The 70,862-nt window shown below is 44.5% G+C and overlaps 3 protein-coding genes and 1 pseudogene across 3 annotated transcripts; 1 reads left to right on the top strand and 3 right to left on the bottom strand.

The window, feature by feature from the left end:
* The first annotated feature begins 4,828 nt into the window (after nt 1-4,828).
* Nucleotides 4,829-10,401, top strand: WFDC2 (WAP four-disulfide core domain 2). The gene is made up of 4 exons (XM_032838620.1): nt 4,829-4,958; nt 5,521-5,664; nt 7,674-7,826; nt 10,241-10,401. The coding sequence occupies exons 1-3, from the start codon at nt 4,880-4,882 to the stop codon at nt 7,823-7,825; spliced, it is 375 nt and encodes a 124-aa protein (XP_032694511.1). The 5' UTR covers nt 4,829-4,879; the 3' UTR covers nt 7,826; nt 10,241-10,401.
* Nucleotides 10,402-34,638: 24,237 nt separating this feature from the next.
* On the bottom strand, nt 34,639-35,382 carry LOC116855698 (annotated as a pseudogene).
* A 1,356-nt stretch (nt 35,383-36,738) lies between these two features.
* On the bottom strand, nt 36,739-49,753 carry LOC116855650 (eppin). Its single transcript, XM_032838547.1, has 6 exons — nt 49,603-49,753; nt 48,003-48,134; nt 44,249-44,416; nt 39,726-39,857; nt 37,900-38,067; nt 36,739-36,930 (listed from the first exon to the last, which is right to left on the bottom strand). Exons 1-6 carry the CDS (start codon nt 49,691-49,693, stop codon nt 36,824-36,826), a joined length of 798 nt encoding a protein of 265 aa, XP_032694438.1. The 5' UTR covers nt 49,694-49,753; the 3' UTR covers nt 36,739-36,823.
* A 7,613-nt stretch (nt 49,754-57,366) lies between these two features.
* On the bottom strand, nt 57,367-65,220 carry WFDC8 (WAP four-disulfide core domain 8). The gene is made up of 5 exons (XM_032838629.1): nt 65,091-65,220; nt 61,638-61,778; nt 60,792-60,959; nt 58,466-58,606; nt 57,367-57,506 (listed from the first exon to the last, which is right to left on the bottom strand). Exons 1-5 carry the CDS (start codon nt 65,218-65,220, stop codon nt 57,367-57,369), a joined length of 720 nt encoding a protein of 239 aa, XP_032694520.1.
* Nucleotides 65,221-70,862: the final 5,642 nt, after the last annotated feature.

Here is a 70,862-nt window from a genome sequence, read left to right as displayed (position 1 = left end):
GCTCCCTGACAAACCCCACGTTTTGGTGTTTGCATTCCTTCGCCCACCATAAGGGCATTTAAGATGACTCCAATTATAAATGAACATCGGTGGAAAGACTTCTAGAATATTGCAAAAAACAGTCTATGCAATGTCTGACTTGTCAAGTCCATGATCCTGGAAAGCTTGTTTTTGTCTCCAGGGGCTCCCGACCTCCTTCCTCTGGACACTTTGAACACCTGCAGCCGGATTTTTTTTTTTTTTTTTTAACAGCCACCAAGTATGAGTTACCAATATGTTTTTGTTCTCTCTTACATGTTTTCTGGATGGGCTGGACCTTTTCTCTACTGCAAGATTGTTGCCCTCATGGTGTGGGGAGAAAACTGTTAAAAATGTGTTTCTCACTTGGGATAGATCTTCTAGAATCTCCAGGGACTGAAGCTCCCACTTCACTGGACAGGTCATACAACGCCTCATGAAAACCTTGCAGACTTCTTGGAATTCCATCAGTATACAACCTTTTGTGGATCCCTTGTCTCGTTCTAGTATGCCCAGCTACTGTAAGCTTCTAAAGTCTTATGCTCAAGTCTGTCATCAACAGGTTAAAGAAACCTTTCCAGATCCCAATTCAAAGGAACCTATTGGTCACAGTCTAAAGCCTGGTGACTGGGTATTCTAGAAACATCATCAGAGGAAGACAGCCCTTGAGCCCTGTTGGAAAGGACTCTACCAAGTGTTCCTGATGACAAACCCTGCTGCAAAACTTGAAGGTATTGAGCCTTGGGGACACATCACACAGGTAAAGGAGGCTTCCACCCACTACCTGATCCCATATGGATGCTGGAGACCTCCAAGTCCAGTTGACAAGGAAGAGAAGAAGTAGGTGACTTCCAGGTAGACGGCCTCCATCCAAGAGGACCGATCGACTTCATACTTTAAACAGGACACTCTCCTTCCCTTCCTTTTCTTTACTCTGGTGTTGGCCTGGAAAACAGCGCCTTCATCTGTATCTCCTCAGCCACTGCTAAGGGGGTTAATGCCTAGCATTTAAAAACCGCTTTTTATTTCAAGTCTAACTGCGCCCTTAGCTTTTCTCGAACAAAGTAAGACAGTCCTGAAATTTACATCCTGAATTACAAAAGATCTACCAGGAGGTTTTCGTGATTCAAGACTCATTCCTTTTGGTAGGTTCCTACCTCCCTGATTAAGGATAGATGTAAGTGAGGCTGTGATTGGGAACTTCTTAATTCTTGAAATTGCATCATTTGCCGTCAAAGCAATAATAGCCCAACAAACATCCTTAGAGTTTCTGGCCAAGGTTGTTCTTGATAATAAAATAGCCCTTGATTATCTTTTAGTTGAACCAGTAGGTAACTGCTGTGGCCAACACCACCTGCGATCCTGGGATTAAAACTTCTGTGGAAGTCAAAACGGATTTACATAAGATCACTGAGCAAACCACTTGGCCTGAAAGAATGACTCCTTCAGTGGGGTCTTTCTTTGACTCATTTAAATTTTTTTTAAGATTTTATTTATTTATTTGAGAGAGAGAGAGAGAGAGAGAGTGAGAGAGAACGAACTAACAGGGAGAGGGACAGAGGGAGAGGGAGAAGCAGGCTCCCCGCTGAGCAGGGAGCCTGATTCGGGGCTTAATCCCAGGACCCTGGGATCATGACCTGAGCCAAAGACAGACACTTAGCTGACTGAGCCACCCACGTGCCCTGACTTACTTAATTTTGATTGGTTTGGGTCTTGGGGACCACGGCTTCGAAGCACACTCCGAATATTGGGAATTATCCTGTTTCTAACAATCACAATAATCTTCCTGCTGTGTTCTAGCCTCTCAAAAGCCTAAATGTGTGTTCATAGTCGCTAACCACCATGCAAATGATCTCCCTACCACGAAACTTCAAAAAAGGAACGAAGAAAATGAGCGATTTAAAGCATGTGAACCTGAAGTCATAACCTGTGAATATCATGGTGATTAAGCAAAAACATCATGACCCGTGTACCTCACGCAAGGAAAGAACAACAGGAGCTGTGAGCACTACTGACCGGAACTAGAGAGTGATTCTAATGCCTTACATTTTGAGCATATCTCTTGGTTAAGCTGAGATTCTGATCGAAAGGGAGTAATTGTTAAAAAGAAAACCACAGGCCCCCAAAATGGCTTAACTTAGGTTCGAGCCCCAAGTCAGTAAACCAAGACTTAATAGCTAACCTGACTGCAGTCTCAACACCTTAGAAACATAGTGTTTTACCAGTCAACATTGGGATTTCCTGGTCAGTGCTAGGAAATTTACTGATAGACCCCTTCTGCTCCTCTTGGGAGGGTGACTTTGTTGAAAACAATAGATTCTTCGTTAATAATTTCCTTTCTTCTGCTCCTTCTCTAACTTTAAAAACCTTTGCTTTTCTGTGGCCCTTTGGAGCTCCCCTCTACCCACTAGACGGAATGCTGCCCCATTCGTGAACCAATTAATAAAGCCTGTTCAGTCTTTAAAATATACTTGGTTTAACTTTCATTATTCAGCACCAGGAAGTAACCTATCACTGACTTAGACCTGAATATGTTTGGTTCTAAAGCCTCTGCCCTTTTTACTTTTTATGCAAAAGGGAAAACATATGAATGTTCCTGGCACAGAGGCTAGCATCACAAAAGCGAAACATCTTTTCATGCCATCGGTCGTTGGCAGAGGAGATGTCTCCATCTTCTGCCGCACCGGATCCCCCCGGCCTTAGACGAAGCTGCTTTCCTGCAAGAAGAGAGGACTGGACAGCAGGGAACCCGGGAAGGCTGGGGAGGAGTGTGGCTGGGCAGTTTCCCTGACTGGGGAGCTGAGTAGGTCCGGGAAGCTATGCCCAAGGCTTAATGTCTAGTAAGTAGTCGATTGGGTCCAAAGGCGAAAACTGGCTGCTCGTCAAAGCGTCCTCTGCATGCCTTGGACCGAGTTTCAGGAGCGTGCCCAGTGCTGTCCCCCACCTGGTTCCTGCCTGGTTGCTGTGGACTGCTCTCTGAGCTGGGAGTAAATAGACCCCGCCCCTCCCAACTATAATACCCCTCTATTCCCCAGGATTGGCACGGGAAGTTGGGGGAGGCATTCTTTTAAAAATTTTTTTTAAGATTTTATTTATTTATTTGAGAGAGAGAGAGAGCATGAGCAAGGGGGAGGGGCAGAGGGAGAGAAAGAAGCAGGTTCCCCACTGAGCACGGAGCCCCATGTGGGGCTCCATTCAGGACCCTGAGATTATGACCTGAGCCAAAGGCAGCTGCTTAAGCGACTGAGCCCCCAGTCACCCCCGAGGGAGTCATTCTAAACCTCTTTTACCAGAAGTCATCTGTGAGGACAGTGGCCTGATACACTCATGTCACCAAAGCTCTACTCATCTATCATCCCAGTGTGCAGTGCCCCAGATGCCCTCTAGCCTCCAGCAGCAAAGACCTCCTGGGGCTTACAGAATCTCAGATTGTTGGAGCAGGAAGGGTCTCTTGTCGAATGCCCCGGGTAACTCTTTTCTGGCGTTTGCCAGCCTGGATTCTAAGGCACTGGTGTATCCTGATCAGGTTCCTTGGTGACAGTAGACACCATTTATGGAGCCCTCCCAGCCATTTATCTGCTACCTGCTGTGCGTCTGGGCTGGAGTTCCTCTGTCAATCCTGCGGATTAGCCCTCAATGAGGACACAGCCTTTCCACATTCATGTTCTCCCTGAATTCTTATATCATCATTATCTTTGTGGATGGCAGAATGGAAGCTCAGAATGGAGAACTGATTTATTCAAGGTTCCTCAGCTAGGAAACAATGAAGATGGGAGTCACAGCCTGTCCCCACCGCCATGGTCAGTGCCAGACAGAGGGCTCCTTTAACTACTTTCTCTACCTGCCCCCCAGTTGTCTTGCTCTATAGGCAGTAGGCACCTAGTGAATATTTATGACGGAATGGGGGAAAAAAGGAGGGGGCTTGGAGGAAGGAGGTGTGGGTTCAAAACCTTGTCTCTAGAGCGTGGCCTGGGACCTTGGGAGAAGCGTTTAAACCCCTGAAGTCTGGTTCATCAGGCATATACAGTTGATGATAATAGTAACTCTCTATTCCTGGGAAGATCGTCAGACTCCATGAGACGGTGAGCACAGAGCCTGGCACACAGTCAGCTCCAAGAGAGCATTGGTCTGGAAAAGAGGAGAAAAGAAGAAGAAGAAAGAAGAAAGAAGAAAGAAGAAAGAAGAAGGAAGAAGGAAGAAGGAAGAAGGAGAAGGAGAAGAAGAGGAAAAGAGAAAAGAGGAAAAGAGAAACATACATCCAAAATCGCTTGAGATTGTTAGGTGTTTCACTTTCGTGGGCCTCGGTTTCTTGCGTCAAATGGGTTCATTTATCAATAATTGCTTTTTCGATAGCCCCCAGTATGTGCTGTGTGTGACTACACTAGACCTCTGTCGTGAATCCTTAAAGGGGATCTGCGCTCTGATCTGGCTGCCCCAGGGCCAACCACTTAATCCCCAAGCTCTATTTGCCTCCCTGTGGGCCCGACCTTCCTTCCCCAGGGGAATTACTGGGAGACCCAGGAAACCTGGACCAAGCCCTGGCCGCCCGCAAGGGCAACCTTGCGCTCAGGTCCCAGCGGGGAGGAGGGAGGGGAGGAGTGGACAAGGGTCCGGCTGCAGCTGGTTGAGCCGCGCCAGGCCTGGAAGCTGCTCAGGTTCCTGGTTCCCACCGGGGCCAAGAGTGACACCTGATCCCCAAGGATTGTGAAATGGTCTGAGGTGGCAGCCCGCCCGCGGTGGCCGCTGAGCCCCACCCCTACCCCACGCCCCCCCCCCCCCTTCCCCGCCCCCCCTCAGCGCGTGGTTAAATCCCCGCATCCGGGCGGCGGCTCACACCTGCACCCCGCCCCGGCGCAGCACCATGCCCGCCTGCCGCCCGGGTCCCTTCGCCGTCGTCCTCCTCCTCGGCCTGCTGCTGCTCGGTCTCTCCCGGGTCCCAGGTGAGCCGGGCGGGGACAGCCCTGGGGCCCAGAGGGGCCGTGTCAGGAGCACCAGCCAGAACTGGGCCCAGCCGAGGCGCACGTAGACTCTTTGGGAGCTGAAGAAATGGGGATTCCTGGGGCGGAAGTGGGGAGACACATGAAGACTAAAATTTGAGGATTCCCTGGTTCCTGAAGGTGGTGACCCTTGGAGCTTGGGGTGTGGGGTCCAGTGTGCTGGAGGTGGGGAAGCCCACTGTGAAATTTGGGGCATAGGTTCTGTGCTAAACGTGGCAGGAGGGGGAACCCTCTGCTTAGACGTCGGAAGCTCCTGGATGTTCAGCTGTGCGGGGGGGTCCCTAAAGATTGAGAGCGCCGAGGATGAGGGTTCGGTACCCCCCACCCCGTACTTCCAAGTATCGGGGCCCCCGGCCCGGAGGTGGGGCCCTCTGAAGGCTGTAAGAGGGACGCCTAGGGCCAGAGACTGAGAATCCCTTGGAGCTGGAGATCTGCAGCCCTGGGCGCAGGCGGTGGGCTCGCTCTGAGACGGGGGCTCCGCGTCCACTGACCGTGCGCCTCCCAGGCGGAGCAGCGGAGAAGCCCGGCGTGTGCCCCCAGCTACAGGCCGACCCGAACTGCACGCAGGCGTGCCTCTCTGACGCCCAATGCGCCGGCAACCTCAAGTGCTGCCAGGCCGGCTGCGCCGCCATCTGCCACCTGCCCAACGGTAACCCCGGGCGCCCGGGGAGGGGCCGGGAAGGGCGGGGTGGGCTGGAGGAGGCAGAGCTTCCGGATCCGGGAAGAGGGCCCCCCACTCCAGGGACCCCTGCAGAGTCGAGACGGATGGAACCAGATGCTCTCGCGCTTCCTCGGGGCCCGGGGAGACAAAGGCGTCGCTGAAGCTCAGCGGGAGGTGGAGGGGTGGGAGGGGAGGGGGGGCGGGGAGGTGGGTAGTGGGGGAGGTCCCCCACCCCTGCCTGGATTCCATTCCCTGGTGCGTGACGGGCTTCCGGGCAAGCACCAGCGGGGACGATGTTCACAGATTCCTCCCCTGCGGGTTGGAGCCTCGGGGAAGCCCGGGACTGGCTAGCGGGCTGGGTCGCAAGACCTGGGGCGCCCAGCCCTCTTGGAGTCCCTCCCCTGGGGCGTCCTCCAGCTCTGGGGGAAGGACTTGGAGCGCCTGGCCTAGCAAGACTCCCCGGATTCCTCTGTCCAGACGGAAAGAGGCTTTACACGTTAAGGGGAGCGCCCAGCCCATCCCGAAGATGTGGTTGTGAGTGTCAGACTGGAAGGCTCTTGCCCAAGGTCACACTGTCACTCCCTGGTTGGGGAGGAGTCACCGCGAGGGGCTTCAACTTTTGCCCCTTCTGGAAGGCTGGTTTGAAGGAAATCAGGACTCCTCCTTGAGCACCTCTTCTCTCTTCCTGTATTTAAAACAAGCTCTAACACTCTAAAGATTGAGAGAGAGAACTATGGAAAGCGCTGGGGGTCCACAGAAGGTCCTTACTAGAGCTCGCTCTCTCCCCCGGTGTTATGGGGACGCTCATCAGAGCGGGGAGTGGCCTTATAGACAACATGAAATCCAAGCTTCTGATTTTTCACAGGGAAAACTGAGGACTAGAAGCGGGGATATGACCCAGGGCACCAAGCTGTGGTGATTGCTGGTCTTCAGCCAGAACACAGCCCCAGGATTCTCCCTCTCCGTTATTTCTCCCCAGATGCCAGTAGGGGCTGGAGTGGTTTGTAATTAGAGACCTCAGACATAGGTAGAGGGAGGACTGGCCCATGAGGGGCCGCTACTGGGTCTGGAGCCTTCTAATCTGGAGCAGAGAGAGAAGGATCAGGAACGTGAGGATTGAGATAGAGAGAGGCAGACAGATAGACAGATGAGTAAGGTGGAGGGGGACAGAAGGCATGCCTACCTGTAGGTGCAGTCTTTGCTGGTTTTTGTTTGTTTGTTTGTTTGTTTGTTTTGTCTCAGATGGACTGGCTGAGGCAGGAAGAGGGATGGGGTCAGACGGCCTCCTGAACTAGAACCTCAGAGCTGCCCATCTGCTAGCTGTGTGATCCTCAACAAGTTGCTTTACGTCTCTGAGCCTCTGCTTTCTCGTCATCAGAATGGGAATAATAATCCCAAACTTTGTGGGACTGACATGGGGGCTAAATGAAATAACACACAGAAAATGTCTCTGTAGAGAGCAGATCCTCTATCCGCAGGGGCGTGTTTTGTCAGTAAAAGGTTCCTGATTCCCCTTTGGCCTAGGGAACCCCAGTGTCCAGACCTGCCCTTTTCATGGATTTCTCTGTGCTGGGAAGGCAGCCACTTCTGTCCTGTTGAGCTAATCAGCCAGTTCTGTGCCTGTGTTTGACCTTGGGCTGGGCTTGCTCTTGGGGTTCCTGGGAATTGAGCCCAGTTCCCTTCTCCTTGACCCAGGAAGTGGAGCAGAGGGTGTGTGAGTGTGTGTGTGAGTGTGTGTGTGCAAATGGACGGCCAGAGACTGGGTTCAGGTCTTGGTTTTAGTTCTTCCAGCAGTATGGTATTGGGTGGCTCCAAAATCAAGGATGGAGGGAACAGGAGAAGGAGGGGTTTGCAGGTGGCCTCCCCAGGTACCCCTGGGATCAAGGCTGACAGGCAGCTGTCCTGTTTGTGACACAGGGGGAGGACAGCGTTGTGGACAAGCACTCATCTCCCGGCATCCTCTCTGCCCGTTTCCCCTTGCTCCTTTTTCTCCCCAGAAAAGCAGGGTTCCTGCCCCAAGGTGAACACTGACTTCCCCCAGCTCGGCCTTTGCCAGGACCAGTGCCAGGTGGACAGCCAGTGTCCTGGCCTATTGAAATGCTGCTACAATGGTTGTGGGAAGGTGTCCTGTGTCACTCCTGTCTTCTGAGGTAGGTGGGGGTGGGGGACGAGACGGGGAGGGGGAGTGCACTGATGTCTAGCTGTAAAGGTCGTTGAAAAGGAGGGCTTGGGCAAGCACACTGCTGTTCACTCTCTGTCCATTTCTTTGCTTTCACGCGCTCAACAAGTCTCTGCTGAGCATCTGTCCTGAGCGGTGCCCAGCCCTGGGTACTGAGGATGATACATGAGTGAGCGAATCAGACAAAAATTTCTCTCTGATGCGGTTTACAGGCCAACAGAAGAAAAATACATAAGCGAGTGGATTCTGTAGAATGTTCAAAGGAGAAAAGTGCCGTGGAGAAAAAGGAAACAGAACGGGGACGGGCGTGCTGGGGTAGGGGTGGGGCAGAGTGGGCAGGAAGCAGGGCTGCTCTTTTTTTTTTTTTTTTTTAAACAGGGGCACTCAGGGAAGGTCCCACCCAGAAGGCAGCATTTGAACACAGACTTGCCAAAACTTGAAGCTATGAGGATCTTGGGGGGGGGGTGGGGGGGGGGGGGGGGGTGGTGGTGTTAAAGGTGAGGGGCAGCAGGTACAAAATCAGGAGTGTCCCTGGTGTTTCAGGAAAAGCCAGGAGGCTGGAAGGGAGCAAGGAGAACACAGGAAGAGGAAGGTCAGGGGTAAATGGAGCAGCTCCTCAGGGGCCTGATACGTCGCTACAAGACTTTGGTCTTGACCTGGAGATGTTGCCTCTGTGGAAATGGACATGCTCTGGCTTAGATCTGAAAAGATTGCTCAGGCTGCTGGATGGAGAGGAGACTGTAGAGGGGGAGTGGCAGAAGCAGGAGACCAGCAGGAGGCTCCTGTGAGAGGCCAGCCCGGAGATGACAGACCCGGGGAGCTAAGTGGCTGGGTTTGGGACACAATGTGAAGGTGGATGGGACAGTATTCGCTGATGAATGACATTATTCATGGGACAGTATTTGCTGATGAATTGGGCTGCAGGGAAAAAGAAGATTTACTCTGTTTCCGTAGCATGCACCTAGAAAGTCAGCGGTGGGAGGAGCAGCTACGTCCTGAGAGAGGAGACAGTGGACAGGACCTGGAGGGGTCGGGGAAGTGGCAAGCTCTTTAAACGTGGCCAATGGGAGGCCAAAGACTGATCGTTAGTTTCGCCAAAAGCTTGGCTTTTCAGGACGCACGCGGCGGGCATCAAATGTGTATTCGAAGTGTGACAAGCACTCGCTCCAGGGCAGGTGGGGGCTGTGTTTGACCACCTCTGGTGGCTCTGACTGTGCAAGGAAAGGATTGTGGAGCATCTCTCTCCCCTACTTACAACTAAAAATAAAACAATACTAAGTCCTAGAGAAAGTGTGAGTAAGTAAAGAAATACAAGGCTCCAAGCACGTTTGGTTGGCCCACTGGGAGATCCAGCGCTGTGCCAAGGTCTCTGTGTCAGTTGCTGGGACGGAAGGTGACCACGGCCCTTCCTCACAGAGCAGCCCCGTGGCCGAGGCGGACGGATGGAAGACACTCCCAGTGCCTGTCCTCAGTGCCGTGGTGAGGGAAGGGCTGAGTGCTGTGGGAGCAGAGGAGGAAGGCCTCCCGGGGGTCGGGGGGTGGAATGCTAGAGACAGCAGGCTTTGCAGAGGAATGACCGTGGGCCCGTCCTCAAAGATGGCCCGAAGGTCAGTAGTGGGGTGACATATAGGAGGAGAAGGAAACTGGAAGCACCCTGTGGTTGAAATCTCATTGTTGATGGGGGGCTAGCTCGAGACGCTCTCAGCCCAGGGACTGACAGGTCACTGGTGGGACCGAATATTGCACAGATGGGAAGAGCGAGATCACCGAGAGGGGAGGATGTGCCCAAGGCCCCATGGTTGCTATTTCAAGGGGTTCTTCCAGTGCCTGAGCGGAAACCACAGTCTCCCAAGGGCTCAAAGCTCTCCAGTGATGCCAGCCAACACTTGCCTCCAAGTGGTGGGGGCATGGCTGGACTTCGTGGCCAGGAAGACCCAGGTTCAGATTTCAGCTCTGACACTTAACTAGTTTTTACCTCCCTGAGATGCCATTGTTATGCTTCTAAAATGGGATCAATAGGATCTCCTTGACCAGCTAATCCCAGCTTAACCTAAAGAAGGGAGGCACGGTGGAACTTCCTGGTGGTTAAGGGACTTGCAGGGAGACAAATGACCATGGTCCCCCAGGAAGACCACTGTGGTTGTTTGAGACACGGTTACCCAGGTATGTCCCAGGATGGCCTGAAGCACAGGAGGTGAGTCTAGGACCCGCAGAGCTGCAGAGCCGCGCAGGCCGAGCCCCCAGCCTCAGGAAGGCAAGGCTTTGCTGTGCGTGCAGTGGAAAGGGAGACTAGGGGAGCTCTGGTCCAGAATTTAAGCTCCAGGTCCTCTTGGCTGGTGTTTTGGATATTGTCGTTGATGTGTCATTATGATTTTCTTCCTCCAGCTCCGGCCACCACAGCCTAAGGAGTGGGGGAGCGGACGTTTCTGCCCGGCCCTGCCTGGCTCCAGCCCAGCTACCCTTCCCTCTTTCTGGCCTCTGCTCTCCCTCCAGGACTGAGCATTGATTCTTCCTTTTCCAACCAATAAAGTGACTACTTCCAGCACCGGGTGTGGGGCATGGCCTCTATTCTTAATCATTCCATCCCAGTCTCCCCTGACTCTGGGTTGAGGAGGGGTGTCGGGGGTGGGGGACGACCAGGTCATCAGGGCATGAAGTCCAGAGCCAGATCAACTCTGAAACACCGAACGTACATTCAGGGCTTGGCTTGTGCAGTAACGCTTTTCCCAGGAGGCTGGGGGTTATCCTTTCCCCGGGAGGGAGACGGAAGAGAGAACAGGCTCACAGACAGGATAGAATCAGTTCTGAAGTCACTTCCATTCATGACCGGGAGCTTGAGAACAGCAGGTCTGGGTGCTGGACCCAGGGCTGGGAGACTTGTTTGTGAGATCTCCCTGAGCCACAGCAGCCCTTGGTGTGGCTGATGACTGTCCAAGTTCTAGACTAGGAGTCTGCCAGGTGAGTTGCTTGCAGTTAAGTGGGTAGAAAGTGACAAAGCTGGGGTCCTTTCATTGGTTGTTGGTTTTGTTTTGCTTTGCTTTTTTCAAGATTTTATTTATTTATTTGAGAGAGAGCATGAGCTGGGGGAGGTAGGGGCAGAGGGAGAGGGAAAACAGACTCCCCACTGAACAGAGAACCTGACATGGGGTTCCATCCCAGGACGCCAAGATCATGACCTGAGCTGGACACAGATGCTTCATCAATGAACCACCCAGGTGCCCCTGGTTGTTGGGCTTTATCTTTATTTTTAAAAAATATTCTATTTGTTTGTTTGTTTAGAGTTGTTTCGGGGAGGGGCAGAGAGAGAGGGAGAGAGAGAATCCCAAGCAGACTCCTTGCTGAGTGCAGAGCCCAACAGGGAGCTCGATCTCACGGCCCTGAGATCATGACCTGAGCCGAAACCAACAGTCAACAGTTTTTAAATCGAACTGTTATTTTATAGAAATAATACAGTCACATGGACCAAAATTCAAAAGGTTAAAAAAAAAAAAAAACAGAAACAATGGAAAGGGTCCTTCAAGCTTGACCTCCTCCCGCCAGCCGCTAGCTGTTTTCTGTGGGTGAAACCAAATCTACCAGTCTCTTGTGTGGTCTCTCAGAGACCTAGCTCGGTCTCAGTCCTCCCATCTCCTCTCTCTCTCTCTTCTTCTTCTCCTGTTTCCCCGTTATCCCTTTCTATATTCTCTCTTCCCCTTGTTCTCTCTCTATCCCTCTTTCCCTCCCGTTCCCCCATCGCCTCTTTTTCTGGCCCTCCTCCATGCCCCTCTCTTTATCCCCTTCTCTCAGTGTTCCCCTGCCCATCCCAGGAGAGCTTTTCCCTCCTTCTCTGCTCTTTCCACTATGGGATATGAGAGATCGGGGCAGCTTGAGGGCTATGATCTAGAGACAGAAAACCTTGGTGGCTGGGTGTCTCATCTTCTTGTGGGTCCCTGCTCCAGGCCATGAGCCAGACAGGACCCCAAGTCTTCTCCACCCCGCCCCAGCCCCAGGAATGCAAGGTGCATGAGTCTCCCGGATGCAAGTGAGGGTGCTCAGGGCATAAGGCTTCCTCTTGGCGATAGATGGCAGTGTAGCTTTCTCCTTTCCCTTTTCTGACGTCTCTCCCTGTCCATGCTTGGGTCCCCCCAGCCCTTGCAGGCAGCAGCAAAGTCATCCAGCTCTTAGGAACCAAATGTGTGGCTGCCACTCCTTCCACTCTTTCCTCATCTTCCCCAGGTTTGCCCTCAGAGAGAACCCTGGGCAGGGCTCTGTCTAACTCATGCCGGGTATGCCTTTTGGAGGCATGCCATCATTCCTCAACCATTACCCACCCTGCAAACCTTTAGCACTCAAGCTGCTCCTCTCCCTACCCTCTAGGCAGCTGCAACCGGCTATCCCCTGAGCAGGGCTAGCAAGTGAATTTGCTACTCCCAGTTTAACTCAAGAAACAAAGTGCCAGCAGCAGAATAGGAGACGTGGTGGTGGAGGTTTTACTGCATAAGGCTGCCCAGGACCACCCTGAGTAGGGGTTGGAGGGAGATGAACCCTTGGACCCTCCACCAGAACCCTGAGAGGGGGCAGACTTTTTCAAGGTGGCCCTGCCCCAGCAGTGTCCTGGGGAAGATGAAGTGAGGAGAACCATGGGTGGTGGTTACCAAGGGTCCCAGTGATGAACAGGAAGAATCTGCTGGAAAAGGACGGTTGAGGGGTGGAGTGGGTCAGGTGAGGAAATGGATGGGTTTGGGGTGCCTGGGTGGCTCAGTGGGTTAAGCCTCTGCTTTTGGATCAGATCATGATCTCAGGGTCCTGGGATCGAGCCCCCGCATCAGGCTCTCTGCTCAACAGGGAGCCTGCTTCCCCCTCTCTCTGCCTGCCTCTCTGCCTACTTGTGGTCTCTGTCAAATAAATAAATAAAATCTTAAAAAAAAAAAAAAAAGAAAATGGATGGGTTTGGAGGAGTGCCCGGCTGAGAACATTTCTTTGATTCTCTTTGATTCCTGCTGGTGGCTGCTGTAGGTTAGGGACTCTGTGAGTCTTTGGTGGAGGAGTGGGAAGAGGAAGGAAGGAAGGAAGGGGCTGCTCTGGACTGGCCCCTTTTTCCCCATTCCCAGGTCTTGATGGGCTATGTATTGTGTAGCCAGACCACAGCAATGCTTAGTTCTGGCTGGGGAGTGGCTCCCAGGCCCAGGAATCGTGATAGACTGCTGGCTCCAGGTGGGAGTGTCACTATCGTGGCACATCCTAGAGCCCCTCGGTCCCGCCACTGCTCCAGAGTTCAGGGCAGGGTTCCCTCCTGCATTTACTCTCCCATCTCCAACAGCAGATGGCTTTGCTGATGCATCTATGCCCCGTACTCTGGTCTAGAGGGCTGTGTGCGGTAACACCCAAGTGGAAACAAGCCTCTGTTTTGCAGGCAAGTGCAAGTTTGGGGTTGGAAGGATAATAGGAAGTTACATTAAGGAAGTTCTAAAGACAGACCAGTAGAGGGTAGCCCTGCCTAAGAAATAGCATAAGCAGAGGCATTCACTCATTCAGTAAATATTTATTGAGCACCTACTATGGGTTCTGTTGTAGGTGGTGGGTATTTGGGGTGTGTGTGTATATCGGTGTGTGTGTAATGGGGGGCAGTCAATAGATCAATGAACCCACACATGTATACCATGGCAGGTGGCAACATAAAGATGGGTAAGAGGACCAGGGAGTCCAGGGGATGGGGTGGAGGTGGGGTAGTTACTTCACAGACAATGTTCATTAGGCATCATCCAAGTACTGAGTGAAGGAGGTCATGAGCCCTGTGACAGTCCATGGGAAGAACTGCCCAGGCCCAGGAAACTTCCAGGCCTAAGAACCTGAGGTCAGAGTGTGCCCTGAGTATTCGAGGATCCTCAGGGGGACTAACGTGGTTGAAGTAAGCGAGCCATCAGGGTCACGAGGGGAGATGAGCTCGGAGAGGTGGTGCAGCACAGAGTATGGAGGGCGCTGTGTCACTGCAAAGCCTTTACCTTTTATTCTAGAGAATTTAGGAGCCACGGGAGGGGTTTGAGCAGAGATGCGCTGTGATCTGAATTGTGTTTGAAAGGAAAAGTGAATTGGGGGAAATTGGATGGGGAGAGGAACCATGAGAGACTGTGGACTCTGAGAAAAAAAACTGAGGTTTTTGGAGGGAAGGGGCAGGTGGGGGGATGAAGGAGCCTGGTGGTGGGTATTAAGGAGGGCACGTATTGCATGGAGCACGGGGTGTGGTGCATAAACAATGAATCTTGGGACACTGAAAAAATAAAATTTTTTAAAAAGGGGGAAAAAAATCCTTCTGGTTGTTATGTTAAGAATAGACTCTAGGGGCGATGTGGGAGCAGAGAGAACAGTTACACGACCCTCGCTGTCTCTGTAGGATCGCAGCGGCTGGGACATCTACGCCAGTGCCCAGCCAGACCCGACCTGTTGGGGTGAGCTCGTTACACATAAAGATGGGACTCCCAGCTCCCTGCCTGCCCCAGTGCTTGTGCACCTCACACTATAAACACCCCTCTGGAAATTTATCTGAAGCCCGTGTGTTTCTTATGCCTTAGGTAGGGCTAGTTTTAGGATTATGGGCAGGATTTTGGCACTAGGGAAGGAGGCAATGGAAGGCAGCTGCCGTCAGTCTGAAAACAAGAGCTCACGAATGGGAGGCTGGGGATTTCCAGTCAGTAGGCAGGGCTCCCCCTGGCCCACAGGACCCATTTGAGCCAAACTCCAGGTAGCAATCTACACAGACTCCTGGGTAGGGAGGTGCCCGGGCTGGCTGAGAGATTTGGAGCACAGAAGCCTCTCCACTGGTTTATTCATGATGTCTGATGTAGAACTCAAAACTGCTTTGGGGGCGCCTGGGGAGCTCAGTAGGTTAAGCATCTGCCTTTGGGTCAGTTCCTGATCTTGGGGTCCTGGGATTGGGGTCCTGGGATTGAGATCCTCCCCCAGTGGGGAGTCTACTTCTCCCTCTCCGTCTGCCTCTCCCTCCTGCTTGTGCTCTCTCTCTCAAATAAAAATTTTTTAAATGCTTTGAAATAGCATAAATCTCTTGACATATTCATATACCAGTGAGGTACACACGCACAATCACAGGACAGTTCTCCAGCTGTCTTGGGGAGTTCCCGTTCCCTACGGTTCTTTCTGTCACTTTGGCCTGTGGTTTCATGGGACACTGTATCCCACCTTCTTGGTAGCTATGATGTAGTTGAGGGTTATTTCTCTTTGTCTTTTTTCTTCCTTTTTAGGTTTTATTTTATTCTTTTCTTTCAACTTTTACTTTTGACATAATTTCAGACTCATGGTTGTAATGTTAGTGCTGAGATTTCCTACATACTCTATGTATATCCATCGCATGCTTACATTTTACATTTTTTTCCTTTATTTTTTTTAAAGATTTCATTTATTTATTTGACACATACAGAGAGAGAGAGAGAGAGATCACAAGTAGGCAGAGAGGCAGGCAGAGAGAGAGGGGGAAGCAGGCTCCCCACTGAGCAGAGAGCCTGATGCGGGGCTGGATCCCAGGACCCTGAGATCATGACTTGAGCTGAAGGCAGAGGCTCAAGCCACTGAGCCACCCAGGCACCCCGTACCACATTTTTTTTTTTTCATTTCTTTCCCTCTCTCCACACCTCCCACCACATAATATATTTTTCTGTAGCACATGAGAGTAAGTTGTAGACATCTTAAATATCTCAATTTCCTAAAAATAAAGGCATTCTCTTAGGTAACCATAGGACCATAATAATCAAATTCAGGAAATTAACATTGATATGATATTACTATCTAATCTACAGACAGGACCAGCTACGTAATTTAGGGGGCTTGGTCCTGAATGAAAATGTGGGGAGCCCCTGTCCTCACAGCTGGGGAAAATGTGCCACTAAAGGTCCTCACGTATAATGCTTTTTCCTTTCTTGTAGAATCTCTCTCCAGACTTGTCATAGTGCTTCTTATTTATTACTCAATTTCACTCTCCCTCGGGCAGGAGGATACTTTGGGGACAGTGAAGACTTTCAGAGGTGCCCAAGGTCCCTGCTCTGATACTTGGCACTGTGTCCTCGAGCATTCCACTTGATGCTCGACTCTAGTTCCATGCCCCAGCCATGGATGGGGAAATCAGTTTCCTCTTTCTACAGTTCCCCCACTCTAACCATGGGTGGGTGATCTCTAAGGGATTTCAGTCTCTGTGCTTGGTACATGGATTGGAGAGCATGAGAGGTTAGCCCCTTCCAAGTGGCCTCCTAGATGCACTGTGGTGCTGCCATCCCCAAACAGAGACACTGGCTGCCATAGCCTTCCCTGAAATGTCACGGGGTGTGCACACCTAACTCTCACCCCCTTGTACCCATTTCCATGCCCCCACAGGGAAGGTGAAGACAATGACACCCTTGGGCCTCCCCACTAAGTGACTCAATTGCCACCCCAGCTGTAGGGTCTCAGGGTCAAGGGGGTGAAGGTGGAAATGGGGTCACTGGGCAGAGCCAGAGTGCCAGGAGACAGAGAGTTGGCTGCTAAGAATCCATCAGGGCAAGTTAGCAAGTGGTGGGACGGCTTTTGTGCCAAGGCTGCATATCCCCACAGTATCCTATATTCTCCTAACAGTCTTCAGAAGCACAAATTCAAAAGTAAAAATCCTGAGAATATCAAGTCAATGACCACAGATCACTAACCTCAGGTGCAGGGTCCTCCTGAGTACAGGGCCCCATGTAGCTTAGTTGCATACCCATGAAGTCTGTCTCTAGAACTTACCCAGATTTCACCAGATGTTTCAATAATGTCCTTTAGAGGAAAAGAAAATTCTGGATCCTGCACTGAATTCAATTGTCTTTAATCTTCTTTAATCCAGAAAAATTCCTTGATTTTTTTTTTTTTTTTGTCTTTTGTGACATTGACATTTTGGAACATCACAGGCCAGTTATTTTACAGAATGTCCCTCAATCAAGCTTATCTGATACTTTCTCACGATCAGATTCATGCTAGGCATTTTTGGTTTTGGCAGCAATACTACTGAAGAGATAGAGTGTTCTTTGCGGTGTACCATCAGATGGTACATGATGTTGATTTGTTCTGTTAAGAGTGATGATGTTAACTTTGATTACTTGAGTAAGGTTGTGTCTGCCAGGATTCTCCACAATCAAGTTCCTATTCTCCCCCTTGTAAGGAATAAGCATCTATCAGAATATGCTTTGTAGCTCTGTAAATATCCTTTTGCTTCTCAAAATTTTATTCACTAGTTTTAACATCCGTTGAGGATTCTGCCAGTTCCAGTGATCATTGAATGGTTGCCAAACAATGGTTCTTCTCTTTCTATCCCTTACTGAGCTCCTTTGGGCTTCCCATCTCTCCAGTGTGAGGGTTGAATATTGTGGTCTAGCTACTGTCCTGAGCCCAGGGACAGGCTAGGGGTGGGGAGTAAACTTGCTTGGCATTTTGGGGATCTCTCCTCTGAGTTTTGGTTAAGTGTTCTATGTTGGGGTTTAGTCCTTGTATTTAATGGAGTATCCTACTCCTAAGAGGGGTTTATCCATGTGTTGGGACAGAGCTTGGGCATCTGCTTACTCTACAAAATCTCTCCACAGTAGTCATATGCTCATCCGTGCATCAAAAGAGAAAAGCACAAGGTGCCTTTGTACTTTGGGCCCTTTATGAATAGCTCAAGTAGGGAAGAGGAGATTTCTCAAGGGCTTTCACTCAATCTCCTTCCTCCGACCTGATCTCCCAATCCTTTGTCTATAGTTTGAGCCTATTGCTTGGGGGTGATGCACTCCCAGCTGTCGCATTCTGTGTCCTGCTCTGCCTTTCTCCCAGCTCAACAGATAAGTGGTTATCCCTGCTGGTTTTGGCCATTTCTACTGGGGTCCTACAGGAGCAGATGGAGGCTTTTACTCTTTTTTTTTTTTAAGATTTTATTTATTTATTTGACAGACAGAGATCACAAGTAGGCAGAGAGGCAGGCAGAGAGAGAGGAGGAAGCAGGCTCCCTGCCGAGCAGAGAGCCTGATGTGGGGCTCGATCCCAGGACCCTGACTCCATGACCTGAGCTGAAGGCAGAGGCTTTTACCCACTGAGCCAGCCAGGCGCCCAAGGCTTTTACTCTTAAGGGTTCTTTCATAACTTTTTCCTGGGCTGTTCACTCTCAGCTCTCCGTTTTATTGTCTCCAGTTCGGGAACAGTTGTGAGAATTCTCAGGTGTGAGTGGTCTCGTCTTTTTCAGCATGGTTTCTGCACATTTTGTATCACAATTCACCAGACTCTTATTTTTACTTCTTAAAAGTGCAGCAATTTCCTGCCCTGTCAGTCTAGATCCTCCCAAGAGGGAATTAGATGTACAAGAGATTTACCGCGGAAACACCACGAAGGCTAAGTGGAGGAGTCAGGGAGCATCTTCAGATGGCGATGTGCGTCTCACACCAGTGAAACGAGGTGGGAGGGAAGGGGGTGTGGGCAGAAAGTCTCTGATTGTAGCTCAGTTCTAAGAAGTCTTGACTGGGCCAGTAGGAAAACTTGGTTGCTTATTAGGGAAGTCCTCTATGTCTCTCCTTTCCTCTATGGTATAATTTCTATGAAATTAACCAACAGAATACCTATTGAGTAGGTACTCTGTATATGTCACTTTCCTTGGCTCAGTGTAGAGGAGAAATGTGTAAAGCAAGGTCCTTGTTTTCAACATGCAAAACGTGAACATGAAAAGGTAGAAGCCAGCAGACCCCCCTCCCAATATTCATGTGGAGTCTATTTGGAGAAGCCCAGGGGTTTTTATGGGGTGGAGAGGTGAGGAGGAACTGGCTGGCTATGGAAGAGTTGTGCTTTAATGATAGCAAACTAATTAAGAACATGGGCCCTGGAGTCAGATTTGCTGTTGTGGCTGTTTATTTATTTTTTATTTTTTTATAAACATATAATGCATTATTAGCCTCAGGGGTACAGGTCTGTGAATCCCCAGGTTAACACACCTCACAGCACTCACCATAGCACATACCTTCCCCAATGTCCATAACCTCACCACCCTCTCCCTCCCCCCTCCCCCGGGCAACCCTGTTTGTTTTGTGAGATTAAGAGTCTCTTATGGTTTTTCTCCCTCCTGATCCCATCTTGTTTCATTTATTCTTTTCCTACCCCCCAACCCCCCACGTTGCCTCTCAACTTCCTCATATCAGGGAGATAATATGATAGTTGTCTTTCTCTGATTGACTTATTTCACTAAGCATAATACCCCCTAGTTCCATCCACGTTGTCGCAAATGGCAAGATTTCATTTCTTTTGATGGATGCATAGTATTCCATTGTATATATATACCACACCTTCTTTATCCATTCATCTGTTGAAGGACATCTAGGTTCTTTCCATACTTTGGCTATTGTGGACATTGCTGCTATAAACATTTGGGTGCACGTGCCCCTTTGGATCACTATGTTTGTATCTTTAGGGTAAATACCCAGTAGTGCAATTGCTGGGTCGTAGGGTAGCTCTATTTTCAACTTTTTGAGGAACTTCCATGCTGTTTTCCAGAGTGGTTGCACCAGCTTGCATTCCCACCAACAGTGTAGGAGGGTTCCCCTTTCTCCACATCCTCACCAGCATCTGTCATTTCCTGACTTGTTAATTTTAGCCATTCTGGCTGGTGTGAGGTGGTATGTCATTGTGGTTTTGATTTGAATTTCCCTGATGCTCAGTGATGTGGAGCACGTTTCATGTGTCTGTTGGCCATCTGGATGTCTTCTTTGCAGAAATGTCTGTTCATGTCCTCTGCCCATTTCTTGATTGGATTATTTGTTCTTTGGGTGTTGAGTTTGATAAGCTCTTTATAGATTTTGGATACTAGCCCTTTATCTGATATGTCGTTTGCAAATATCTTTTCCCATTCTGTCAGTTGTCTTTTGGTTTTGTTAACTGTTTTCTTTGCTGTGCAAAAGCTTTTGATCTTGATGAAGTTCCAATAGTTCATTTTTGCCCTTACTTCCCTTGCCTTTGCCAATGTTCCTAGGAAGAAATTGCTGCGGCTGAAGTTGAAGAGGTTGCTGCCTGTGTTCTTCTCAAGGATTTTGATGGATTCCTTTCTCACATTGAGGTCCTTCATCCCTTTTGAGTCTATTTTCATGTGTGGTGTAAGGAAATGGTCCAGTTTCATTTTTTTGCAGGTGGCTGTTCAATTTCCCAACACCATTTGTTGAAGAGGCTGTCTTTTTTCCATTGGACATTCTTTTCTGCTTTGTCGAAGATTAGTTGACCATAGAGTTGAGGGTCTATTTCTGGGCTCGCTATTCTGTTCCATTGACCTATATGTCTGTTTTTGTGTGGATGTTGTTTATTATGTTATGTTAGTTACCATACGGTATTTCATTAGTGAAGTCAGACTTTGATTCAAACACCAGCTTCATTCCTTGCCAATCTGCTATTTGGGACAAGTCATTTATCTTCCTGACCTTCAACTTTCTCATTTATAAGATACAGTTATTAATAGAATCCTCCTCTCCAGGATGTTGAAGATATTAAATGAGATAATGTATGCAAGGCACTAAGGTTGCTTCCTCAAATATCATAAGTGTTTCCTAAGTGGTAATTATTAAAATTTTAATGAAAGGTATTATGTATCAAAACGCTTTTAAAATGCATGTCCTCTTTGATCCAGAAATTCTACTTCTTAGAATCTCTCACAACTAAACAATCTGAAATGTTTCACAGTGATTTTTATCTTTGCAACATTACTTATTATATTGAAAAACCACAAAAAATCTTAACATTCAATCATAGCTTGCTTTTTTTGTCATTTAAAAAAATGATTTATTTGTTTTAGAGAGAGAGTGTGAGGGGAGGGGCAGAGGGTGAAGAAGAGAATTTCAAGCAGATTCCCCAATGAGTGCAGAGCCTGACTTAGCCTGACTCACGACCCTGAGATCATGACCTGAGAGGAAATCAAGAGTTGGGCACTTAACTGACTGAGCCACCAAGGCACCCCTTGAATGTCATTTTTAAACTACTCATCCTTCCTTACCCAGAAACTTCCTTATTGTTGGACACCTGGTCATGTGAGATAACAAATTTCACATTTTAAAGTGAGTTGTGGTTTCTTTTTATTTGTTTTTATATATTTTTTAATTTAATTTTTTTCATTGTTCCAAGATTCATTGTTTATGTACAACACCCAGTGCTCAATGCAATACATGCCCTCCTTAATACCTACCACCAGGCTCACCCACCACCCACCCCCCTCCCCTCTAAAACCCTCAGTTTGTTTCTCAGAGTCCACAATCTCTTATGGTTCATCACCTCCCCCCCGCCATTTCCCCCAATTCACTTTTCCTTTCCTTTTCCTAATGTCCTTCATGTTATTCCTTATGTTCCACAAGTAAGTGAAACCATAAGATAATTAACTTTCTCTGCTTGACTTATTTCACTCAGCATAATCTCCTCCAGTCCCATCCATGCTGATACAAAAGTTGTGTATTCATCCATCCTGATAGAGGCATAGTGCTCCATTGTATATATGGACCATATCTTCTTTATCAATTAGTCTGTTGAAGGGCATCTTGGCTCTTTCCACAGTTTGGCAATTGTGACCATTGCTGCTATGAACATTGGGGTACATGTGGCCCTTCTTTTCATTACATCTGTATCTTTGGGGTAAATACCCGGTAGTGTAATTGCAGGGTCATAGGAAAGCTCTATTTTTAATTTCTTAAGGAATCTCCTACACTGTTTTCCAAAGTGGCTGCACCAACCTCAACATGACACAGGAATCCATCAAAATCCTAGAGGAGAACATAGACAGTAACCACTTCGACATCGGACACAGCAACTTCTTTCAAGATGTTTCCAAAGGCAAAGGAAGCAAAAGCAAATGTGAACTTTTGATACTTCATCAAGATCAAAAGCTTCTGCACAGCAAAGGAAACAGTAGACAAAACAAAAAGGCAACCCATAAAATGGGAGAAGATATTTGCAAAGGACAGTACAGACAAAGGGCTGATATCCAAGATCTATAAAGAACTCCTCAAACTCAACACCCAAAAAACAGTTGATCAAGTTAAAAAATGTACAGAAGACATGAACAGACACTTCTCCAAAGAAGACATACAAATGGCTAACAGACACATGAAAAAATGTTCATCATCATTAGCCATCAGGGAGATTCAAATCAAAACCACATTGAGATACCATCTTACACCAGATAGAATGGCCAAAATTAACAAGACAAGAATCAACAAGAGTTGAAGAAGATGTGGAACAGCTTGCTTTAAAAAAATACAATCTATTCATACAAGGAAAGCTCTGTGCCTTTTAGGAATTCTGATGCAGAATATTTTTTTTTATTATGTTATGCTAGTCACTGTACAGTTTACCATAAGGTTTTTTTTTAAGGTTTTATTTATTCATTTGAGAGAGGGAGAGAGGCAGAGAGAGGCAGAAAAAGAGGGAGAAGCAGGATCCCTGATGAACCAACCGGGATCCTGATGTGGGGCTCAATCCCAAGACCTGGTGTTCAATGATTCATTGTTTGCATATAACACCCAGTGCTCCATGTTGCAGAATATTTGATGATATGAGAAAATATTCACCCAATACTATTAACTGATAAAAATAGATTATAAATCTGCATTAATATATGCTCTTAAATTATTCTCTATTATTCTTCCCAGAAAGTTTCTTTTCTTTTTTTTTTAGATATTTATTTATTTATTTATTTATTTATTTATTTATTTTTATTGAGAGAGAGAGACAGTGAGAGAGAGCATGAGAGGGGAGAAGTTCAGAGAGAGAAGCAGACTCCCCGTGGAGCTAGGAGCCAGATGCAGGACTCAATCCTGGGACTCTGGGATCATGATCTGAGCCAAAGGCAGTTGCTTAACCAACTGAGCCACCCAGGTACCCAGAAAGTTTCTTTTTAAAGGCCTTGAGAATCTTGCTACTGCCCGCAGGGGCATTTGGAAGACCTTCCTCCATCATAGTGAATTAAGAAATTTTTTTTAAAGTTTATTTACTTATTTAAGTAATCTCTACACCCAATGTGGGGATTAAACTCATGACCCTGAGATCGAGAGTTCCACACTCCTCTGACTGAGCCAGGCAAGCACCGAGAATTAAGAAATTTAATTAGACCCTCAATACCATGTCAAAGGATTATTCCCAGGCCCCATGCAGCTCATTTGGCACCCAGTGGACTGGTTTTTTTCTTTCTGGAAATTTTATTTATCCTTCCATTTAAGCAACTTTTATAACAAAACATCTCTCAGAACCTAGAGTTGATGTTGTAGGACCATTTGGGTATTTGTACTCACAGGGATCAGGCACTATGAGCCTTGAGCTTTCCATCTGTGAACAAATATCAGGGAAGAAAAGTGGGGAAGGGAAAGACCCAAGAACTGAGACTTCTAGCAGTCACTGCCATCAAGTTACTCCTTGGGCAGACAGACTTCCAACATGGCCCCAAACATTCCTCACCTCTTGGTATGAATGCCCCTGCACACTTCCTTCCTGAAGGGTGGGCTGGACTAAGTGACTTCCTTTTAATGAGTAGTGATGTAATGGAAAGTGATGGGGTGGAGGAGGAGAGTGGGATGTGTCTGTTGTCTTGGCAGCAAACCCTTTGAACAAAAGTTGTGGCAGGAAATCAGCCCCTTGAGGGAAGTTCTGAGATCTATAAAAAAGTGTAGCATAGCAGTTATGATCATGGACTTGGAAATGGACCAGTCTGGGCTCCATGTCCAGCTCTGCGACTTTCCAACAGTGGGCCTTGGAAACCTTACTGTGGAAACAGTAATGGAAATCAGTTAATGTTATCTGTGTTTCCCCATCTACAACAGCTTCTTTTTTTAAAATTTCACTTTTTTAGGTTTTTTTTTCATTTTTAAATTTAAATCCAATTAGCCATGGTATAGTAGTACATCATTAGTTTTTTATATAATGTTCAATGATTCATCAGTTGTGTATAACACCCAGTGCTCATCAGGACACATGCCCTCCTTACTGCCCATCACCGAATTACCACCCCACCCTTTCCACAACCCTCAGTTTGTTTCCCAGAGTCTAGAGTCTCATTCAGTTTGTCTTCCTCTCTGATTTCTTCCCATTCAGTTCCCCTCCACCACCACCTATACCCCTAGTGCCTCCTGCACTATTCTGCATATTCCAAATATAAGTGAAACCATATGATAATTGTCTTTTTCTGAATGACTTATTTTACTTAGCATAATACTCTCCAGTCCCATGGGAATGCAAGCCAATGCAGCCACTCTGGAAAACAGTATGGAGGTTCCTCAGGATGTTAAAAATAGAGCTACCCTACAACCCAGCAATTGCATTACCGGGTATTTACCCAAAAGATAGAGATATAGTGAAAAGAAGGGCCATATGTACCCCAATGTTCATAGCAGCAATGGCCACAGTCGCCAAACTGTGAAAAGAGCCAAGATGCCCTTCAACAGACAAATGGTTAAAGAAAATGTGGTCCATATATACAATGGAATATTACTCAGCCATCAGAAAGAATGAATACCCAACATTTGCATCAGCGTGGATGGGACTGGAGGAGATTATGCTGAGTGAAATAAGTCAAGCAGAGAAAGTCAATTATCATATAGTTTCACTTACTTGTGGAACATAAGGAATAAAATGGAGGACATTAGGAGAAGGAAAGGAAAAGTGAATTGGGGGAAATCAGAGTTGGGGATGAATCATGAGAGACTGTGAACTCTAAGAAACAAATTGAGGGTTTTAGAAGGTGGGGTGGAAGGATGGGTAAGCCTGATGGTGGGTACTAAGTAGGGCACATATTGGATGGAGCACTGGTGTTGTATGTAAACAATGAATCTTGGAACACTGTGTCAAAACTGATGATATATTTTATGGTGACTAACATAACACAATGGTCCTAAAATCTTCAACCCCCACCCACAATTCCCTTTGCCTCTCTGGTTTCTGTCCTTTGTCTTGTTTTACATGACTCCAGGAATTCTTTTTCTTTTCCATTGCAAGCCCTTCTGATGTCTTGCCCAGTGTTTTCAGAATTTACCCTTCTCTCTGTCCTCCAATAGGCTGAGGAATAATTCAAACAAAGTGTAAATAGCTGTTAACTCTAATTAATTTCCCCAGCATATTTGTGTGGATGTACATAGTTTTAGGGGAAGGTTGTGAGAATTTAAACATGTTTTTAATATTGGTAGAATTTCTGGCACAGAGATAAGTGACTTCAAGAACACAGCAGGAAGAATCGATTTGGGGGTGGAGAGATATATCTCTCATTCACAAAAATGTCTTGTATTGCCCAAGAGCAATCCTGACTGACAGTTGTGGTCTTACTAGGATATTAGGTGTCCTTGCAAACTTTCTCACATGATTCTTTACTCAAAAAGTTGTTGCCATTGCCATTATGTCTCCATAGAAAAACTTCTCACATTTGAGAAGTTTTAATGTTGTAAAACCATTGTGGCATTGAGGCCTTTGGACAACAGCCAAATTCCAAAGAGAGATTGCATGCATTTCAGGAGCCAAGCCTGGCAGGACCTAAAGACAGAAAAGAGCTTAGAGAGGCCAAAGCCATCACCTTCCTCTTCATAGTCCCACCTGGCCCACTTGGCCCACCCAGCCCACCCTGCCATGGTCTTACCCATCTACACAGAAGTTGGGGTTTTTATTTCTGAGAGTAGCCTAATGTGGTGAAAATCCCATACTTAAGGATCCAACTCAAGTGAATTCAAATCTTAGCCCTGCTCGTTACTACTTCAGGATCATGCATCCACTCAACCTCTCCACATCCCCATTTCTTCATTTGTAAAATTAAGAAGTTTAACTCTGTCATCTTTGAGTACCCTTTCAGATCTGAATTTCTATGCCTGATAAGTAAGATTTCCCAGGTTCCATGTTCTATCTCATAGTCCTTCTAGAATGATATTCCATCATGAAAGGAGGACTGACTTGGGATTGACTCAATCATTCCTTTACTGTGTGATCTTGGATAAATCACTAATGTCTTTGACATTCCATTCCTTTCACTGTGAAATGGGAGTAGGTCCACATTTGAGGCTTACTAAGGGGTTAGAAATAACCAGTGGGTAGCACTGATATATAAAAACACATCAATAAATGGTAGCAGCTCTAAATACTCCCTCCCTTCCTTAACCAAGAAGACTCTTGAGAGCAAAGATCTCATCAAACTCATTTCTGAAATGTACATGCCTAACCCAGGCCTGATTTTTAGCTCTCAGTTTATTTGTTAACAGAAATAAAACCATAAGATCCTCTAAGGCAGGGTTATAAATTTCTTTGTATTCTCTTTTTATGTCCCTTTTATGGAAATGGTTTTATCCTTGCTATTATCCTTCAAGGTGGATATTAAGATTTCCAACTTTACATAAAGAAACTAAGGTCAGAGAGGTGAAGTGTCTTTCCTAATGTCATGCTGGAGACTGCTGGGCCAAGAACCAAACCCAGGATAGGCAGGCAGCAAAGGCTGGCAAGTTCTCAATCCATGTTTGTTGTTGGAGAATGAATGGATGGATGATCATTCTTATGGCAGACGCTCAGGCATCAAGCATCTTTCACACAAGCAAGAGCAAAGGTTCAAGCTCTCTTATCCTCTTACCTGTATGGCTCTTATCTTATACCTCTTATCTATATGGCTGTGAATATGTGGAAATAAGTATGTGCATGTGTATATGTTGCGTATAAAGGAAGCTTGCTGAATGATTTACAAAAATTTATTTTTTCACTTCCTCTCCCCCAACTGATAGCTTTTGTTGTTCTCTATCTTGCCTTCTATTCTACTCTTTATCATTTTTGTCCATTTTTTTAAAATGTATTATTTATTTATTTGACAGACAGAGATCACAAGAAGGCAGAGAGGCAGGCAGAGAGAGAAAGGGGAAGCAGGCTCACCACTGAGCAGAGAGCTCAATGCGGGGCTCGATCTCAGGACCTTGATATCATGACCTGAGCTGAAGGCAGAGGCTTTAACCCAGTGAGCCACCCAGGAACCCCAGTTTTGGTCTATTTTTGTGTGTGAGATTTACTCTGTTGTTCTTTTCTAACATCTTGAGTTCTGTACATGGTTAATGACATACAACTTTATTTTTTTCAAATAGAAACACGTGAAAAGTTTCCCTCTGAAAACCACTTGAGCTGCATTCCACAAATTTTTTATGACACATCATCATATCTGACTAGTTCTAAGACAAGAATCTAGTAAGAGCTAAATTATACTGAGAGCTTTACATACATCAGAATGGTTGATCAATAAAGTGGGTTAAATCATTTGCTCTATTTTATAGAAGACACGGAAGCTCAGAGAGGTTAAATAATGTTCCCAAAACATAGAGTTGGTAAGTAGTAGAGCCATGACCTAGATTCGGTTGTCTGACTATAGGATACCTGTCTGGTTGAATAGTACATTCTTCTTCCTTTTTAGCAGAGGTTCTCTCTCTCTCTCTCTTTTTTCTTTAGAGAGAGAGTGTGCAAAGGGAGGGACAGAGGCAGAGGGAGAGAGAGAATCTTAAGCAGGCTCCACATTCAGTGCAGAACTCAATCTCATGACCATGAGATCATGACCTGAGCTGAAATCATGAGTCAGACACTTAACCAACTGAGCCACCCAACAGAGGTTCTTAAACTGGAATGTATATCAGAATCACCTGGAAGGCTTCTTAAGACACAAATTGTGAGAAAAACAAACAAACAAAACAAAAAAACATATGTTGTGAGAAACACTCCCAGAGATTCTGACCCAGTAAGACTAGGAATTAGTAAATTCTCAGGTGATGCTCCTGCTACTGGAAAAGGAGACAAACTTTGAAAACCACTGGTCTGTCAGGTTATTGAGAGGTTTAGTATCCCAGTCATATATAAGAATCTGTGATCTATAGTAGCTTCATGTGTTTGCATACATGCAGAAAGCTACATGTGCAAGTGAAAGTCTCTGGAAGGTAAGATTCTGACAATTTTTAACTTTCTTCCTTACACTTTGGTACGTTTGAAATTTCTATAAAATGTAGATATCACTTTCTATAAAACATAGGTATTATGTATTATAATATGATTTTTAAAATTATATCCAGGTAGACAACATTCGTTTTTTGTATTTTTTATTTTTTAAGATTTTATTTATTTATTTGAGAGAGAGTGTGTCCCCTAGGACACATGACAATGTCTGAGACAATTTCGATGATCACAACTTGGGAGCAGGAAGGGACCTACTGGTAAAGGCCAGGGATTCTACTAAACATCTTACAAGGTGCAGGATAGCCCTACCATACAGAATTATCTGTCCCTCAGTGTTAATAATGTCAAGGTTAGGATACTCTGCAGAAAGGTTAGAGACGTAAATACTTTAATTTAAAAAATTTCTATAGACTCAAAATGGATGAAGGACCTCAATGTGAGAAAGGAATCCATCAAAATCCTTGAGGAGAACACAGGCAGCAACCTCTTCAGCCGCAGCAACATCTTCCTAGGAACATCGCCAAAGGCAAGGGAAGCAAGGGCAAAAATGAGCTATTGGGATTTCATCAAGATCAAATCTTTTGCACAGCAAAGGAAACAGTTAACAAAACCAAAAGACAACTGACAGAATGGGAGAAGATATTTGCAAATGACATATCAGATAAAGGGCTAGTGTCCAAAATCTATAAAGAACTTAGCAAACTCAACACCCAAAGAACAAATAATCCAATCAAGAAATGGGCAGAAGACATGAACAGACATTTCTGCAAAGAAGACATCCAGATGGCCAACAGACACATGTAAAAGTGCTCCATATCACTCGGCATCAGGGAAATACAAATCAAAACCACAATGAGATATCACCTCACACAGTCAGAATGGCTAAAATTAACAAGTCAGGAAATGACAGATGCTGGTGAGGATGTGGAGAAAGGGAACCCTCCTACACTGTTGGTGGGAATGCAAGCTGGTGCAACCACTCTGGAAAACAGCATGGAAGTTCCTCAAAATGTTGAAAATAGAACTACCCTATGACCCAGCAATTGCACTGCTGGGTATTTACCCTAAAGATACAAACGTAGTGATCCGAAGGGGCACGTGCACCCGAATGTTTATAGCAGCATTGTCTACAATAGCCAAAGTATGGAAAGAACCTAGATGTCCATCAACAGACGAATGGATAAAGAAGATGTGGTATATATACACAATGGAATACTATGCATCCACCAAAAGAAATGAAATCTTGCCATTTGCGACGACGTGGATGGAACTAGAGGGTATCATGCTTAACGAAATAAGTCAATCAGAGAAAGACAACTATCATATGATCTCCCTGATATGAGGGAGAGGAGATGCAACATGGGAGGTTAAGGGGGTAGGAGATGAGTAAATGAAACAAGATGGGATTGGGAGGGAGACAAACCATAAGTGACTCTTAATCTCACAAAACAAACTGAGGGTTGATGAGGAGAGGGGGGTTGGGAGATGGGGGGTGGGATTATGGACATTGGGGAGGGTATGTGCTATGGTGAGTGCTGTGAAGTGTGTAAACCTGGCGATTCACAGACCTGTACCCCTGGGGATAAAAATATATTATATGTTTATAAAAAATAAAATTTATAAAAAAAAATTTTCTGACATTGGCAGCATGATAAAAACTCCATGCAGTGAGGGTGGTGCTTGATGAGGTGTGTCTGTACTTTTTTGACTGAACAGGCTTTGTGGGTCAGTGTGGGAGGCACTGGACTTTGAAAAACAGGCATTCTGTACTCAGGTTGTCCTGGGGGATCTTTGGCCATGACTCAGTGACTTGGCCTTTTATCAGGTGACTTGGGTGTGGGGTTATTGTAGTTCTAGAAGATGGAGGGCAAATTTAAGATTTATTAAATGCACATTAGAGAAGGTAGTAGGAACTTCTTGTTGGTTATCCAGCTCTTATACTTATCAAAGAGGTTTTACTAACCTTACATGAATTATATGTACATGCATGTGTGTGTATGTGTAAAGAATTAATTAAATTACTTTTGATCGAGACCCATTGATTGAGTGGTATGGGAATGGGGGAAGTAAATTGGGTGGAATTTTGAAAGAATGAAGTTTTTCCATTTAGATTCTAACCTCCAGGTAACCTTTATCTGATCTAGAAAGGGAAGGAGACTAACATGACTTGAGCACTAACTATATGTCAGGAAGTTTTCTGCCTTGTCTCATTACATTCTCATAGAAAGTCCTTGGAATAGATAGTATTGCCATCCTCATTTTGCATAATAGGGGAACCAGGGCTTAGAGAGGAGATGTGCTTGTATGTATAACAAATATATTTATCATAAACATTCACATACCAAAGGAGTTGATTTCCATTTTTACCTTATTTATGTTCCAAATAAATGTCCAGAGGGCAAAAATAAGGTTGATCACTTTAAGAATAATTTATGTCTTGAGAAATCTAAGTGGAAATTTCAGAAAGCAATGACAGTTACATGGGCTCAGTTCTCCCTTCCTGATATGTTACTGTGGTGGAGTGCAGTTCAATTGATGAGAGGAAGATGGAGAACAAGGACCTGGAGCCTCAGGTCTTTCTGGGAAGTGTATAGTCTATAGTATGCTTTACTGGATCTTCTGTGGCTCTGCACATATCTGCCCTTCTCCCATCACTACCACCAGTAATATCTTTTTGGATGTCACTGGAGGTGGGAAGGATGAGATCTTCAGGTGAATCTGTGGGGGAACATTCTTTCTTTGTCTTTCCCAATGGTGCAAATATGGTAACTGGGGCCCAAAGAAGAGACAGAGTGACTCATTGTTGCACAGAATCTAAGGGCTGGGGCCAGCTTTATTGAACAGTTCCTCAAGCCCAAAGTTTTTCTGCTCTTCATGGAACTTGTCTTGCTTTATCCTGTTATTTTGAAGAGAATGTTCTCTCTGATTCTCATTCAAGCTCCAGTTCTTCCTAATGACTAGATCCTTCCAGTGAGAAAGTCAGATAATAAATGACCTCAGTGTTACATACATCTGGACATCCATGTTCTACATGGCACACTTTTCAAGGTAAAACTTAACCTAGAGAAATATGGGGCCCACAACATGATGACAGGCTTCAAGAACAAATCATGGAGAAAAACTCCATTGGACCACATCACAGAAGAGTGACAACCTCTCTGCCAAGAAAAAAGTTCTCTTTTCTTTTTTTGAGAGAGAGAAAGAGAGAGAGAGACAGAGAGACAGAGAGACAGAGAGACAGAGAGCACGCACAAGCAGGGGGAAAGGGCAGAGGGAGAGGAAGAGAGAGAATCTTAAGCAGGCTCCATGCCCAGTGCAGAGTCCAAGGAAGGGCTGAATCTTACAACCTTGAGATCATGACCTGAGCTGAAACCAAGAGTCAGACACTCAACTGACTGAGCCATCCAGGGGCTCCAAGATAAAAGTTCTCTTGTGCTCATTCAGACTTCTAGGCTCAAAGTCCCTTCAGGTGCCATCCTTGCTATATCCATCAGGGTTTCTAGACATAAATGCAATTCTGGTTATTTTGAGCAGGAAGGAAATTTATTTTTTAAGAATTTGGGTAGTTCACAGGATCACCAGAAGGACAAGAAAATAAGACTAGGAAAATGGCAGGGAATAAGGAAGGCTACAAAGTTGGGGCCACAGTCAACAGAAAACTGAACACTTGTACCATCTTGCCCCATTGTGCCATCACCATCATCCCTGCTACTACTGGAAACAGGATTAGGTTGTCTGTTGTCACTGTTTCTATCAGAATATATTCCCCATTGGCCTTTCTTCTTTGCTTACTAGTTTCCAGTTCAATGTCTGTTCAATGTGGGGATGTCTGATTGAGCCCAAGACAAGTGCCTACTTCCTAGCTGCAAGAGAGCCTGGGAGAATGCATATGTCTAGTTGCAAGTCTATTCTTTCATACTCTTCTCTGCGATGCTTCCAGTGGGACACTCCAAACTAAGTTTTCCGTCATTCTTTTGTCAGTTACTTCCAGCAGTTCCAGTTAGACTCTGCATGGGAAACACTGAGAAGAAATTGACAGGTGAAATGAGGGGACATGGAGTTTCCTTCCTTTTCTGGCTCTGGTTAGCATGTCTCCAGCAGCAAAACCCAGTTATACTTCTATCCTCTGGATTCTTTTGGCACTTTCCAAGCCACATGCATTGCACTGCCTCTGATAACTAGCACCATTTGGCTGTATCTCCTGACTCAGTGAACCCAGTACCATTTGAGCCAGATTCCCCTCAGAGGTCTGAAAACCAGTCACAGTGCATTTTAGAAGACTGAGTTCCAGCCAGATGGTCCTAACCTCTCTGTCCTGCCAGATGTATGAGCAACAGTTATGCCGGCCATCTATGAACTCCTAGGTCTATGAACCCTAAAGATTTTATTCTCTCAAATCTAGGAGTGATGGAAGTATCTCCCAACCCCCACAAATGCTCATATAGCCAATTTTCAGTATTAAGTCCTCTCTGTTTGAAAGACTGAGTGTAGTTTCTGTGTCCTTTATTGAATCTTGAGTGATAGAGTTTAACTTTTTCAGCTTTTATAGTAGAAAGCTGGTTTTACCTCATATAAAGACTTTCAGGACACCTGGGTGGCTCAGTTGGTTAAGCATCTGTCTTCAGCTCAGGTTATGATCTCAGGGTCCTGGGATTGAGCCCTGCATTGGGCTTCCTGCTCACTGAGGAGTCTACTTCTCCTTCTCCCTCTGCCCCTCGCCCTGCTTGTGCTCTTTCTGTCTCTCTCTCAAATAATTAAATAAAATCTTTAAAAGAAAGACTCCTGGTAGAGACTTCTTCAATTGTTAGAGGGAAGGGGGTGTGGGCTAGCCCAGTGATGGGTATTAAGGAAGGCATGTATTGCATGGAACACTGGGTGTTATATGCAAACAATGAATCATGGAACACTACATCAAAAACTAATGATGAGACATGGGGGGTTTGGGGGGTAGGAAAAGAATAAATGAAACAAGATGGGATCTGGAGGGAGATAAACCATAAGTGAATCTTAATCTCACAAAACAAACTGAGGGTTGTTAGGAGGAGGGGCGTCGGGAGAGGGGGGTGGGTTTATGGACATTGGGGAGGGTATGTGCTATGGTGAGTGCTGTGAAGTGTGTAAACATGGCGATTCACAGACCTGTACCCCTGGGGATAAAAATACATTATATGTTTATAAAAAATAAAAAAAATTAAATTAAAATTTTAAAAAAGTTTAAAAAAAAACAAAAAAACTAATGATGTACTGTATGGTGACTAACATAACATTTAAAAAAAAAGAGAATGGAATATTGACAAAACAACTGACAAATAGCCACCATATCCATTCTGATTTCCAACTAGGCTGTATAATCTGTCAACACCTTGCTACCCTTCAAACCTGGATTTTGTCTCCAGTTTGTTATTGATTTTCTATGTGATCTTGGATGAGTCTATTTCCTACTAGAAGCTTCCATTTGTACATGGGTTTTTAAAAAGGAGGGTGAAAAAAAAAGGAGGGTGACTGGGGCTGTGGAACTCAATGTTCCCTGAGTTTCAGAACCATCTCTAGCTTCCTCTAGGCATTTCTGGCTCTGGAGAAAGCTTCAAGGAGAGAATAAGAAGGAGAGGGAAGATGAGGAGTTCTGGATCTGTATGACACCCTGAGTAACACTTGAAGATTTCACTTGAGGTGTCCTCTGGGTTCTAATGGGCAGAGCAATGAGCAAATTGTTAACAAAGAAAAACATCTCCACTAAAGTCCTTATAAGGCAGAGGGTTCTCTGTGCTCAGCCCTTAGGGTTCTGAGTTCATTCCTGAGGACAGCAGGTAAGCAGAATCTATAAACTTCAAGGAACATTCTGACCATTTCCAAGGACCACTCTGATCCATTGCCCTCTAGGACAGAATGATTTTGTTCCAGTCATTCATGTATGTCAACATTAATCAAGGACTGAAAGGTACTAATGGGACAGAGAAGCATCAGGTGCTTATTAGATTTGGCTGGGTTCCTGAGCTGCCATAGTTCCTCAAGTTGAGAAGGACTCCTTGATATTATTAACCCATCACCTTCATCATATGAATAGGAGACTGAGGTCCTGAGAGAAGCATCCCTCCCCCCTACCCTGTGCCAACCAGGTCATACTCCGACAAAGGGAAAAGTTGGGATTTGTATTTGGATATTTTTACTCCCAGATAAGTGCTCTTCCCACTTCCCCCTTCTCACAGGATGCAGATCAGTGATCACTTGTTGCAAATTTGGTCTAGATCATAAAGATGCACAAAGACAGGCTTCCTGGGAGAACAGACTAACTCTTACAGATATGTGGAGGCAAAAGCCAAGTAAATGAAGGTGATGCAAACCTGAGGCCCGCTTGGCTTGATGGTCACTCTGCAAAACTGCCAGACTAGCAGGACTTCGGGGTCTTCTGCACAACCTTTCCCTGATCTTCCCCACATTTAATGATTCTAATACTTTCTCCTGATCTCCTCCTATACAAGGAGCAGACATCAATAGACTTCGTAAGCCTTTATTATTTTTTTCCCCACTGATGGATTGGCCCTTAAATATCATGCAATTCACAGGTTTTGGAACTTTAAAAGCAGTTGGCTGTACTTGTTAAAAAATGCATATATGGGATCTGGAGGACCCATCTTTAATTTTTATTTTGTTGTTGTTTTGTTCTTATTTCATAATCATATTAACTCTGAAATCCCACTAGACTTGGAAGGAAGTAAAGAAAACATGGAATGCATAGAACTGCAAGAGCACAACAATTATTGGACATTTCAAGCAGTTGGGGGTGAGGGGGTGCTCTCCTGAGCTACAGAAGGAATGGTCTGGTAGTTAAGATAAAACACAAGTCAAATGTATTAGATTTGTTAACAGTCAGCCATGGTGACCTTCTTGCTGGTCTTCCCATTCCTGAACCCAAAGTGCTCCATGGGTCCCATAATATTCATGCCCTCTTTTACCTTGCTAAAGACCACATGCTTTCATCCAGCCTCTCGGTCTTGGCAGTGCAGTTGAAAAACTGGGAACAGTTTGCGTTGGGTCCAGCATTTGCCATGGACAAGATGCCAGGACCCATGTGCTTCAAGATGAAAAATTTTTAAAAAGATTTTATTTATTTATTTGAGAGAGAGAGAGAGAGAGGTCACAGGTAGGCAGAGAGGCAGGCAGAGAGAGAGGGGGAAGCAGGCTCCCCACTGAGCAGAGAGCCTGATGTGGGCCTCGATCCCAGAACCCTGAGATCATGACCTGAGCTGAAGGCAGAGGCTTAACCCACTGAGCCACCCAGGCACAAGACGAAGCCACCCAGGCACCAAGACGAAATTTTCATCAGCAAATTTCTCCCCATAGATGGACTGGTCACCAGTGCCATTATAGCAACCGATGTCACCACACTGGCACATAAATCCTGGAATAATCCTATGAGATCAGGAATCTTTATAACCAAATCCTTTCACCCCAGTGCTCAGAGCACTAAAGTTATCTGCTGTCTTTGGAACTCTGTCTGCAAACAGCTGGAAGGAGACCAAGGGCTCACCATCCATAGCCATGTTGAAAAACATGGTGAGGTTGACTGTAGATGGGTGACACAGCCTGCTCTGGGGCAGCGGCATCTGCAGTTCCTTGAGGACCTCTATTTTAGATAGCACTTCCCCACCCCCAAGTAATTCTAAAGTAGTATTTGCTAACAGCATTTTCAGAAATACTCATCAGTTTAACCAGCCTTTTTAAAAAAGAGATAAACAGGGGTGCCTGGGTGGCTCAGTGGGTTAAAGCCTCTGCCTTCAGCTCAGGTCATGATCTCAGGGTCCTGGGATCAAACCCAGTATCGGGCTCTCTGCTCAGCGGGGAGCCCGCTTCTCCCTCTCCCTCCGCCTGCCTCTCTGCCTACTTGTGATCTCTGTCTGTCAAATAAATAAACAAAATCTTTAAAAAAAAATAAAAGAGAGATAAACAGAGAGGTGGAGAGGAAAGGAATTATTCAATAGTAAGTGGATCCCAGACTCTCTTTAGAGCCTCCTGATTCAAGTTATACCAGACAATGAACTCATTTGAAAGATACATCCAGGTTTTGGTGTGTTGTGGTGGCCAAGCCTCCTGCTGTGGGGCTGCCTCTTTAAGCCTGGCACCTTCTTATCTTGCCTAGTCCTTTGGAGACTCCTTCTTACCTTCCCCTTGACTTCTCTATGCCTTTCCTCTCCTCCATCCCTCCCCTCCTTGCCTCTCCTCTTCCTTTCACTTCCTTCCCATCTCTTCCAATTACCTACCTATCGCTGTGAATAAAATTTCCCAGAACATTTTCTATTTCTCACCGTTTTATGGGTGAGCAGTTTGGGAGGGAATGAGCTCAGTGGTTCTCTCCTGGGGTCTTCACCAGGTTGCAGTCAGATGTCTGCTGGAGCCATAGTCATCTGAAGCTCCATGGGGTTGGAAGCTCATTCATGTGACTGGGAACAGACCTTGGCTCTCAGGTGTGTCTTGTCTGGGCTGTCAACCAGAGCACATGCTTGGGCCTCCCCAGCATGGTTGTCTCAGGGCAACTGGCCCTCTTACATGGCAACTGCCTCATACACCCCCCAAAACAAGCATCATAAGAGGGTGGAGTGCACTTTTTCTGGCTTAACCTTGGAAGTCACACAGCATCATCTGTTTTTACTCTACCAGTCAAAGCAGTCCCACAGTTTGCCAAGATTCAAAGGGAGGGCCTGTGGACTCCAAGGCTTCTACCACTAGGCTGAAGGGAGTGAAATAATTGTAGGTCCCTGCTTTAAAACTGTGCCATCATTCAGTATCTTTTTCTCCTCCAACTCTCTCTCTTCTCCCTTCCTCTGCATCTCTTTGCTGACCCATCTCCTCCTTTCATGTCTCTTCCACAGTTATCTTCTATTTTGTACTGTCTGTGCTGGACACTGGAAGTGTATCCTTTATTGAAAGTCCAGGAAACAAACCCACAGCCTTTTCAGAGATGTATCTCCCATGAAGTTAATGGAGCTCAAGTCTCATTTTCCCTCACCCGAGCAAGCTTGGTTCCATTCTAAGCATTCCGTGACAATTTTACACAGGCCAGAGCATCATCAGAATTCCCAATTTGTAGGATTTCCATACTCTTCTCTTTCTTTTGGTGTCACTGGAAGACCCAGTGATTGCTTGTTCTGCAAACACTGCACAGAGGGAATAGATGTGAATTATTCATTCTCAGAAACATCAGACCTACAGAACACTTTATTAGGGAAACTGGAGGCTTCTGAAGCATACACAGGTACCATAAGAGTGAAGAGATAGGATCAAACACTGAGAAAGTGTTAAAGGGTGAAGGGCATTGTGTTTGAAGAGAAGCTGAGCTGGAGGAAAGGGAGTAAGCAAATCCTGGGGTTTGGTTTTTGCAACAGTCAATGTCTTGGTAGCTGTGATGAAGCATCAGTCAGGCACACATGGAGAGAGCCCTGAATTATGAGCCAAATTCTGGAGGTTGTTCCAGTTCTCTTTATACTGAGGGAGATGGTGACTCTGCAAGACAGCAGAATAGAAAAGGATGAGATGCTTGGGCCCTACTCATACAAGAACCAAATCTTATAATTAATGGAACAAAGGAGATGGGGTCATTTTTATATCTTTTCACAGAAGAGAAACCAGAAGTGGAATGATTTGGGGGGCTCATAGTGTGCTGGTGTGCTCTGGGCTTTTCAGTCAAGTCCCAGTTTAAACCTGTTGTCCCAGTGTAATAATTAGTGGTATCTCCTTTCACTCTCAAAACTTTCTCAGTTTGCTCAATAAAGCATGTGGTTGTCCTGGCTTTAAGCACCTTAAAAAGAAAAATGAAGAGATTGAATGATGAGTGCATGGTGCCCAGCACTGGACTGGTTCACTGGGCCTTCTTCTGACATAGTCTTGGACACTCAACCCCTTCTGTTTCCTCGTTCTGCACCCACTGTCCATCTCATACTTGCCAACTTCCCTTTGACTACTGCTCCTCTTCACACTTTCTCTTTCCCAAAGCATCCCCTATTTGCCCCTCAGAGATGACTGGTTCTACCAACCCCAGGCCTGCCAGCTTCCTGGAATGGGTCAACCAACACCCAGACCTCCCACCTGTGCAGGTGAGCATGGGAGATGGGACCCCTGAGACTTACACGCTTCTGAACAGACGGCCCTGCAGGCTGCTTCAGATTGGAAGTTGTTATTGTTCCCAGTGCAACCACCATAGTTGAAACTGGTGCAGGTTTTGATTTCCTTATTGTACCACCAGCGTGGAATGCTCGCCAGGCAGAGGCCAATACTCACTGGCAAACTGCATATGTCTGCAAGGAGATGGCAGAGCAGTATTGCTTGGGTGCCTGCCTTGCTAGAGAATATTCTGCAAAGACTTGGAAGAATGAAAGAGCATAATATTTTTAGGGCAGCATGAACTTGCTAAAAAGATATTATGCTGTTATACTTCTCTATGCTTTTGCACATGCATAATGTCCACCCCTCTCTTGCTTACTAGGTGTACTCCTACTTTATCCCTCAAAACACTCCACACATCAAACTCTTCTATGATGTCTCTCCTGGCTCCATTCTTCACTGTTTGCTTTTTTTTTTTTTTTTTTTTGCTTTTCAATCTTGCCCACACATTGATCACTTCCACATAATTATTTGTTCATATTTGTTTTACACCTCCATCAGAAAGTGAGGTTTGCACATTATGTCATCTTGGTACACCTGTTCCTAGCAGATAATCTGGCACTGAGAGGATGCTTCAGGAATTTTCACAGTACAAAATCAAACATATCCTGAACTTCAAGAGATACTTAATGGGCAACCGTTTTGTGCATAGTACTATGAGGTACAAATAGAGTTGTTTAGGACCTCATAGTCTGAAGCACAACAATGATACCATTTATGAAAGTTCTTAGCACTTGACATATATATTGACATATAGCCTGAGGAGCTAGGTCCTTTTATTGTCCTCATTTTGCAGATGATAGTTCAGAAGTTCAGAGAGGCTAAGTAACTTCCTCAGGTCACATAGGTGGCAAGGGATTTGATTTGAACTTAGATATTATGTTGCTCTTAGGATCAAGACCAGACCCCTTAATCCGGCCAGCAAGACCCTGCCTTGTCAGATCCTTGCCTATCTAACATGGCCTCACCATCCTGATATTTCTCTCTCTTACACAGGCATGCTCACTCTCTGGTCTCTGGAATTACTAGGCCTGAGCATGCTGTCCCCTCACACAGGGCCTTTGCACACGCTATTAGTTGTGCCTGGAAAGCTCTTCCCTCCAATTTTTGTCTACTTACTGCCCATCTTTCAGATCTTAAATCATAGATCTTTTTCCTGAGAAAACCTTTCTTGCCCCTCTGTCCTATAATAAGCAAGCGGAGCCCATCATGTATATAAGGGACACCAGTAAATATTTGTTGAATGAATGAATGAATGAATGGTCTTTGATCGTCCTCTTTAGAGTTTAAGCATACGAGCACAAAGGAAAGTGTGGAAGAGGTAAAAAATGGTTAGGGAAGGCATCCTGGATATATATGACAGAGAAGCCTGCGGGGCTTCTCTGGAAGGAACTATAAATCGTATACCTGTTTCTTATAGCTATCATATCACCTGACACCATGCTGGCATTTGATGGGACCTCAGTGGGAACTTGGCACCTCAGAGGATCACAGAATAGGCCAGAAAACTTGTGGTCTAATGCCTGCTTCTTTCTTACAAATGGGAAAACTAAAGTCCATAAAGCAAAAACTCTTACACACATCATATACCTGAGTAGGGACAGAAATGAAATAAACCCCACTCTGTTCAATGCTTCTAGGATTTGGGTCAAGTAGAAGATGCGCCCAGATTCTTGGTCATAGACCAGCCATCAGGGAACCAGGGGAGAGGTCTGACACTGCCAGTGCTGATGGGCAGAGAGTAGGGGTCAGCAGGGAGGACACTGGATAGTTCAGGGGCTTTGTGTGTTACCTTCCTTGAGATCTAAACATTTCTTTGCACAGTTAAAACTGCAACACGTCATCTTCTTGGGGCATGGTTTCTTCTTCCCGCACTGGTCGATTTCTCTGTAATTGCATGGTACCCTGATTTGGGGACACCTCTCTGTGGGAGGGGAAAAAGGAAAAAGGAAGGCCAGAACCCTCCATGGTCAGACCCAGGGCACTACTGCAGAGTTAAGGAAGACTTAGTAACCTTCAGATGACTCCAGATTTTCAAAACACTGGCCCCACTCCCAACCCTGTAATGACTGCCCATCTAGTTCCTAAACAAGTCCTACTCCCACCCCCACCACTCATGAGGTTTCAGGGAAAAAGATGCTGTCCGCTAGGACTACTCTGGTCACTTGGCCTTCCTGTATTGGATGTTTCCTGGGTGGGGGCGAGGGTGCTAGCACTTTTCCAGGTGACTGAGATTTCCATTTGTGGAGTCAGATGGCTGGGCTTTTGAATTTCTGTGCCACCCTTGGAATGGCAGGCACCATCTTTGGACCTTGATTCCTTCACTATAGAATTGTTTCAAGGATTAGGTGACAAATCTTGGAAGCCATTGTCAGGCGGCCTGGGACACAATAATGATAATTAATATTAAGAGGTGCTTCCTGTGCTCTTGTTCTCTTCTCCGGGATCCTTGTGGCATTTCTATTGGTGAGTCCTATCAATATCCACATTTTAAGGTGCCTCCTTAGCGCAGTAGGCAGCACGTCAGTCTCATAATATCCACATTTTATAAACAGAGGAATCTGGAGCACAGGGTGGTTATGTGAACTTCTCCAAGGTCACACAGCTACTACTAAGGAGAGGAGCCGGGATTTGAAACCTACAATGTATGGCTTCACTGTTGAGTGCTCAGTGTATTTTTAGCTGCTGCTTAAGGGTGTCTGCATATCTCAGCATTCCAAGGGACTTCAAGGGACCATTTTATAATCCACAGGCAAGGACCCTCTGGTGGTGTGAGTGTGGGGAGACTTTTGGGGGCTGCAACTGGAAGATTCAAAGCTGCTAAGGGTGGAGCTAGGGTGAAGGAGCTTTCTTTCAGGAAAGACCCAGAAGGTCCCAGTAACACCTTTAGTCCATCTCATAAGCTCCAGGTCCAGGCACCTCCAGAAGGTATCCCTCTCATAATGATAGTGGGCTGTCTGTTGCTAGAGACCCAGGCTCTTGCACTCACAGAAGGCATCTTAGAAGATGGTAGGGCTCTGAGAGAAAAAGACTGTGAATATCTCCCTTTCTCCCATCTAAAACCTCAGGCTGAGTGGGGGAGGTGTTCCTCATCCTTAGAACTTTTTGTTCCTCCCTCCCAGCAAGTTCCATATCTCCACTGGGAGGCCCTAGTCCCCAGTACTTACTGCCAAAGAACCCCTCAATGAGCTCAGGTTCCTGGACTCCCCCCAAGAGGATGAAGAGTGCCAGGACTGGCAGAAGTCCCAAGAGCCCCATTTTAAGAGCTACTGGCCTGGCTGGTGGCGCCAAAATTAGGAACTGCTCCCAGTAGCTCCTGCTTCTGAGCTTTGGCTGCCCTGGCCCTGGAGCCACATATCACTGAAGACAAGACAGCCACACTCCCTCTGCTGGGGAATGCCAAGTCCCTGAGGCCATCAGTGGGAGTAGCTGACACCCACAGCCCCGACACTGGGGGAAAGGGTCCTTCACAGGCAGCTTCTATTTCTCAGCTCGCTGAGGTTCTCTGACTCTCTGGTCAGCCAGGGAGAGGGGGCAAAGCTTGTCTGGGACTTCTAGACTCCCTCAGAGAAGGGGGTGTTCAATTTCAGCATCTTCCATCATCCAGGGGGAGTTTAGAGTCAAGAATATCCCAGTTCTCTTCTTTCCAATCTTATACTTCTCCTGACATATCTATTTGTCTGTCCGCTTGTTTTTCTCACACTGTTTATTTTCCTTCTCTCTGTGCCTCCTCCTTTCACCCTGTGCCAGCCTTTTTCTCTTTTCTTGTGAGTCTCTATCTGGGTCTCTTTCTCCCTACCTTTCATTTCCCTTCTGTTCTTCTCCTTTTTCATCTCTTTGAACCACTCCTTTTCCTTAACCATCATCAAAAAGTAAAGATATTACCCTGAGTAGCATGTGGTCTGGAGGAGCCAGGTTGATCCCAGGTTGAACCAAATCTTCAGAGAGTGTGTGTCAAGATCATGGTGCTTTGAAAGCAGGAGAGGATGCCAGAGCTAATGGGAAGCCTCTATCGTTGGGTGCAATTTGGAATGGGTGATGCAGGAGGAAATACTAAATATTAGTTATGACCTCAGAAGCAGCAGCCATGGGGCATGAAGATTCTTCCCTGAACTTTCCAACTTAGGGTGTGAAGTGTTAATAAGACATGTTCTTGTCTTGCCTCTAATTTCGCTTGCAGCTGTAGGAGAGAGATCTAGTGCACATTTTTTTTCTAATTGTTTTAAAAAATGAAGTGGAATTAACATCAGATAAGGTGAACCATTTTTAAGTGGACAGATCAGAGGTTTTTAAGTGCCTACACAATGTTGTGTGACCACCACCTCTATTAGTTCCACAGTATTTTTATCACTCCAGAAGAAAACCTTAAGGGCACCTGACTCTCTCAGTTAGAAGACCACATGACTCCTGATCTCAGAAGCTCTAGCTCCACCTCTGGTGTAGAGATTACTTAAAGAAACAAAACGAAAGAAGAAAGAAAGAAAGAAAGAAAGAAAGAAAGAAAGAAAGAAAGAAAGAAAGAAAGAAAGAAAGAAAGAAAGAGGGAGGGAGGGAGGGAGGGAGGGAGGGAGGGAGGGAGGGAAAGAAAGAAAGAAAGAAAGAAAGAAAGAAAGAAAGAAAGAAAGAAAGAAAGAAAGGAAGGAAGGAAGAAAAAAGAAAAAAAGATAACCTCTACCTACTAGCAGTCACTATTTTCCCCAGCCTAATCCTCCTGCCCTGGCAACCAGTAACCTACATTCTATTTCTGTGGATCTTCCTATTCTGGATGTTCTATAAATGGAATCACACAGTATAGGACATCTTGTGTCTGGCTTTTTCTGCATCACTTGATGCTTTGGAGGTCCGTCTGCAGTGTAGCTTGTGTTAGTTTTTGACTCCTTATTGTGGCCAGTGTACCGTGATAGCGTCCCATCTCAAGTGTCAGAGTCTCTACTTCTGTGCTATAGGACTGCTCTGGCTCCCTGACAGCTTGTCAGCTTGTGTGGGGAACAATCTGGAGGAGGAAGAACTTTCATAGGCCCAGGCATCCAGGAAGGGATGGGAATTAAGGCGTAAATGCCTCCACTGCCTCATCACTGGAGATGAATGCAGACATCTGGACACATATTTTACAGGACTCCTTAGAAGGTCCCCAGGGGCAGTAAGCTGCAATTTGCCCCCATGGTAACCAGCTCATAATTGACTCCTCTCTTGTCTGTATCACCTACCTCACCCTACCTTATGTGTGTTGAGAGATCTCCCAAGTAAAGTCCTCTACCCATGTCCTTGTCCTAGGATTGGTTTCTGGGGTCTCCAAAATAAGGAAATGCCCATAGACCCTTGTCTTAAAAGGGTCCTGCAATTTTTTGGAGAAACAGAGGAGGATCACAATGTTCCTGGAGCTCCGAACTCTCAAGGTTCTGACAGTTTTCACTCCCTTTGTTGGTGTCACAAAAGCTTCAATGAACCTTTACTCTCTGCAAAGTGTAATGTACCAACTGATATGAATTGTTCAGCCACAGAGGCATAGGACTAAACAGCGTACTTTATTGGGGAAAACTGGGAGATATGCAGGTATAGACAGGGGCTTCTAGACATTGGACATATAGGAAAGAAGCATAGGGACGGAGTTAAAAAAAATGGAACCATGTGTGAAAAGACGCTGAGGTAGAGAAAGGGGAATACAGATCCCAGAACTCTGCCTGGAGAAGAGCTGAGCCCTTGGAATGTGGAATTGAAGAGTGGAAGCCAATATGGAGCATCGGTCAGGAGCACGGACAGAGCCTTGGATCACGAGCCAACTCCTGGTGGTTGTTCAGGTGCATCCTTATGCACTGATGATTTGGAGCCTGTTGAGAATGTAGGACAAGACCTGCTAAGCATCTTGGATGCAGCTTATCTTCAGAGTGAGTCCTGAAGTGACATTCATGCATCTTAGCACAGGAGGTGAAAACAAAGTGGGTCTTCTCTGGGGAGCTATAGCTTTCGTCCTTATAGGAGAACAGAGCTGTGGTCGAGATAGAGTGCTGACGATCCAGTCCTAGGCTGGATGTCCTGTGACCTCTCTGGAGCTGGTCTCTGGGATTTCACCGTGTCTGCATCCTCCCTCCACCCCTCATACTTGCCAACTTTGATCATGGCCACGTCCTTCCCAACCTCAGTTCCCAGAATACCACTGTCCATCCCTCTGCCAGGTGCATGCTCATCTCTAAGTGGAGTTGGCTCTGTCAGCACCTGCCTTGTCAAGGCTATGGCCCATGCCTGAACAAAGCAGCTGCACACAGGCCTGTCGGAAGGGCCCGAGTGAGGACAGGATGCCCCAGGTACTCGACTCACGGTTGCTGGGGCACATGTTCTGGCACATGGCTTCGGACTGAAAGTTGTTGTTGTTCCCTTGGCAGCCGCCATAGATGAACTTGGAGCAGGTATTCTTCTCCTTATCGTACCACCAACGGTGGAAAAATGCCATACAGGGGCCAGGTTCTTTGGGCATAGAGCATATATCTGTAGGGAGACACCAGACTTGAGCAATATGAGTGCCCAGCCCCATGTATATTGTTACCCCTGCAAACCACCAGACATGGAACAGAGCAGGCTTCTTTCCCCTTATTACACCTCAGGAGCCCAGCTCCACTGGTGTATGGTACACATTGTAGGGAGACCCCAGAGTGGAGCTGTTGGGGGTTCTGCAGTCCCAGAGAACATCCCCCCCGCCCCATTCCTCATGGTCACCATCCCCATTGTCTTCCCTGAGAGTGAGGAGACTTATTTCAAGGCTCTACTCCCAATTCAGTGTGTGCACGTCGACCTCCCCTGTGACCTGTCTTGGCCTTGACTTGCTCTTCTGGAAAATGAGAATGCAACTCCCACCCTGCAAAGTACAAGTAAGACTGCCCTCATGGACCTGAATGTGCAGCTTCTAGCACAGTGCCTGGCAAAGAGTAGCTGTTCAGTAAATACATGCTGAATGGATAAAAGATATGGAAGTGTCTTGAAAAGGACAAAATATAAGCACATACTCTGCCCTGCAAATCATGCCAGGAAGAGAGATTATGGGATCATGAGTAAAGCAGGGGCTGTTTTTAAGATGGTCAAGCACCTTTCATCCTGCAGTTAGCTTCAGTCCTGTGATGGGTTGGATTGTGTTCTGCCCCACCCACTCCATGCCCATTCATATGTTGAAGTCTTAACATTCAGTACTTCAGAATGTGACCCTACTTGGAAACAGAGTTGTGGCAGATGTAATTAGTTAAGATAAGTCATTCTGGAGGAGGATGCATTCTTAACCCAACATGATCAGTCTTTTTATAGAAAGGGGAACTTTGCGCGCGCGCACGTACACACACACACACACACACACACACACACACACACACCACCATGTTCAGCTGAAGGCAGAGGTCTATAAGCCTGGGACTGCCAAAGATTGCCAGCACACCACCACGAGTTAGGGGAGAGGCATGGAACAGATGCTCTCCTGATAACCTGCGAAAGACCCTGCCTTGCCAATGCTTGACCTTGGACTTGTATCCTGCAGACCCTGAGACAATACATTTCTGCTGTTTCAGCCATCTAGCTTGTGGTCCTTTGTTACAGCAACCTTAGCAAATGAATGCAGATCTGAACTAAACTCAAGAGTTCCTCGAGGGAAAACTCCTGGCTCACTTCTCTGCCACTCTCTTTCATCTTCCATGTCTCATACCTGGGCTGTTGGGATAGCCAGGAACTGATCTCCTGCCCCTGTCCCTAGCCCCTCCAATCAATCCTTGTGCAGACCACCAGGGGGAAGGACCTAATGAACCTGAAACAAAGCTGATCACGTCATTCCACAGCTAAGACCTTGACTTCATGGCAAGTCTTCCCATGACTCACAGGCTCTTTGTAGTCTGACTCCTGCTTGTGGATCTGCTCCACCCGCTCCACAGTACCACTTGAGGTACATGCTCCTGCAATATTCAACACCCTTTGCTATCCCACACACCTACACCTTTCACTGTATATTCCTTCTGCCCACCCTGCTGCTGTTCGTTAGCGGCACTCCCACTCTCTCTTCAAAACCTCAGACATCAGTTCCTCTGTGATATCACTGCCTCCATATGCACCCCACACCCCCACAGGTTCCTGGACCAATCCTGCATTGTTCCACCATGTTTCTGATCTCATGTACATGATTGTTACTGGTTTACATCCTTGGTCTCCCCATGAGGTTGTGAGCTTCCAAGGGGGCATAGATTGTGTCTGATTTCATCTTGGAGCCCCATTCCTAGTAGGTGGTCTGATTCAGTAGAGGATCTTGCAGAATGTTGAGGGTAAAACCAAATGCATCCTGACCTGAACTAAATAAGCCATTCATTGAGCACCTACTGTGTGCAAGATGCTTTAAGAGACAAAGAAAAGGGGTGGAGCTTTTTAGGATCTCCCAGTCAAGAATAATAATTAATATCATTTGATCTCTCTGATACGAGGAATTTGAAAGGTTGGGCAGGGGGTTGTAGGGGGTAGGGAGGGAAAAAAATGAAACAAGATGGGATTGGAAGGGAGAAAGACCATAAAAGACTCTTAATCTCACAAAACAAGCTAAGGGTTGTTGAGGGGTAGGGGGTAGGGATAGATAGGGTGGCTGGGTTATGGACATTGAGGAGGGTATGTGCTACGGTGAGTGCTGTGAAATGTGGAAGCCCGATGATTCACTGACCTGTATCCCTGGGGCAAATAATACATTATATGTTAATAAATAAAGAAAATAATGGAAAAAAAGAATAACAATTAATTTAAACTAATATGTGTCATCTGTCTATATTTTGCCAGGCATTGCTCTAAGTACTTCATGCACATCAACCTACCTGATCCTCCAGATAACCTTTAACACTGGTCCTTTCATTATCTGGAGAAACTGAGGAACAGTGGGGGAGAATTGTTAATTTGTCCAGGCTGTTAAAAAACCAGAGCTAAGACTTGAGCTCAGGAAGCATGGATTCAGAATCCCTCACCTTAGCAAAAGAACAACTTACCAACCTCCTAGCCATGCTGCTCCATTGTCAAGTCCTGCTTGCTTTACTTCCTCGACATCTTTCAAACACACCCCACTCCTCTCCATCCCCTCACCTACCTCTCTGGTCCAAGCTACCATATCATCTCTTCCTGAATTCCTTGAAGATACTCTGTTCCTCCTCTGTGTGTGCATTTAAAAACCCAATTACGTTGCTGTCCACCTCAGTTGGTTTCCACCCCTCTTGAGATCAAAGTGAGTTGCTAGCCCACCAGACCCTACCTACCTAAGATCTTTTCCCTGGTACCATGCTTATATGTACTCTTGCTCCCTGGCCTCCAGGACCCACCATTGAGCTTTTGTGCATGTTTTTCCTGTACCTGCAAAAGCCCTCCCACTGACTCTATGCCTAAATTTACTACCCATCCTTCTGAACAGGACTCCAGATTTGCTTTCTCAGGGAAGTCTTCCTCACTTCCCTGACCATGCTGGTCTAATCTTATTATGAGTCTCAGAGACACTAGATGCATATTTGTTAATTGAAGAGCAAAGAGAGTCTTTACTCCAAATAGTCTATGATTGTCTATTTGGAACCCAAGGATATGACCATGGAGTTAAGATTTGAAGGAGCAAAGGAAAAGCCTTCTGGTCTGGAGTAGTCAAGGGAGGTTTCCTGGTGCTGAGTTGGACTTCAATAAGCAGAGAAGTGGCCCCTCTGCTGCAAAAAGCTGGTAAATACCAGTAGCTTAGTTATCACTTCCAGCAACAATGTGCCAACAATAGCCATGAGGGGACTCAGAAAATCATGAATCCAAAGAAACAAAAAGAAAATCACAAGAGTTAAAAGCAACCACAAGATTGTCGGCTACCATCCTATAGTCATCTTCTGTTTGGGGAAACCAAAGCCCAGACAGGATGAAGATACTATCTAATGTCACACACATATATCAGGGGCAGTGACAGCTCTAAATTGCAGGTCTCCCCAACCCAGCAGTCTTGCTCAGGGACTGGTCCTTAATAAAGAAGGGGCAATGCTGCCACATAGCCAGAAGGTGAGCGCATGGGCAGAGGGGCTGGTAATTCTGAAGCTCTGAATACTACCTTGGTTGAGGTCTAAACATTTTCTTCCACAGCTGAAGATGCAACACTTCTTGTTGTCCAGACATTGTCTGTCCTTCTTACAGATATCCCTTTCTCTGAATTCACATTTCTCTCGGATTCTGGGGCATCTCCCTAGGAAAAGGACAGTTTTACAACCATGAATGTTGGAGGGCACAGTGCCCACTCTTCTCCCAACCTGAGGTAATTCTGGGGAGTTGGGGAAGCTTGCTTTCTCTTTGCTCATCCAAAGGAGACCTTTTCTTCAGGGTGTTCTCATGTATTTCCCAACACTGTCCACACTACTTTCCCTTCTGAACACCATTTACTCTCTACCTTCTCACCCCATCCCTTGTTCCACACTCTACCCTTACTCCCTCTAAGGCAGGATTTCTCAACCTTGCCACTAGGGCCTCATCATTACTTACGGGAGAGGAGGGCTGCCCTGGGCACTGTAGGATGTTGAGCAGCAGCCTGGCCCTCTTTCCACTGGATGCCAATAGCAGTCCCCAGTTAAAGAACCAAATATGTCTCCAGACAGAAAATGTACCCTGGAGGGGGAAATCACCCCACTGAAAGCCACTGGACCAGGTTAATCTGGTCATTTTTGGCCTGGTTGAGAAGTCAGTGTTTGGGAGTTCCTGGCAGGGGCAGGGAGAGTGGGCACTATTGCACATAATTAATATCCCTCACCTTGTCATCAGAGACTCAGGTATTTAAATTCTACCTCTTGGCTTACCACTCACCTTTCTGAACCTTGGTTTTTTTCACTTTTAAAATCATTTTAGCCTTACAGTCATTGAGGAAGAAATGAGACAAACTGTGTAAAGCTCTAATCATAGGAACTGATGCATAGCTATTTATTACTATTTGTCAACTGTTCCCATAAGCCAAGCACTTTTCTACACGTTAAATGCTATCTCATTGAGTTCTATTGACATCCCCATTTTGCAGAGGAGGAGACAGAAGCACATGGAGTTTAAGTAACTTGCCCAAGGTTATGGCTGCTGAGTGATGGAACTAGAATTCGGACCCACCATGTCTGAATCCAGATCTCTCAAACTCATTACTTTCTAAATGTTCAGTAAGTCGTAGCAATTATCATTATTTCTATGAAGTCATGGAGTATTACCGTCTTCAGTTCAAAGAAACTTCTGGATGCTGTCTTCTACCCCAAAGGCAAGGCACCCCTGGGGATGCAGAAATACTTTATAGGACTACATTTGAAAGAATCAGGAGTTGATAGAGATGATATCTTGAGAAAGGGGGCTGTTTCTGTTGTGAGATGAGGGGGAGGTCCCCTAGGCTTCTCAGATTCCTATAGCCCCTCCCATAAACACTGGATCCTGTGACTCTTCCCTCAACCCCCCCCAACTGACCTTCACTTCAAAGGGGCTGAAAATGAGGTTTGCCTCAGGTCTGCAATCTTGCATTAACTGAAGTGATCTTCCAAAAAGAGGGAAATTGGAAGAAATATTCCAAATATGTCCCAGCCTGGGTCCAGGGCTAAAATGGTGGGAAGCAACTCAAGTCTTATACTTTCTTTCTTCCTCCCAGCAAACTTCCCTCTCTCCAGGGTGAGGGCTGAGACCCCAGTACTTACTGGGAAAGATCCAGTCAGTGAGCCCAGGTCCCTGGACATTCACTAGAAGAGTAGAAAAGACCAGGATGCTGAAAAGTCTAGAGGACTCCATTCTGAAGAAGCGCTGGCCCCTCTGGTGATCCCAGAATATGAAAATGTCTATCTGCCTTTGTCCAGCCTATTCTTCAGTAGTCAGTATCTTGGATGTGAGAACTGGAGTCAAGCCAGCCACCTCCTTTCCTTCTGGGAACACCAAGTTCCTGAGATCATCACTGTGACCAGCTGGTATCTACAGCACACAGCCCTGGGGAAGGGTCTTTGATGGCCTGGCTCCTGAGCCTCAGCAGCCTGGGCTGGGGGTGGGGTGGGCTGGGCCTTCTGGTCAACCAGGGGGAGCAGGCAAAGCTTGTCTCAATTTCTAGGTGACCTTAGGTGTCAATGTCACCATCAGGGGTCTTCTTCTTGATGACTGAGAGTTGTGGAATGTGCTTGTTCTCCATTCACTTTCTATTTTATCTGCATGCTGAGTGGCATGCCCCTTTTGTTTGTCTCTGACAATGTGTCTCTAGGGATCTCCTGGTATCTCTGTTTTTCTGTGTTTCTTTGTGTCGGTGTCTGACTTACTCACTTTTTCTGTGGGCTTCTCATGATCTCTGTGTCTCTTTCTCCCTTTCCCACCCTTCCTTCTTATCCTTCTCCCCTTTCTCTTTGGGTAGTTCCTATTCTTCAACTAAGGCCGAAGAGTAAATGTGTTGCCATAGAGTGGGGTGTGGGGGAGGAACAACCCATCTGCAGAGTTTTCAGAGTGTTTGTCAAAGTCCTATTGTTTGAGAGTGGTGGAGAATGTCAGCAGAGCCTATAGGGAATGTTTGCCATCTCATGTAAACTCTGTAAACATGAAGCACTGTAAGATGGAGAGACCTGCCTGAGAGACTACACCCCAGTACAGGTCCATAGGCAGTAGGTTGCTGGCTTCTGATGGGACTGGTGAAAGGGCTCTGGAGAGAGTGCTGGAGTACTTGGCAGCTTTTCTATAGGGAATCTGCAGTGCCAGTGAGTCCATCACCCTTGGCAGAAGGAGAGATGCCCTTCAAAGTGCAAATGTCATCTGTAGGGTCCCCATTTCTTTCCTTAACTATAGTTTGCACTTTTGGGCCAAGCTTTGTTCTCCATTTGTCCTATATAATGGGCAAAAGCCAGACAAAGCCAGCCTAATCATCAGTGAGTGACTGTATGGTCACAAAATTTAGGATTACCAGCAGAGCTCCCTATGGGAATCTGTGGTGTGTGTCTCAGCCTATTGACAGTGATAGTCTCTTCTAAGAAGGCCTGAGATGCCCTTGGGACATATTTACTCAAAGTGATGCCCACAGACATTCCCCTCAGAGACACCCCCCTACCACCACTGGGCCAGTGTTGTGGTTGCACTGGCCTTTGTGGTTCTTATTATGATCACAGGGCTCACCTCTGCCAAACCATTATGAAACTTAAGAAAAGATTTGCTCACAAGCCCTGGAGGGAGCATGGAAAGGCAGAGAGCCACATACAAAAGGCTGTGGACAGAGAGAGGGGGAGAAAGTGCATACTTTGGGGCTCTCCCTTTATTTGGGTCCAAGTGTAGAATGTCTAAGGTTTCATGAGTTCACTTTCTATTGGTGAATTTAAAAGTGGGAATTAGGGTGCGGGAAGGGAGAAGCAGGGTCACTCCAGTGATTAGTTATCTGGGTTGCTCGAGGCCTTTCTAAAAGGAGAACTTCATTGGTGAGAGCAGCTGTTTCCTTATCCTAATTGTGTTGTTAGTGTCTGTGTTATATAGCAGGGGGTGTATCTATATGACATGGATGTTTGAAATGGATGCCTCAGCACTCAAAAGTTTAATGTCAATGTCAGGCATTTACATTACAGTGAAAAAGCTGAATATCAGGCATTTACATTACAAATTCCCATCCCACCAGTCAGGAGTCAGGTGAACCCCATGATGGGACCAGGGAATAAATTTCTAATAAACAACCAAGATGTCTTGAGTGGTGCTTTTCCACTTATTCTGTGTCCTTCCCAAACTCAGTCCAGGAGAGAACACAAAGCTGATCCCCGTGGGTGGAAGGACTCTGAGGGCGCAAGTCCTATTTCCTCATCGTACACATAGGGGTCATAAGGCTCAGAAGAGTGCAGATGCTGACTCAATGTCACCAAGTGAGTGAGTGTCAGAGATAAAGGTAAAAGAGAATGGAGTGTCTGTGTAATTGTCAGAGGTCACTATGGAATATTGTGATATTAGTATGGTTATAATATCTTACTATGGAGTTGAAGGTAGCGAGGAATAGTGCATACAAGGAGATGAAGGTGATGTCTATAGTAGGGACAGAGGCTAAAGATCCCCCAGAGTCTATAAATGCTCAAATGGTTCCCAGGGCCCACACTCAGTTTTCTTGAGTGTAAATGAAAACTCAGAATTTCTGGTTCTTCTATCTCTTCTGTCTTGCTTAATTTCCAGCCTCACCCTTGGGTCTCACTTTCCAAGCAAGTGAGATGAAATTTATGCCTTTGGGGCCTAGGATGAATGGCATTTTGGACCCCTTTCCTCACCCAATTTCTTTTTCTTTTAATTTAATCTTATTTTTTCAGCGTTCCAAGATTCATTGTTTATGCACCACACCCAGTGCTCCATGCAATATGTGCCCTCCTTAATGCCCACCACCAGGCTCACCTAACCCCCTACCTCCATCCCCTCCGGAATGCTCAGTTTGTTTCTCAAAGAACACTTCCTCATGGTTCGTCTCCGCCTCTGATTTCCCCCAATTCACTTTTCCTTTCATTCTCCTACTATCCTCCATGTTACTCCTTATGCTCCACAAGTAAGTGAAACCATATGATAATTAACTCTCCCTGCTTGACTTATTTCACTTAGCATAATCTCCAGGCCCATCCATGTTGATATAAAAGTTAGGTATTCATCATTTCTGATGGAGGCTTAATATTCTGTACTATATATGGACCATATCTTCTTCATCCATTCATCCGTTGAAGGGCATCTTGGTTCTTTCCACAGTCTGGCGACTGTGGCCATTGTGCTATGAACATTGGGGTACATATGGCCCTTCTTTTCATTACATCTGTATCTTTGGGGTAAATACCCAGTAGTACAATTGCAGAGTCATAAGGTAGCTCTATTTTTAATTTCTTCAGGAATCTCCACACTGGTTTCCAACATGGCTGCACCAATTTGCATTCCCACCAACAGTGTAAGAGGGTTCCCCTTTCTCCACATCCTCTCCAACACTCGTTCAGACACATGAAAAAATATTCATCGTCATTAGCTATCAGGGAGATTCAAATCAAAACCACACTGATACCACCTTACACAGTTAGAATGGCCAACATTAACAAGACGGTGAATAATCCTTTAAATACACCAATTGGAGCCTGTTGGTTAGTATTTTAGTGAGTCTTTTGGCATCGAAGTTCATCAGGAATACTGGTCTAGAATTCTCCTTTTTGATGGGATCTTTGTCTGGTTTTGGAAAACAGTAGTGTTCATAGAACAAGTCTGGAACTTTTCCTTCCATTTCTTTTTTTTTTTTTTACAGTGTAGTACTGTAAATATATTTTCTTTATGGTTTTCTTTTTTTTTTTAATTAATTTCTTTTCTTTGTGACAGAATTCATTGTTTATGCACCACACCCAATGCTCCATGCCATACGTGCCCTCCATAATACCCACCACCTGGTTCCCCCAACCTCCCACCCACCCTTCAAAACCCTCAGATTGTTTTCAGAGTCCATAGCCTCTCATGGTTCACCTCCCCTTCCAATTTCCCTCATCTCCCTTCTCCTCTCCATCTCCCTATGTCCTCCTTGTTATTTGTTGTGCTACAAAAATAAGTGAAACCATATGATAATTAACTCTCTCTGCTTGACTTATTGCACTCAGCATAATCTCTTCCAGTCCCATCCATGTTGCTACAAAAGTTGGATATTCATTCTTTCTGATGGAGGCATAATACTCCATAGTGTATATGGACCACATCTTCCTTATCCATTCGTCCGTTGAAGGGCATCTTGGTTCTTTCCACAGTTCAGCAACCGTGGCCATTGCTGCTATAAACATTGGGGTACAGATGGCCCTTCTTTTCACTACATCTGTATCTTTGGGGTAAATAGCCAGTAGTGCAATTGCCGGGTCATAGGGAGGCTCTATTTTTAATTTCTTGAGGAATCTCCACACTGTTTTCCAAATTGGCTGCACCAACTTGCATTCCCACCAACAGAGTAGTTTTTGAAACAGCTTCAGTAGAATAGGTATTATTTCTTCTTTAAATATTTGATATAATTCCCCTATGAAGCCACCTGGTCCCGGACTCTTGCTTTTTGGAAAGTTTTTTTGTTTTGTTTTGTTTTAAAGGTTTTATTTATTTATTTGAGAAAGGGAAGAATGATAATGAGAGAGCGCTCGAGCTCATGGGAGAGGGAGAAGCAGGCTCCCCTTTGAGCAGGAGGCCCAACATGGGGCTTGATTCTAGGACCCTGGGGTCATGACTTAAGTTGAAGGCAGAAGCTTAGCTGATTGAGCTACCCAGGTGCCCCTGGGAGGTTTTTGATTACTGCTTCAATTTCTTTGTTGGGTGTTGGTCTGTTCAGACTTTCTATTTCTTTCTATTTCAGTTTTGGTCGTTATAAGTTTCCAGGAATGCATCCATTTCTTCCAGATTGCCTAATTTGTTGGAATGTAGTTGCCAAAGTATGTTCTTAAATTTCTTTGCTGTTGGTCATGATTTCTCCCCTTTCATTCATAATTTATTAATTTGGGTTCTCTCTCTCTCTCTCTTTTGGATATATCTAGCTAGAGGTTTATTGATCTTATTAATTCTTTCAATGAACCAGCTTCTAGTTTCGTTGATCTGTTCTACTGTTCTTCTGGTTTCCATTACATTGGTTTCTGCTCTAACCTTTATATTTCTCTTCTCCTGCTTGGTTTAGGCTTTATTTGCTGGTCTCTTTTCAACTCCTTTAGCTATAAATTTAGCTTGTGTATTTGAGATTTTTGTACTTTTTTGAGAGAGGCTTGTATTGCAATGTACTTCCCTCTTAGGACCACCTTCGCTGTATCCCAAAGGCTTTGAACAGATGTGTTTTCATTCTCATTAATTTCCATGAACTTTTAAAATTCTTCTTTAATTTTCTGTTTGATCCTTCATTCTTCAGTAGGATGATCTTTCACCTCCAAGTGTTTGAGTTCCTTCCAAAGTTCCTCTTGTGATTGAGTTCAAGTTTCAAAGCATTGTGGTCTGAAAATATGCAGGGAATAACCCCAACCTTTTGGTGTTGGTTGAGCCCTGATTTGTGACCCAGAATGTGATATATTTTGGAGAAAGTTCCACATGCACTCAAGAAGAACGAGTATTCTTTTGTTTTAGGATGGAATGTTCTGTATATATCTGTGAAGTCCATCTGGTCCAATGTGTCATTCAAAACCCTTGTTTCTTTGCTGATCTTCTGTTTAGATGATCTGCCCATTGCTGTGAGTGGGGTGTTCAAATCCCCACCTACCAATGTATTGTTATTATTATCAATGTGTTTCTTTACTTTGGTTATTAATTGGTTTATATAATTGGCTGCTCCCATGTTGGGGGCGTAAATGTTTACAATTGGTAGGTCTTCTTGTTGGATAGACCCTTTAAGTATGATATAGTGTCCCTCTTCACCCCTTACTAGAGTCTTTGGTTTAAAAATCTAATTTGTCTGGTATGAGGATTGTTACCCCAGCTTTCTTTTGAGGTCCATTACATGGAAAGCTGTTCTCCACTCCTTCACTTTCAGTCTGGATGTGCCTTCTAGTCTAAAATGAGTCTCTTGTAGACAACATATGGATTAGACTTCCTTTTTTATGCAATCTGATACTCTGTGTTTTTTGACTAAAGTATTTAGCCCATTTACATTCAGAGCAACTGTTAAAAGATCCCTCTTCCACTGTTGGTGGGAATGCAAGTTGGTGCAGCCACTTTGGAGAACAGTGTGGAGATTCCTCAAGAAATTAAAAATAGAGCTTCCCTATGACCCGGTAATTGCACTACTGGCTATTTACCCCAAAGATACAGATGTAGTGAAAAGAAGGGCCATCTGTACCCCAATGTTTATGGCAGCAATGGCCACGGTTGCCGAACTGTGGAAAGAACCAAGATGCCCTTCAATGGACGAATAGATAAGGAAGATGTGGTCCATATACACTATGGAGTATTATGCCTCCATCAGAAAGGATGAATACCCAATTTTTGTAGCAACATGGATGGGACTGGAAGAGATTATGCTGAGTGAAATAAGTCAAGCAGAGAGAGTTAATTATCATATGGTTTCACTTATTTGTGGAGCATAGCAAATAGCATGGAGGACAAGGGAAGTTAGAGAGGAGAAGGGAGTTGGGGGAAATTGGAAGGGGAGGTGAACCATGAGAGACTATGGACTCTGAAAAACAATCTAAGGGTTTTGAAGGGGCGGGGGTGGGAGGTTGGGGGAACCAGGTGGTGGGTATTGGAGAGGGCACGGATTGCATGGAGCACTGGGTGTGGTGCAAAAACAATGAATACTGTTATGTTGAAAAGAAATTTTAAAAAATTAAAAATTAAAACAAACAAACAAACAAACAAAAAGAATATAGAGATTTAAAAAAAAAGATATGAATTTAGTGCATTGCATTGCCCATAAAGTCCCTGTTTCTGTTGATTGTCTCTGTTTCTTTCTGGTCTATCTCACTCTTTGGCTGTCTCTTCTCTTTCAAGTTCCCTTTTAATATATTTTGCAGTGCTGGTTTGGTGGTCACATATTCTTTCTGTTTCTGTCTATTCTGGAAGCTCTTTTTCTCTCCTTCCATTCTGAATGACAGCCTTGCTGGATAAAGTATTCATGGCTACATGTACCCTGAATTTATCATGCCATCCCTTTCTGGCATGCCAGGTTTCTGTGGATAGGTCTGATGTTGGTCTGATGTTCCTCCCTCTGTAGGTTAGGAGCGCCTTGTCTTGAGCTGCTTTCATGATTTTCTCTTTGTCTCTGAATTTTGCAAGTCTCACTATTATATGTCAGGGTGTTGATGTATTTTTATTGATTTGGGAGCAGTTCTCTCTACTTCTTGGACATGAATGCTTGTTTCCTTCCCCAGGTTAGGGATGTCCTCAGCTATGAGATATACTTTCTGCATCCCCACCCCGCCCTTTCACCCTCAGGCACCACAATAATTCTGACCTTGGTACATTTCATGGCATCACTGCTTTCTTAAAACTTTTTTTTATAGGCTATTAGTTGTTTTACTCTCTTTTCCTCAACTTCCTTTCTTTACATCCACCTGTCTTCTAGATCACTTACTCTCTTTTCTGCCTCAGTCACGCTAGCCCATTAGAGCACCCAGTTTAGTCTGTGGCTTGGTTACAGCACTTTAAAATTTGGCCTGATTAGGTACCATTTGTGCACTATAAGATTCTCTGGTGAGACACCAACTTTAAAATAAGGAACCAGACAAGGATAGATGTCATTTCTTTTATTTTCAACATAATTTCAGAGGCTCTAGATATAAAAAGGTGAGGAAACTAAGTCATGAAATTGGAATAAGGCAGAGTCAAACTTTTCCATCATTTTCAGATGATAAGATTATATATACAATCAAAGTAACCCCAGTAAATATTGTTATGTTTCATAAGTCAATTTGGGAACGCAGTTGGATAGAAGATAAAATTGATAGTTTTTATTATCCTACTCATAATTAATTACATCAATGATAATATTTTCCACTTACTATTCATTCTTGAGGTTCCAGGCACTTCAGTCCACAATGTGAACAGCACTTCTGTGACACTGGGCAATCATAATCCTGAAGACACTTGGGTCTATCAATCTTGGAACACACCATGGGCTTGTGTGGGCAGAAACCTGGTTTGACTTGATGGGATAAAATAAGACATTTGAACTTGAAATACTTGATCATAGTTTGGGGAAACTCTAAACGGGGGTTTCTTCTGACTAAACCTCTTACCATTCTCCCCAGAGTAAAAATAGAGTGCAGAAGGCAAAGTATCAACTTCCAGTGGCTAATAATTTGAGGTGTATGAAAAAGGCTTGCCATCTCTGACATAGACAATCTGATAGGATTCCTGCTGGCCCCCAGAGAAGTAATGGATTTGGGTTATCTAATCCCAAATTACCAGAAGTAGAAGGAGTATTAGAGAGCACCCAGAACTTCTTTGTTTAATATGTTGCAGAACTTGAGGTTAGTGTAGGGGCAATTGAGTAGTGTATGACCATAGAGAAAACAAGTGGAAGAGTTGAAGTCAGTTGAAAGGCCTTGGTTTCCTTTCACTGTACCATGCTGTATGCAGCACCAAACACTAAGAATCCCTGAGACAAGACCATACTATCTCAATATTATGTAAGGAAATGAACACTAGTCTCAGAGGCTACAGAGTTCGCTTCTGTCCCAATAGCAGTTTGCTACCCATCTTTTCCCCAGCATACCTTACAAGATGTGAATATGCACTTCATGTGAAGTTCTGTGTAGACAAAGCGTTTATTAGGGATTACCTAATGGTTATCTTTTTTTTTTTTTGTATGAGTAAGTGGATATTGTCACCTGTCAATCAGTGAAGAATGAGACTCAGAATAAATAAGTTCTTATGGGGAAAAAATAGGGAGTGATACTATGCATGGTTGGGTTTGAAGACTAGCATAAAAGTTTCCTGAAATTAGGAGGACAACATGAGATCAGTGATAGGGCATTAAAGGAAGAAAAATTCCCTAGAGATATCTAAAATCAACCAAAGGGGCATCCTTATTCAATGGCACAACAAAGCATCCTTAACATATGCCCTAGAGATGTTAGGAGGTATATCCCTAGTTCTCACCTGTCCAGGCCTTGGCACAAACAAAGCCACACATGGATTCACAACATTTGGTGGTTTTGGGGCAATCGAAGTCACTCTTACACGAAGCTGGACACTCCATACGGTCCTTGAAAGGGAAGAGTGGGCACTGTCCATTCTTAACTAAAACAAGAGTATATGTGAGTTCTCTCAAACCCCACCCCTTCTTACACCCTTCAAACACCTTTCCCTCCCTTTAAAATTAGTATCTCTTTCTGTGACTTGGTTCACTCTACTGTGACTACCTCTGGTAGGCTATGGCAGAATGGAATGCCTCAGCATCTCATGGATTGTAGGAGAAATAGAGTTAGGCTTGCTCTTTGAAGCTCCAGGTGAGAAGAGAGTTCCCTGGATTGGTGTGGCAGCTGAAGACATAGTAAGTCATGTTCAGATTATGGATCTATTTTTAAGGTAGATCTAAAATGATTTCCTAACTCCTTCGGTGTGGATTGAGAATGTCAATGTTGATTCATCAAGGGTGATTTAGAAGTTCATTTCAACCAAGAGAGGGAGAACTGTGGACAGAGCAAGTTTGATATGGGTGAACACCTCTGTTTTAGACAAGTGTAGTGTGAGGTGTTTGTGAGATTGAAATGAAGGAGTAGAGTATGCAGTTGGAGTTTAGGAGTCAAATTCAGAATGGAGCTACAAATGTGGGTCACTAGGACATAGATGGTGTTAAAATCAATTTTTTCACATTTTGTGCATGTTTCCTCTTGTCATTATCTAATTACAAATTCTATGAGGACAAGAAGTTTTTTTTCCCTTATTTTATTCCTTCTCTCCTCCTTATTCTCTTTCTTCTCTCTTCTCCTTCTCTTCCCTCTCCTTCTTCCTCAAGTTGGACTCTGACAGAGTGTGGTGAATTTAACTCCCAGAGCTATGGTTAGGTTCTTTCTTTCTTTCTTTTCTTCCTTTCTTTCTTTTAAGATTTTTTATTAATTTATTTGACACGGAGAGATCACAAGTAGGTAGAGAGGCAGGCGGAGAGAGAGAGAGAGGAGGAAGCAGGCTCCCCACCCAGCAGAGAGCCTGATGTGGGACTCAATCCCAGGATCCTGAGATCATGACCTGAGCCAAAGACAGAGGCTTAACCTACTGAGCCACCCAGGTGCCCCTAGATTCTTTCTTTTAACATTTTTTTTTTCAGAGAGAGTGAGCACAGGCAGACAGAGTGGCAGGCAGAGGCAAAGGGAGAAGCAGGCTTCCTGCTGATCAAGGACCCCGATGTGGGACTCGATCCCAGGATGCTGGGATCATGACCTGAGCTGAAGGCAGCCACTTAACCAACTGAGCCACTCAGGCGTCCCCCTAGGTTCTTTCTTAACCCAAACATAAATTTCCCCCAATCCCACCCAAGTTCATTTCCTTGGTTTCTTCTTCCTACTGCTTCTGAGAGTGAGCCAAGGTCTAATGCATAGTGCCATGATTTCTTAAAGCCTTCCACAGTGGGTCAGACCACAATAATGTCTTTGCTATTCAGACTCACTGGAATTACAGAATTAAAATTCCAGGTCTACTCCTGACCCACTGTGAATCCTTGGGCAACTAACTTTATCTGTTTGACTCTTTTTCCTTGTCTGTATAATGGAATAGATGATACACTATTCAGCCTGTTTCCTAGAATCTGACATCAAAGTTGTAATGCTACCTTGTAAGTCACACAGTGCTGCCTTTGAACATCAATGGTCACCACCTAGGGTGCTACCATTAAGCAAGCCCACGCTACTTAACAACCCCTATGTCAAATCCTTGTGTCCCGATCACACATAATCCACCAAAAACTCAAAGATGTTTTGCTGTTATTTCAGTGTTACAGAGGAGGGACCTGAAACTCAGAGAGGTGAAGAAAATTGCAATAAATGGGAAAAGGAGGATTTTTATCTGGATTATCTGGCACCTACGTTTGTAAGATACTATCTCCCAATATTATTGGTGCTTGTCATTATAGTAGGAATTAATCCACAGCCCTCACCTTTACTTCATCCTATTCTTCAGTTACTCTGTGCTCTACTCCGACTTCATGTGATTCCAGACCTGACCTGTTTATGCTTCATTCTTGGGTGAGGCCTCAGGTACTACTCAATAGATAAGTGCACTATGTCATTTTTCTGACACAACAACTCTATTAGGTAAATACTATTATTATCCCCCTTTTATAGACAAGAATACTGAAGCTCAGGGAAACAGGCAACTGACCCAAGACAACCCACTCAGGGAATGACAGAGTAGACTTGAACCAAGGCAGTTTAACCTCAAAGCCTGAGCATATACTAATCCCTCGGATTGCCAGGGATATAAATCTTACCAGGTGGTGAGCAAGCCATTTTGCAGGTTGTGATGCTGAGGAAGTTGTTGGCATTCCCAAAGCAGCCTCCATAGATAAACGGTTCACAGGACTGAAGTTTAAAGTCAAAATACCAGCGAAAGATACTAACATCACACCCTCCTTCTTCTGGGGGTAGCATGCAGGGTTCTGAAGGTGGGATGCAGAGAGGGAAGAACATAAAGGGTAGGAAAAAAGAGAAGGGGTTAGGCTCTCAGCTTTTACACAGTTCTTAGTATGACCATACAAGTCATAGAGAGAGCCACTGTAAATAAAAGCTCTAGCCTAGCTCTCCTACAAATATGGAACTGATCTTTGTTCTCTAAGGCCCTGAGATTTGGGAGGACAAGATTTGTTCAGTGACTGTATCCAAAGTACCTAAGGCATTATTGTGGTCTGACCCATTCATTTATATATATATCAGAATTTCCTATTATGAGATACTCTTTACTTTGAGCCACCAGAAAACCTCTTTGAAAGTCAAAGAGTCCGAAACCAAGCCCAGCATCCAAGCTGACTGAGGTCTATATTTACCATGTGCCAACAATAGTCTCTTGACACTTAGTGAGCATGCAACAAGTATTAGTTGTGTGTGAGTGTTTGAATGTTGGATCAAAGAAGACTGTCATCAATATTTTCCAGTTGACATCCCTCATGCCTGGACTCATTGTTTGTACTTGAGGGTTGGGAATCTGATTCAAGAGCAAGAAAAGCATGAACCCTGACTTCTTGTCCTACCATCCAAGGGAATCATTCGACCAGCTCTGGATGGAGCAGGAAGTAAGACAACTCAAAAGATACCTGTGCCCTCAGCCTGGGGGCTATTACCTTGGAATGGATCCATGCACTTTTTCCCACAGGCAAATGAACAACACTTCATTTGTTTTAGGCAATCCCAATCAGTTGTGCAGAAGTCTGGAACTTGAGTCTCACAGATGACCCTTTCTCGGGGGCACACTCCTGCTTTCTCTACAAGAAAGCAACATCCAAATTCAAATTCACATCCTTTGAGAGTTTCAGTTCTCCTCCCATGGCAAAGGTGAATAGTGACATTCTATCAGCCGTCTCTTCTACCTTCCATCCTCAGTACCTCTGCTTAAATTTAGGAGCTGGGTCTTCCTCCCACCACTCATAGTTCATTTCAATTGATCTGAATCAGGAATCTGTGCTCAGGTCAACTGAAGGGGAAGCATCTCAGATTTCATGGCAGGGAACTAGATAGGAACCAAGAGCCTTTCCTTAAGTCTAGGAGCTTCTCTCTCCTCTTCAAACTTAATATGTTAATGGCCAATTCCTCTGCCTCCAGAGTCTTAGTTCATAGGGGAAATTAATGAGTAAGGAGGGGTAGAAATACCATGGAAATAGGAGTATAGGAGTCCTGATTCCTGACTTGGGTCCCTGACTCCTTGTGAAATCAAGACCAACCTGGGGGCACCTGGGTGGCTCAGTGGGTTAAAGTCTCTGCCTTCAGCTTGGGTCATGATCCCAGGGTCTTGGGATGGAGCCCCACATCAGGCTCTCTGCTCAGCAGGGAGACTGCTTCCTCCACTTTATCTGCCTGCCTCTCTGCCTACTTGTGATCTCTGTCAAATAAATAAATAAAATCTTAAAAAAAAAAGACCAACCTGAGCTCCACTATATACCTTCTCAGTTACCCTTAAAGGGAACAGAAATGGGCAATAGGAGGAGCAGTGTATTACACCTGGTTTGGAGCCTGACTCCAACATGACTAGGTAAGTAATCTTGGGGGAAAAAATGTTTTCCTCCTGAGTCCAACATTTCCCATCTGTAAAATGAGAATTACAATCTCTACCTTACAACCTGCTTCTAAGAATTAAGGGGGATGATGCTTACAATGCATTCACCACAGTTCCTGGCACATGGGAAGAGCTTGACAGATATGGGTTTTCTTCCCCCTTTTTAGGGCTTGACACAGCTTACTAATTTCTGAGCTTGTGGGAAGTAGAATTCTAAAGTTGCATCCCCAAGTTGTCTGTCCTCTGGTTATGAATCACACTTGAATTTAGGTGGGCTATGAGGGATTTCATAGATGGAATTAGAGTCCCAAGTTAATTGACCTTAAAATATAGAAATTATCTGACTGAGCCACATCTAAGTTGTAGAGACGTTAAAAAGAAGAGTTTCCCCCCTGACTAATAGAGAAGAGGTAAGATAAATTCCACGTGTGAGAGGAACCCAACATGTTATTAGGAGCTTTGAGGACAGAGGGAACTTAGTATCCTGGACTGAAGGTGACCTCTGGAAGCAACCTCAGTGGTACAAGTGCAAGGAAATGATTCTGCCAGAGCCAGTGAGTGTCAGTGAGAATCCTGGGTCCCAGATGGGAACTGCACTTTTCGCTGCAACCCTGGATGCTGCCTGCTGAGAACCTGAGCAGAAAATCCTTCAAGACCACACCGGACTTCTGACCAGAGAAGCATGATCCTTTTGGAGACTACTGAGTCTTGGAATTATAGGCGTTCAGAATTGGAAATACCATATTGATCATCAGTATCACCCTCCTAATTTCCAGGTTTAAAAAAAAATGAAGTCAGATGGGAAAAATACAGTGAATGAGGAGTGAGTCTAGGAACTCTAATCCATAACTCACTCCAGAAACCCTGAACAGTGGCCATTGAGACTTTTTGTACTTTCCAGCTTTATTTCTTATTCTTCATACCATGCTTCATACACTCTCCAAAGATGTCTAAGGCTAAGAAGAGTTATGGTTCCTAATTTGGAGTGTACATTGAAAACACCTGTGCATCTTTTAGAAACTACAGACCATGGCCTGAAACAGAATCTCTAGAAAGTGAAGCCTAGGGACTTAATTTTTTTTCTCTCTTTAAAATTTAAATTAAATTCACCAGTGTATCATACATCACTTAAAAGTGCCTCCAGTGGGACATGGGGAGATGGAGAGGAGAAGGGAGTTGGGGAAAATTGGAGGGGGAGATGAACCATGAGAGACTGTGGACTCTGAAAAATGATCTGAGAGTTTTGGAGGGGCTGGGGGGTAGGAGGTTGGGTGAGCCTGGTGATGGGTATTATGGAGGGCATGTATTGCATGGAGCACTGAGTGTGGTGCATAAACAATGAATTCTGGAACACTGAAAATAAATTAAAAAAAAATTTTTTTTAAAAGTCATAAAAGGAAAAATAAAGTGCCTCCAGTGACACAAAAGCAGGCAGTCGGTCACCATGATGTAGGCTGCTTAGAAATTACTGTTTTAGGTTTGGGCACAGAAAGAGTAAAGCAAATCAAATAGGGACACCTCCAAAGAGGTAAAAAGGCATAGACATCTTGGGATTATAAAGACAAATGTCCCCTCACTAGTGTAGACTCTAGTCAGTCCTCCCTTCGGTTTCTGAGGCATGTAAACCATTTTTTGGTTTAGCCATTGTACTCCTTGCCCACTGTCAGCTTCAGCTGTCATTTAGAATCCTCCTCCCTCCAGTCAGCCCTCCTCAACTACTAACCTTGTCTCCATGGTTTCTTCCTTGAATGCACATACCTTGGGCATTCCTCTACAGCTACCGGGGATGTTCCCCAAAGTTCGTATCTCAGCTCTCTGTTGTCATTACCTGACACACACGTCCTGCATCCATTCCCACCAAGCTAACTGTGGTTACCATGCCTCCCTCCAGAACTTTTCTCACTTCCAAGCTGAAGGCACATATCCAACCACATGGGAACATATATCTGGGAATCTCAAGAGACCTCTATGCCCATATGTATAAATCAGATTTACAAGCTCCTATGCTTTAGCAGTGCCTCCCTCTCTCTGCTCCCATCTTTATATTTGGCATCAACAGACCCCCAGGTTCTCATGAGAACCCTGAGATTCACTCCTCCCTCTCTTTCACCCTAGCATCCTGTCAGTCATGTACTTGAGTCAGTTCTACCTCCTCATTTCTCTCCAAGCCCTATGGCTTTCCCTCTTTGCCACCATTTCCAGGTCAGCTCCTGACATCATCCCACCTCTCTCCTTCACTTGTGCAACCACCTCCTCACTGACTTCTGCCCTTGGGCTCCTGCCTAGTGATGACTCACCTTTAAAAAATTAAACTTGGAAAATACACATATCAGGTAAAGCTAGGGAAATAATTTGGAGTGAACAGTGAGGAAGAATTTGAAGTTTCCAGGGTGAGTGAGTTGGGCTAGTTCTCTAAAGCCACAGAGGAAGTGACCTCATACAACACAAGTCTTTGTCTCCTTTCTGACCCTCTGTCCCAGGAAGGCCTCCTAAGGAGGGGTGGCTGCAGCTTCTCTGAACTCACCTTTGACTTTCTTGATTGGTGATGAAGTGGTCTCCTCCGAAGACAGAGAGAGAAGCAAGAGTGCTACATTCCTCCAGGAGAAGGTAGAACTGTGGAGGGGAAGGTGCTTGTGTGGGATGAGAAGAGGCATGGGGATTAGGCACAAGCGAGACAGAGACACAGACCAGGTGCTGAGAACTGTGACAATGGCCCACCACTTCTCTCAGTTCACAGATGAGGAAACTGAGATGCACAGTGCGTAAGGGGTTTGTCTGAGGTCACGTGGAGAGTAGGGTAGGACTCTCAGGCCCCTTCCAGTGGCTCCACACTCTGCTACAGTACTCCACAGTGTCCCAGCAGGACATTTGCCCCGTCTTGCTCCTACATGAGAGGTCACATATGGATGATCACAGGGATTTGTCTGGAATAGTTGCAGGGCTGGTTTGCCCACTGTCATTCCCAAGGCAACCCCAAACATGAGTACACACCTTTTTCTTGCTCCACTGATGACAAGAAACTGATGGTATGAGATTTTTAGGAGGGCCTGGGCATGTCCCACGGGGTCTTAGAGCACCAGGAGCAAAAAAATCCTGGATGACCTCGGGTTAACAAAAGGATTCCTCATATTCCTTCTGGTGTTATTCAAGCCTAGCTTCTGATACTCCCAGAGCCCCCCATAAATGAATGACCCTCCCGTACTCATTCCACCCCCATTTACACATGTCTCTTCCTGGTCCTTATGTACTTTTTAATTTTGTTATGTGAAGAACTGACAATGCCTTGCTGTGTTACCTCTCTCAGACTAAATGCATTTTGAAAACAACAAGAGAGGGATGGAGGCAGAAAGGAAGGGAGACAGAGAACATCATTATGCCCAGGAATGCACCTGTTATTGTTGGAACTTCAGACACTGGGAAAGGGGTAGAGTCTTTTCCAGATCTCCTGAAACCATGCATATGTGTATGCATGCCTAAGAGTAAAGACTTGTGAAAATTTATTCATTTTTGTCTCCAGAATTCTAATTCTGTACCCTCCCCGAATTTTACAACAGTGCCTGACTGTTCAGTAATGACAATTATGGCTCCAAACCCAGTGAGTGACACTGATTTGTGGTACTGGCTTGGCAACTTATCAATGTAGCTGTAACCTGGAGCCTCAGTTTCCTCATCTGGAAAATGGAAACCATACAATGTACTGGGCAGCTTTGCTGTCACTGTGAGGATTAGATGAGATCAGGTGAAGATTATTCATGAAGTGGCATGGAATGGTCAAAAACAGTGCTTGGAGTTGGACCTGAGTTCACATCGTGGATCCCCCACTTACCAGCTAGTGGTCTCGGCTCTGCCACTGAACCTCACTGAGCCAAAGTCTTCCTTCCTTCTTTTCTTCTTTCCTTCCTTCCTTCTTCCCTTCCTTTCTTCCTTCCTTCCTACCTACCTACCTTCTTCTTTCTTTCAATATTTTAGTTTTAACTAGTCTTTAAACTCAATGTGGAGCTTGAACTCACAAGCACAAAATCAAGAGAGCCATACTCTTCCAACTGAGCCAGCCAAGCGTCCCACACCTCAGTTTTCCTTAAGGAAATAGTAACACACCTACTTCATAGACATGGGAATTAATAGAACTATTGTGGAAAGCACAGTGACTACCTAATTAGTGCTTAATATATTTTAGTCAATAGACAAGTGATTTACTGAATACCAAAAAAGGTATCTATTATCTTTTTAGTTCCTGAATTTCCTGTAAAAAACAAAAACAAAAACTGTGTGTTTCATTATTCTGTTCCCCCAAAAGATTATCCAAGGCCTTATGGTGTCTTACATTTTTATATCAGATCTCTGTTTTGGTTTGAAGTTTTACACCCATTAACCCAGTCTTGAGTATTCATTGATCATATTAGCTGGTAGTCAATTAGTAGGAAGCAGAGCTCCAGTGTGCAGGTACAAGGAAAGATGAAGACCAATTGGATTGCCAAATATAATACTGGATATTCAATTAGTATTTTTAAAAAATAAATAGACTTTGATCTAGAGAAGTTTTAAGTATACAGAAAATTTGAGCAGAAATTACAGAGAGTTTTCATATGCCCCTTGCCATCCAGTTTCCCTGTTACTAACATCTTGCATTAATATGGTACATCAGTTACAACTGATGAACTAACACTGATACATTATTTTTTTATTTTAATTTTTATTTTTTGTTGTGTTGTTAGTCACCATAAAATACATCATTAGTTTTTGATGCAGTATTCCAAGATTCATCGTTTAGGTACAACACCCAGTTCTCCATTTAATACGTGCCCTCCTTAATACCCAACACCATGCTCACCCATCCCCCCACCCTCTCTCCTCTAAAACCCTCAGATTGTTTCTCAGAGTCCTCAGTTAGTATTTTTAGTAGGAGTATATCCTATGAAATATAAAGACCATAGGCACACTAAAAATGCTTCAGTGTTCATCACATATTCAAATTTAGTTGGTCATCTTATATTTTTATTTCCTAAACCCAGCAACATTAAAACAGAGTGAATTCATTCTGGAGGGGGATTTGTTTAGGCAAGTGACTACAAAACATGGGTCCTGTGGGAAACAGGCAAATGGGTGTGGGGGACTGGTTCAGTGGCTCTGCAGACTGAGACAGACTTGGAAGGCAGAGGCAAGGGTCTTATAGGAACAACAATGAGCCAGGAAAGAAGAGACTGTCTGAAGCCCAAGTTCCACCATTAATTCACCATGTCACTTTGGGCTACTCCTTTCTTAGCTTAGCCATTTGAAAAATGAGAAGATCAACTCAATCAGTCCTGTCTGTACTGCATGCTGGCATAACCATACCCCAGAGGGCACAGGAAGATCTCCTAGAGGGTACATAGGTACAGACAGAGTTGAAGTCATGATGTCCTGGTTCTTAAATTCCACATTTACTTTTTCCTGAAGTTGGTCTGCCTGAAAAAGAGCCTGCAGTCTGCCTTTCTCCCTTTCTATTTATCTTTCTACTAATCTTTTAGAAAGTCCTGAGCTGCTTCCAAAAAAGGTAGAGATGGAAGCATATTCCTTACCTTTCTCTTACATGTGTCCAAAGTATAAAAACTGAGTTACAAGCAAAGGAACAATTTGAAAATGCATTTTCCTGGGGATGCTTCCCCAAGAACAAAGCAAAAAATAGGTGGGTAGGAAACACTAAGGGGTCAGTACCTTGTTTTATTCAGGTAACAAAATCACAGTACATTGTTATGCCTTTAGCCCCTCTCCTAGAGTTAGAAATTCCAAGAGCGATGGTACATATCCACAGGATGTGTATGAAAATATTCATTTCAATTGAAAAATGAAGTCAGTCTTTTTGTGGGAGAAAATGGTATGATTTGGCTAGTTGAGGATTGACTTGTCAATTAGTTGATTCATTTAACATTTTCCATAAATATAGTGAGCTAATCTGTGGCATCAAAAAAAGTGAATGTATTTAAAGCATGCAATAAGATACTTTATAAAATATATAAAGCACTTTATAAAATATATACTATCACAGGTTTATCAAAGTTAATAGTAGTCAAACTTCCCAATATTTATAAAGTGTATCAGATCAAATAAGTTATCTAAATAAAAGAATACTGGGTATAACTAAAACTATTATTGATCATTTGGTAAATACTGGTAAAGACTTTTTGGAAAACTTTCCAGAAATTAAGAAAACCACTTCTGATTTTTTTTAAGATTTTATTTGCTTATTTGACAGGCAAAGATCACAAGGAGGCAGCAAGGCAGGAGGGGTTGGGGGGAACAGGCTCCCCACTGAGCAGAGAGCCCAATGTGAGGCTTGATTCCAGGACTCCCGGGATTGTGACCTGATTGTGACGTAAGCAGAGGCTTAACCCACTGAGCCACCCAGGCGCCCCAACCACTTCTGATTTTTGATTAGTATGCTAATTAGTAGGAAACAAATTATTTTAAAGTATAAGGTTTCCAATTCTTAATTCTTAAAAATTGAAAGGGGGGCTAATCAATCAGTTTATTAATATTTAACTTAGATCATTAAAATTTTTTTAATTATAGAGTATAATGTGATTTGGGGCACCATATTAGAAGTTCAAGGAACCAAGTGACATACCAATAACAAAACTCCTTTTGCAAAGAAGATGTGGTAATATATACAATGGAATACTATGCAGCCATCAAAAGAAATGAAATGAAATCTTGCCATTTGTGATGATGCGGATGGAACTAGAGGGTATTATGCTTAGTGAAATAAGTCAATCAGAAAAAGACAACTATCATATGATCTCCCTGATATGAGGAAGTGGAGATGCAATGCGGGGCATTTAGGGGGTAGGAAAAGAATAAATGAAACAAGATGGGATCAGGAGGGAGAAAAACCATAAGAGACTCTTAATCTCACAAAACAAACTGAGGGTTGCTGGGGGGAGAGGGGGTAGGGAGAGGGTGGTGGGGTTATGGACATTGGGGAGGGTATGTGCTATGGTGAGTGCTGTGAAGTGTGTAAACCTGGCGATTCACAGACCTGTACACCTGGGGCTAATAATACATTATATGTTTATTAAAAAATGAAAAAATTATTAAAAAAAAAACCAGAAAACAAAACCAAAAACAAAAACAGAAAACAAACAAAAAAACCCCCAAACTCCTTTTGGTATCCAGCACTTACTCATCACTAAGAGACATATTGCTTATAGAATTTTGTTTATCAATAAAATTTCATTAATCAATAATTTCAATCTACTCACATATCCATTATTATTGTTATTTAAATTAAAAAATGGAATGAAGAATCAATCCATAAGAAAACCTTTTATTTCTAGAGTCTTATGGTCCTAGTAAATGAGAAATTAAAATTTCAATCTACACATGTTTTTATTGCATAGCAGTATGAAAAGGTTGTGATTAAAATACTCTCCAATACGAAGGAAAGAAATTTTAAAAAATGAAAGACTCTTGAGCATAAGATTATATTGCACTAGATTAAGAGTTTGTGGGTCAATAGGAATGGAAATATGAATTCAAGGAGAATGAGAAGTGCTTTAAAATGTCCCACTTTTAAAGAATTGCTTTCCATGTATTTTTTTTCTGAAGGTATGATCGTGGATATCAAGTTAGGATGGTATTTTGACACCAATGGATTTACTTTAAAAAGTTATGTAATAGTTTTAACAATATTAATATTTACAACATACTTGCATAATGCATTTGAGATCCCTTCATATTTTTTTCTGTAAAGGATTATTATTTATTTATTAATTATTATTTATTTAATAATAGTGTTTTAATATTTTTAATATGCAAGTTTATTAATATAAATTTAATATTATTCATATATAAATTAAAATTTTTAAATAGCATTTCTTTTGTCTAATTCTTTTTAAATTTCTCTTTTATAATACATAATATTTTAGTATAGTGGTACATATATCTAATTTATAGGTAAGAATATATATATTTAGAACACACTACAAACAATCTTAATATGAATGTACACCAAAATGATTTGAAACTTTTCCTCTAGTGAAGCCATCAGCAGATGAATGATAGCTGTTGTGTGTTGCCTGGACCTTTTTATTGCTGATTTAGGGTTCATCTTATGAATTACCACAGGTTGTTTATCCATTCACTAGTTATGGACTCTTGGGTTGTTTCCAATTTTGGGGGATTCTGAATAAACCCCCTACAAACATTTTCATATGAATATAAATTGTCATCTCTCTTGGGTAAATACCAAGGAGTAGGATTGCTGGTTTGGGATAAGTATATGTTTATAAGAAACCACCAAAATGTTTTCCAAAATGGC

Source organism: Lontra canadensis, unplaced genomic scaffold, assembly GCF_010015895.1.
Source record: "Lontra canadensis isolate GAN:19392208 unplaced genomic scaffold, GSC_riverotter_1.0 scaffold105, whole genome shotgun sequence".
Lineage (NCBI taxonomy): Eukaryota > Metazoa > Chordata > Mammalia > Carnivora > Mustelidae > Lontra > Lontra canadensis.
Note: the sequence above shows the minus strand (reverse complement) of the source record. Positions and strands in the feature narration are given on the sequence as shown.

Coding starts and splice junctions, on each gene's coding strand:
- WFDC2 (XM_032838620.1), top strand. CDS start 4,880: ATGCCCGCCTGCCGCCCGGGTCCCTTCGCCGTCGTCCTCCTCCTCGGC. Junction 4,959..5,520: donor CGGTCTCTCCCGGGTCCCAG/GTGAGCCGGGCG, acceptor TGCGCCTCCCAG/GCGGAGCAGCGGAGAAGCCC. Junction 5,665..7,673: donor CATCTGCCACCTGCCCAACG/GTAACCCCGGGC, acceptor TTTTCTCCCCAG/AAAAGCAGGGTTCCTGCCCC.
- LOC116855650 (XM_032838547.1), bottom strand. CDS start 49,693: ATGGAGTCCTCTAGACTTTTCAGCATCCTGGTCTTTTCTACTCTTCTA. Junction 48,135..49,602: donor CACTGACTGGATCTTTCCCA/GTAAGTACTGGG, acceptor TCCTTTTCCTAG/GGAGATGCCCCAGAATCCGA. Junction 38,068..39,725: donor ATGTTTAGATCTCAAGGAAG/GTAACACACAAA, acceptor ATCTCCTTGCAG/ACATATGCAGTTTGCCAGTG.
- WFDC8 (XM_032838629.1), bottom strand. CDS start 65,220: ATGCCTCTTCTCATCCCACACAAGCACCTTCCCCTCCACAGTTCTACC. Junction 61,779..65,090: donor ACCAATCAAGAAAGTCAAAG/GTGAGTTCAGAG, acceptor GCTTTCTTGTAG/AGAAAGCAGGAGTGTGCCCC. Junction 58,607..60,791: donor AATGGCTTGCTCACCACCTG/GTAAGATTTATA, acceptor CTCTTGTTTTAG/TTAAGAATGGACAGTGCCCA.